The sequence below is a fragment of the Glandiceps talaboti genome, chromosome 6, assembly GCF_964340395.1.
Source record: "Glandiceps talaboti chromosome 6, keGlaTala1.1, whole genome shotgun sequence".
Taxonomy (NCBI): Eukaryota; Metazoa; Hemichordata; class Enteropneusta; family Spengelidae; genus Glandiceps; species Glandiceps talaboti.
In genome coordinates this window covers 2,771,259-2,840,000 of record NC_135554.1, presented here as the reverse complement: position 1 = coordinate 2,840,000, position 68,742 = coordinate 2,771,259, and the positions used below count along the sequence as shown (strand labels likewise).

Sequence of the window (68,742 nt, the reverse complement as noted above, 5' to 3'; positions counted from 1 at the left end):
ATTGATTGCCTTGGTATTTGTGGGGGACATTACTTTTGGAGTTTACATGTAGTTGGGAAATTGTACCAATCAAACTGATCATATCAGAGTCCGAGGGATGTGCGTTTTGGGTCAAAAATGTGATTTTTGATCAAAAAACTTGCGCTCCAAAATTACTGCACAGATACAATGTATATCGGTCTGAAATTTGGTGGGAACATTCTTAGGGGTGTTTACATTAAGAATTGTTCACTACATGCCTGAACAGGGAGTCTTGATTTGAATGGCTAGGGTATGCCTGAACACTGATTGAGTCTTGATTTGAATGGCAGGATTTCTTGTGCAATAGATGTGATAACTAAATGTGGTTTCAGAAATGTTTAACTGTCAAATGTATGTAATGTAAGATGACAAATTAACGCTTTTAGCACAACTGAACTGATAAAGTATCTGTGTGTGTGTGTGTGTGTGTGTGTGTGTGTGTGTAAAGAACTTAAAGTCAAAAACTGCTAGAACAATTGCCATATTTGGTGGGGTGTCTAGTTGGGAAATTGTTCAAATCAAAATGATCTTAACACTGGTCTTTGATTTGGGTAAAAAAAATTTGATTTTTGGCTAATAAACTTTAAACTCCAAAACTACTTGGCAGATCAGTCTGAATTTGGTTGGAACGTCCGTTAAGATGTTTAGATTAAGAATTGTTCATGACATGCTGATCCCATCAGTCATATGCAAATTATGGCTAAAAATGTGTCTTTTTGGCAAAAAATCTTTCATTCCAAAACTACTGTGGCAGATTAGGCTGAAATTTGGTTGGAATGTGCTACAGTGTGTTTATATTAAATTAAGACTTGTTCATGACATGATGATCTAATCAGTTATATGCAATTAGGTCTACAAATGTGTCTTTTTGGTGAAAATCTAAAACTACCAAGCAGAGGTGTTATTCTGCAGTTATTGTTGAAAAATGGGTGGGATGTTTCTGGAGGTGTTATTCTGCAGTTATTGTTGAAACATGGATGGGATGTTTCTGGAGGCGTTATTCTGCAGTTATTGTTGAAACATGGGTGGGATGTTTCTGGAGGCGTTATTCTGCAGTTATTGTTGAAACATGGGTGGGATGTTTCTGGAGGTGTTATTCCGCAGTTATTGTTGAAACATGGATGGGATGTTTCTGGAGGCGTTATTCTGCAGTTATTGTTGAAACATGGGTGGGATGTTTCTGGAGGTGTTATTCTGCAGTTATTGTTGAAACATGGGTGGGATGTTTCTGGAGGTGTTATTCCGCAGTTATTGTTGAAACATGGGTGGGATGTTTCTGGAGGCGTTATTCTGCAGTTATTGTTGAAACATGGGTGGGATGTTTCTGGAGGTGTTATTCTGCAGTTATTGTTGAAAACATTTTAACACATTTGGTCCAAGCAACCATAACCATGCTCTTAGCAAAAGTGAAATGACAATGCTTATTACAAAGATAACAACAGTGATGGGTAGGTAAATGAATAGATTCAAAAAATGTATGCAAATATGTCTAGGAATGAGACCATGCCCATAGCAACAGCTAAATGATGGTTTATATTGCAAAGATGAAAAGTGGGAAGGGTAGGCAAGTTAATAAAGATTCCATAAATGTATGCAAATATGCCTAGCAACAAGACCATGTCTATAGCAACAGCTAAATACAGTTCTGCTACAGTATCATTGGTGCTATTTTTCTTTTTAAAACAACATTGTACAGTTTCTTTTTTCTCTTTTTTTTAGGAGAAATTGTATGTTTTGAAACTTTAGTTGTAAATTGTCAGTTAATTGTACTTTGTATTGTAATTTGTATTGATTTTGCTGTTATAATAATGCTTGATGTCAGTTTCAATATTTGATGATATTATTCAATAATGACAAATTCATTTATTATTTCAGCTCAAATGTGTTGGTGGAAATGCAGGTTGTACAAGTTTTGTACCACAAGTTGTACAGTGTTATAACAGAGGCTCTGATGGTTATGATGTACAGGTAAATAACTCGTCAACTGACTAACAGTAGTTCATATCTACTATAACTCATCAACTGACTAACAGTAGTTCATATCTACTATAACTCATCAACTGACTAACAGTAGTTCAGACCTACTATAACTCATCAACTGACTAACAGTAGTTCATATCTACCATAACTCATCAACTGACTAACAGTAGTTCAGACCTACTATAACTCATCAACTGACTAACAGTAGTTCATATCTACTATAACTCATCAACTGACTAACAGTAGTTCATATCTACTATAACTCATCAACTGACTAACAGTAGTTCATATCTACTATAACTCATCAACTGACTAACAGTAGTTCATATCTACTATAACTCATCAACTGACTAACAGTAGTTCATATCTACGATAACTCATCAACTGACTAACAGTAGTTCAGACCTACTATAACTCATCAACTGACTAACAGTAGTTCATATCTACTATAACTCATCAACTGACTAACAGTAGTTCATATCTACTATAACTCATCAACTGACTAACAGTAGTTCATATCTACTATAACTCGTCAACTGACTAACAGTAGTTCATATCTACTATAACTCATCAACTGACTAACAGTGGTTCATATCTACTATAACTCATCAACTGACTAATAGTAGTTCAGACCTACTATAACTCATCAACTGACTAACAGTAATTCAGACCTACTATAACTCATCAACTGACTAACAGTAGTTCATATCTACTATAACTCATCAACTGACTAACAGTAGTTCATATCTACTATAACTCATCAACTGACTAACAGTAGTTCATATCTACTATAACTCATCAACTGACTAACAGTAGTTCATATCTACTATAACTCATCAACTGACTAACAGTAGTTCATATCTACTATAACTCATCAACTGACTAACAGTAGTTCATATCTACTATAACTCATCAACTGACTAATAGTAGTTCATATCTACTATAACTCATCAACTGACTAACAGTAGTTCAGACCTACTATAACTCATCAACTGACTAACAGTAGTTCATATCTACTATAACTCATCAACTGACTAACAGTGGTTCATATCTACTATAACTCATCAACTGACTAATAGTAGTTCAGACCTACTATAACTCATCAACTGACTAACAGTAATTCAGACCTACTATAACTCATCAACTGACTAACAGTAGTTCATATCTACTATAACTCATCAACTGACTAATAGTAGTTCATATCTACTATAACTCATCAACTGACTAACAGTAGTTCAGACCTACTATAACTCATCAACTGACTAACAGTAGTTCAGACCTACTATAACTCATCAACTGACTAACAGTAGTTCATATCTACTATAACTCATCAACTGACTAACAGTGGTTCATATCTACTATAACTCATCAACTGACTAATAGTAGTTCAGACCTACTATAACTCATCAACTGACTAACAGTAATTCAGACCTACTATAACTCATCAACTGACTAACAGTAGTTCATATCTACTATAACTCATCAACTGACTAATAGTAGTTCATATCTACTATAACTCATCAACTGACTAACAGTAGTTCAGACCTACTATAACTCATCAACTGACTAACAGTAGTTCATATCTACTATAACTCATCAACTGACTAACAGTAGTTCATATCTACTATAACTCATCAACTGACTAACAGTAGTTCATATCTACTATAACTCATCAACTGACTAACAGTAGTTCATATCTACTATAACTCATCAACTGACTAACAGTAGTTCATATCTACTATAACTCATCAACTGACTAACAGTAGTTCAGACCTACTATAACTCATCAACTGACTAACAGTAGTTCATATCTACTATAACTCTATTGTAACTGTTCAGAGACTGTGAAGTATTAAGAGACGCAATACATTGTAGATATTTGTTATTTGTTGACAGTGGGAATGTAAAACAGACATGGACAATGCATACAGATTTGGTACTATAGAAGTCAGCTGTGAAGGCTATGACTATCCTGATGATCCTTACATTCTCAAAGGATCCTGTGGGGTGAGTCTTCTATAGCATAGATAGCATAGATACATGTATTGTGGGGTGAGTCTTCTACCCAATCACTGTTTAGATAGCATAGATACATGTATTGTGGGGTGAGTCTTCTACCCAATCACTGTTTAGATAGCATAGATACATGTATTGTGGGGTGAGTCTTCTACCCAATCACTGTTTAGATAGCATAGATACATGTATTGTGGGGTGAGTCTTCTATCCAATCACTGTTTAGATAGCATAGATACATGTATTGTGGGGTGAGTCTTGTATCCAATCACTGTTTAGATAGCATAGATACATGTATTGTGGGGTGAGTCTTCTATCCAATCACTGTTTAGATAGCATAGATACATGTATTGTGGGGTGAGTCTTGTATCCAATCACTGTTTAGATAGCATATGTATTGTGGGGTGAGTCTTCTACCCAATCACTGTTTAGATAGCATAGATACATGTATTGTGGGGTGAGTCTTCTACCCAATCACTGTTTAGATAGCATAGACACATGTATTGTGGGGTGAGTCTTCTACCCAATCACTGTTTAGATAGCATAGATACATGTATTGTGGGGTGAGTCTTCTACCCAATCACTGTTTAGATAGCATAGATACATGTATTGTGGGGTGAGTCTTCTATCCAATCACTGTTTAGATAGCATAGATACATGTATTGTGGGGTGAGTCTTCTACCCAATCACTGTTTAGATAGCATAGATACATGTATTGTGGGGTGAGTCTTCTACCCAATCACTGTTTAGATAGCATAGATACATGTATTGTGGGGTGTGTCTTCTACCCAATCACTGTTTAGATAGCATACAATGTAGATACATGTATTGTGGGTGAGTCTTCTATCCAATCACTGTTTAGATAGCATAGATACATGTATTGTGGGGTGCGTCTTCTATCCAATCACTGTTTAGATAGCATAGATACATGTATTGTGGGGTGAGGCTTGTATCCAATCACTGTTTAGATAGCATAGATACATGTATTGTGGGGTGAGTCTTCTATCCAATCACTGTTTAGATAGCATAGATACATGTATTGTGGGGTGAGTCTTGTATCCAATCACTGTTTAGATAGCATATGTATTGTGGGGTGAGTCTTCTACCCAATCACTGTTTAGATAGCATAGATACATGTATTGTGGGGTGAGTCTTGTATCCAATCACTGTTTAGATAGCATAGATACATGTATTGTGGGGTGAGTCTTCTACCCAATCACTGTTTAGATAGCATAGATACATGTATTGTGGGGTGAGTCTTGTATCCAATCACTGTTTAGATAGCATAGATACATGTATTGTGGGGTGAGTCTTCTACCCAATCACTGTTTAGATAGCATAGATACATGTATTGTGGGGTGAGTCTTCTATCCAATCACTGTTTAGATAGCATAGATACATGTATTGTGGGGTGAATCTTCTATTGAGTCACTGCTTAGATAGCATAGATATGTGGGGTAAGTTTTTTTTAAAATAACTGTTATTTCATGAATGGTTTGGGATAAACTTTTAGCCAATCACTGTTATATATAGATGCTTTGGGTAAGCTTTTGCACCAATCACTGTTATGAAGTCTTTTTCTCAGGTCAGTCTTCCAAAATTATAAATCATTCGTAAGGTGTCTCCTCTACATGTACCATGTCACTGTAGGATATGTCCTCTACTATGTCACTGTAGGATATGTCCTCTACCATGTCAGTGTAGGATATGTCCTCTACTTCATTTTTGTATGTCAGTGTAGGATATGTCCTCTACTCTGTCACTGTAGGATATGTCCTCTACTATGTCACTGTAGGATATGTCCTCTACCATGTCAGTGTAGGATATGTCCTCTACCATGTCAGTGTAGGATATGTCCTCTACTTCATTTTTGTATGTCAGTGTAGGATATGTCCTCTACCATGTCAGTGTAGGATATGTCCTCTACTATGTCACTGTAGGATATGTCCTCTACTATGTCACTGTAGGATATGTCCTCTACTTCATTTTTGTATGTCAGTGTAGGATATGTCCTCTACCATGTCAGTGTAGGATATGTCCTCTACTTCATTTTTGTATGTCAGTGTAGGATATGTCCTCTACCATGTCAGTGTAGGATATGTCCTCTACTATGTCAGTGTAGGATATGTCCTCTACTATGTCACTGTAGGATATGTCCTCTACCATGTCAGTGTAGGATATGTCCTCTACTATGTCACTGTAGGATATGTCCTCTACCATGTCAGTGTAGGATATGTCCTCTACTATGTCACTGTAGGATATGTCCTCTACCATGTCAGTGTAGGATATGTCCTCTACTATGTCACTGTAGGATATGTCCTCTACCATGTCAGTGTAGGATATGTCCTCTACTTCATTTTTGTATGTCAGTGTAGGATATGTCCTCTACTATGTCAGTGTAGGATACATGTATATAGTTGTATCCTCTACCATGGCAGTGTTATAGTTGTATCCTCTACCATGGCAGTGTTATAGTTGTATCCTCTACCATGGCAGTGTTATAGTTGTATCCTCTACCATGGCAGTGTTATAGTTGTATCCTCTACCACGGCAGTGTTATAGTTGTATCCTCTACCATGGCAGTGTTATAGTTGTATCCTCTACCATGGCAGTGTTATAGTTGTATCCTCTACCATGGCAGTGTTATAGTTGTATCCTCTACCATGGCAGTGTTATAGTTGTATCCTCTACCATGGCAGTGTTATAGTTGTATCCTCTACCATGGCAGTGTTATAGTTGTATCCTCTACCATGGCAGTGTTATAGTTGTATCCTCTACCATGGCAGTGTTATAGTTGTATCCTCTACCATGGCAGTGTTATAGTTGTATCCTCTACCATGGCAGTGTTATAGTTGTATCCTCTACCATGACAGTGTTATAGTTGTATCCTCTACCATGGCAGTGTTATAGTTGTATCCTCTACCATGGCAGTGTTATAGTTGTATCCTCTACCATGGCAGTGTTATAGTTGTATCCTCTACCATGGCAGTGCTATAGTTGTATCCTCTACCATGGCAGTGCTATAGTTGTATCCTCTACCATGGCAGTGTTATAGTTGCATCCTCTACCATGGCAGTGTTATAGTTGTATCCTCTACCATGGCAGTGTTATAGTTGTATCCTCTACCATGGCAGTGCTATAGTTGTATCCTCTACCACGGCAGTGTTATAGTTGTATCCTCTACCATGGCAGTGTTATAGTTGTATCCTCTACCATGGCAGTGCTATAGTTGTATCCTCTACCACGGCAGTGTTATAGTTGTATCCTCTACCATGGCAGTGTTATAGTTGTATCCTCTACCATGGCAGTGTTATAGTTGTATCCTCTACCATAGCAGTGTTATAGTTGTATCCTCTACCAAGGCAGTGTTATTATAGTTTTATCCTCTACCATGGCAGTGTTATAGTTGTATCCTCTACCATGGCAGTGTTATAGTTGTATCCTCTACCATGGCAGTGTTATAGTTGTATCCTCTACCATGGCAGTGTTATAGTTGTATCCTCTACCATGGCAGTGTTATAGTTGTATCCTCTACCATGGCAGTGTTATAGTTGTATCCTCTACCATGGCAGTGTTATAGTTGTATCCTCTACCATAGCAGTGTTATAGTTGTATCCTCTACCATGGCAGTGTTATAGTTGTATCCTCTACCATGGCAGTGTTATAGTTGTATCCTCTACCATGGCAGTGCTATAGTTGTATCCTCTACCACGGCAGTGTTATAGTTGTATCCTCTACCATGGCAGTGTTATAGTTGTATCCTCTACCATGGCAGTGCTATAGTTGTATCCTCTACCACGGCAGTGTTATAGTTGTATCCTCTACCATAGCAGTGTTATAGTTGTATCCTCTACCATGGCAGTGTTATAGTTGTATCCTCTACCATGGCAGTGCTATAGTTGTATCCTCTACCATAGCAGTGTTATAGTTGTATCCTCTACCATAGCAGTGTTATAGTTGTATCCTCTACCATGGCAGTGCTATAGTTGTATCCTCTACCACGGCAGTGTTATAGTTGTATCCTCTACCATAGCAGTGTTATAGTTGTATCCTCTACCATGGCAGTGTTATAGTTGTATCCTCTACCATGGCAGTGCTATAGTTGTATCCTCTACCACGGCAGTGTTATAGTTGTATCCTCTACCATAGCAGTGTTATAGTTGTATCCTCTACCATGGCAGTGTTATAGTTGTATCCTCTACCATAGCAGTGTTATAGTTGTATCCTCTACCATGGCAGTGTTATAGTTGTATCCTCTACCATGGCAGTGTTATAGTTGTATCCTCTACCATGGCAGTGTTATAGTTGTATCCTCTACCATGGCAGTGTTATAGTTGTATCCTCTACCATGGCAGTGTTATAGTTGTATCCTCTACCATGGCAGTGTTATAGTTGTATCCTCTACCAAGGCAGTGTTATTATAGTTTTATCCTCTACCATGGCAGTGTTATAGTTGTATCCTCTACCATAGCAGTGTTATAGTTGTATCCTCTACCATGGCAGTGTTATAGTTGTATCCTCTACCATGGCAGTGCTATAGTTGTATCCTCTACCACGGCAGTGTTATAGTTGTATCCTCTACCATGGCAGTGTTATAGTTGTATCCTCTACCATGGCAGTGTTATAGTTGTATCCTCTACCATGGCAGTGTTATAGTTGTATCCTCTACCATGGCAGTGTTATAGTTGTATCCTCTACCATGGCAGTGCTATAGTTGTATCCTCTACCATGGCAATTGAAGTGTGGAAACACTGAACCAAATCTGATAAACATCTGGTGTATAAAATCCAGATATGCTCTTAAATAGAATTAGTTAGTGTATTTTGTTTGTAAATCCTGGTGAGTGGGGGGGGGAGCATTAGATAACATGAATATGCAATCTCATCATTTGTATCATAATGTTGGTGGGATACCTTGGTAAACACCTTTCAGGAAAAGTCTGGTAGATTTGACCTTCTTATCAATCCTTCAACTATAGCAGACTTTAACTACATTAGTATAAAATTGCATCATTACCATGGTACATGTACATGTATGTAGCTATGCTGTAGACCAGAAGAGTACAACTATGCTGTCACCATAGCAACAGTTTATAACATTGAAATATTGTGATTGGGTTATAGCTTGAATACACACTGGATCTAACAAAGGAAGGACACCAACAACAAAAACATCAACACAGTTACTATGGTGACAGTGGTCATAGTAACCATGGTGGACATTATGACTCGTGAGTAGATATTTATATCTTACAGAAATATAAGAGAGAATTGTCAGTGGAAAGTTTCAGGAAAACATAGTCATGTACATCCATGGCTGAAGATTTGAAGGTAGATTAATACTTGTGTCAATACAATGCATCTATTATTATTTTCCATCATGTTTATGCCACAATATAATGTGTGTAAAACTACAGACACGAGTTTGATACACTTCAGAGTTACCATGTACTATAATGTGTGTAAAACTACAGACACGAGTTTGATACACTTCAGAGTTACCATGTACTATAATGTGTGTAAAACTACAGACACGAGTTTGATACACTTTAAAAGTTACCATGTACTATAATAAAGAGGGCACAAGCTGAGTTTACATTGTACAGTGAACATTCTTTGACATAATTTTTGGTGCATATGAAAAGATACTCAGAGTAATCGAAGTACAGAAGCATACAAGCATGTACTTCAGTATCTCTTCCAATTGACTGAACTCAAAACTAATATGAAAATATAACTCAGAAAAGATCTGATGATGTAATATGAAAATATAACTCAGAAAAGATCTGATGATGTAATATGAAAATATAACTTAGAAATGATCTGATGATGTAATATGAAAATATAACTTAGAAATGATCTGATGATGTAATATGAAAATATAACTCAGAAAAGATCTGATGATGTAATTTAGTGTACACATTAATTAGTATGTATGAAAGGAGTAAAGGAAATCCTTACTATGAAATCATCTGTTCTCACAATGCCAGGAGACAGTTGTAATGTTATACAGGGGAACATGTACCACTCCAATAAACGTATATCTACTTTCATAAACTTTGGGTTCTGGAGAGTCATTTCATGATTTCACATCACATCAATGTCGTGCTATTGCTAAGAAACTAAAGTGAAACTGTTTAATTTTGTATCATAATCATGATCAACCACTTGATGTGTATTCAGACTTGACTCATACATGTACTTGACATGATCTTATTGGACAAATGCTCATACATTTTCTTAAATTTTTATTTTAGGAAAAGACCGCAGTGGAAGAAATCATCCTGGCTTGGTGATATACTTATGTGGGTTGTTATTGCTGTCATTGTATATGCTATATATCAAAGCTGTACTCGCTCCACACACCCTGGATATCCTTTGAAAGCTGGGCAAAGTTCAAAGCTGAAAATGTAACGCAAGGAATCCATCAGACATTCATTGATTGATCTAGCTACTTTGTTAATCTCATAATGTATATATGTTGTACGTGTGGTGTGAAAGCAACCATACTCTTTATAGATCAGTATTTGGTTGTGTATATTAAAATGATCTTCTAAGTTCTAGGTGAGGACATTGATGCATGTAGTAGACCAGTTAATGGTGTACATGTATGTATATTATTGAGACATTCATGCATGTTGACCAGCATTAATCTTTATGGCCCAGATATGGGTTTTGCAGACCGATGTTGTATGGCAGAAGGGCCCGACTTTAGAAGGGCCGTGAGTCGGATGACCAAGGTCTGCAAAACCCATAACGGTTGCATCATATACCTCTTGAAGTGCTTAAATAAGTTTGCAATAATTTTGACATTTTTAGAGACAGTAAGGGACATTATATGCATCATTTTAGTTGCACGAAACACACAAACACACACAAAAAACGGAAAACATGAAATTTATGATAATTTGACTATGCAACAGATGTTTTGGAATAATGATGTTGTAAATGCTTGCAATGAGTACTTACCATGATGAGTGGCATACATGCCACAATCGACCAACAACAGAAATATAATCAAAAACATCGTGAAACTGAGCGTGAAACAGGTCTTTGTAACACTAAAATCGTCAAAAATCACAAATTGATAACACTATACTTCAGTCACTGACTGTCCCACTCTAATAACAAATAAACGAACACTTCATCTTACTCTAGGCGTTTGATACAGATAGCTTACAGCTGTTCATAATCGCACAGAGTGGACCGTCTATCATCAGCTTCACTATTTGTACATCGTTGATCGAATCCAAGACTTCCTTACCAATATTTCATGTCACTTTGCCACAATCGACAAATAGAATAGTGTTTAAGATTTTGGGAGGAATTCCCTGGAGCCACTGTTGAATATCGTCGGCTTCCGCCATGATAGCGTGCAAGTACAGGATGCCAACAAGTTTTTCAACACACATTTCTCCATAGCAATACATAGGGATGTGATTATAGGTATATGATAAAATAATTTTTATGGCCCAGATATGAGTTTTACAGGCCGAGTTTGTATAATGGAAGGGTTTGAATTATGAAGGCCTGCAAGCCATACTACAAAGGTACACAAAACCCATATCTGGACCATAAAGGTTTTATTAGCACAACTGAAATGAAAAGGTTCAATAGTGCTATGGTGTGGTGTCTGTCTGTCTGTCTGTCTGATTGTGTGTGGGTGAGCACAACATAAACTAAAAAATTGCCTGACCAATTGCCTTAGTATTTGGTGGGGACATTACATTGGTGTCTAGTTGGGAAATTGTTCAAATGAAAATGATCACATCAGAGATGTGCATTTTTGGTCAAAAAATGTGATTTTTGGTCAAAAAACTTGTATTCCAAAACAACTAAGCATATTTGGCTGAAACTTGGTGGGAATGTTCTATGGGGTGTTTAGATTAAGAATTGTTCATGACATGATTCCATCAATAATATGCAAATTAGATTGAAATATGTGTCTTTTTTGTCAAAAATCTTTAATTCCAAAACTATCGAGCAGACTGGGCAGAATTTTAACAGGGATGCATCTGGGGGCATACATGGAAATGAAGATGTATTCACAACATGATGATCCCATGAGTGATATGCAAATTTAGTCTAAAATTCTCATTTTTGGTTAAAAACTTATATCTACAAACTACATCGTGAATGGGACTGAAATTTGTTGGGGATGTTTCTAGAGGTGTTATTGTGCAGATATTGTTTAAAATATTTTGACACAACTGGCCCTAGCAACCATGACTTTGCCCTTAGCAACAGTCAAATAGTGATGTATATTTATACACAGATAACAACAGGATGGGTAGGCAAAAATATCCAAATTTATGCAAATATTCCTAGCAACAAGACCACACCCATAGCAGCAGCCAAATAATGGTGTTTATAATATACCTAGTGATAATGCTGTGCCATGATTCACTAGAATCAGTCACGTGATAGGAAAATAGAATGACTATTTCCCTAGGGGATTAGTTCCATCAACTATTACATGATCATGTGACCACCGCAAGTTCACAGCAGGTCAAAATGGCGGCTTCTGACGATGTTGTCTGCCACCGCGAGTTCACAGCATGAGGTATATTATAAAACACATATTGCCTGGCCTATATTCGGGCTATAGCACTCGTTCATTACCCCCTCGTGACTGTGAGTTACCAGAATTGCATGCTATTTCCCTCGGCCTTCGGCCTCAGGAAATAGCCTGTGATTCTGGTAACTCACAGTCCCTCGGGTGTAATAAATGGGGGCTATAGCCCGAATATAGGCCAGGCAATATGTGTTCAATATTGGAAAGATGAAAACTGGGATTAATAGGCAAGTGAATAAATATCCAAAGAGTGAATTCACAAATACCTAGCAACAAGAACACACTCATAGCAATAGTGAAATGGTGATGCTTATTGCAAATATGGTAACATGAATAGTTAGGAAAATTAATAAATTAAACTTTCAAAAACTTCACATACTTGATCCAGCAATGAAGATACTGCCCTTACCAACAGTAAAATTTCCATGTATGTGAACATTTTTAGCACAACTGAACTGAGGTTACGTGAATAAAGAATCAAAAAGTGTATATGGTAATATGCCTAGCAACAAGATCACGCCCACAACAAAATCCAAATGATGGTTTATATTGCATAGATGAAAACTGGCAAGGGTAGGCAAGTGAGTAAGGAACCGAAAATGTATGCAAATATGCCTAGCATCAAGATCACACCCATAGCAACAGCCAAATACAGTTGTGCTACAAGACCATTGGCGCTATTTTCATATACCCTATGTAGTGGCACAATAACATCAGTTCAAACACATAACCAGATATTAAATGAACTGAGTGAATGGATACCAATGGTTGTGCAGGTTTGATGGACGTACGTTCCATTGGATTACATTGGAAGAGGTACTGGGTATGTGATAAGTTATGTGTATGACAGTATGTTGTATGTGGGACAATCTTACACATCACACGTCATGAAGTGAAAGAAATTTGTGTTTGTTATATTATTTACGAGTACCTCACTCTCCAATGTGAATTGATACGTTGACAGGTTTATCACTTAGTTTAGAATATAATCATGTTACATTTTGTAAAAAATTGACCTTACTTCATCTCCTCACATGATTTTGACCTTGCTAACATTTATTAAAATGAAGTGATTCTTAACACAGAATACATCACGATATCCAGATGATGGCCATCCACCAGGACAAGGCTATGGTTCTAGATGGGGTGGAGGGGGAGGTGGTAGTGGTCCCCCTCCTCCTGGTTTCAGGTCAGACTATATGCCAGGAGGTAGGTAGTCAAGTTTTACAGTTATCTATTGTAAAGTAAAGTGAAAAAAATTAAATAACGACTCAAAGCAATCAGAATTTTTGCATGTGGCTGATATATACAAGGCATGCATGTAGAAGCAATTGATTGGAATTGAAAACATGATAACTTGATGTCACAGTCACAATCAGATAATGAAGTAATTGAATCAGATTCAAATTGAAAACATGATAACTTGATGAGACAGTCACAATCACATAATATAGTAATTTATTCAAATTGATAACTTGGTAACTTAGTCACAACTAGATAATAGAGTAATTTTAACTATGTGAAATGGAAATCCTTCAACAATATTACAAAATATTGTGTTTTTCTTACAAGTTACTTAAACTTCCTCATTCCAAGTTACATGTATCATGATCAAAATAACTTAATCTTCTTTTGTAGCACAGAGGATCATAATTGTTCCTTTTTATACACTTCTTGATATTTCTGTTTTGTTGTTGTTAGTCCATTGTATGCTGATGATAGACTGCGATATATTCCTGAGCAATATTATAATTTTTAGCACAACTGAACTGAGGTTCAGTAGTGCTATAGGCATGTGGAAATGTGTGTGTGTGTGTGTGTGTGTGTGTGTGTGTGTGTGTGTGTGTGTGTGTGTGTGTGTGTGTGTGTGTGTGTGTGTGTGTGTGTATAAATGACTTAAAGTCAAAAAATGCCAGAATGATTGCCTTGGTATTTAGTGGGGACATTACTAAGGGCGTGTCGATGGGAAATTGTTCAAATGAAAATGATTGCATCAGAGATGTGTGCTTTGGGTCAAAAAATTAGATTTTTGGTGAAAAAAGTCCATAGCTGCTGGGCAGATCCAGGCCAGAAATTTGCTGGGAATGTTCTTTGGGGTGTTTACTTTAAGAATCGTTCATGACACAATAATCCCATCAGTTATATGCAAATTAGGGCTAAAAGTATGTCTTATGACTGAGCAGTTAGGGGCTGAGATTTGGTGCGAACATTCTAAGGGGTGTTTAGATTAAGATGTATTCTTGATATGATGATCTCATCAGTGATATGCAAATTAGGGCTAAAAGTGTGTCGTTTTGGTTAAAAATCTATAATTCAAAAACTACTGAGCAGATTAGACTGAAATATAATTGAGATGCATCTGGGGATGTGCAAATGAAACTGTTTTCACAACATGCTGATTCCATCAGCGATATGCAAATTAGGTCTTAAAATGTCAATTTTGGTCAAAAACTGATATCTTGAAACTGCATGGTGAATGGGGTTGAAACTTAGTGGGGATGTTTCTGGAGTTGTCATTAATGAATAAAGAAAACAAGACAGGACTAAGCATACAGCCTTGGTGCGTCCCAATTGTACACCTAAAATAGTCAGTAATGCTAGCCGGCGTATTTACACAAGACCGTAAGCTCCTGTATAAAAACATCATGACCAATGAGTTAAACACCAAGGTAACTTCATTTCTCCTGTAACGTGATATTGTTAATATATTTGTTATATTAGGTGGATGTTCTGGCAGTGCTGGCTATGGTAATACAGGTACAGGTACAGGTACAGGTACAGGAGGGGGTGGATTTTGGACTGGTGCTGCCACTGGTGGTCTTTTAGGTTACATGTTTGGGAATAGAAAGTAAGTTCAAATCAAAGTCATTTTCCATAAGGATGATATAAATCAAAGTTAGAAATTGAAATTATATGATTGTTACTTTGTGCACTACCCTCGTATATATAGTACCCTAGTATAGTACACTAGTGTAGTACCCTAGTATAGAACCCTAGTCTAGTACACTAGTGTACCGGTAGTACCCTAGTATAGAACCCTAGTCTAGTACACTAGTGTACCGGTAGTACCCTATTGTAGTACCCTAGTATAGTACCCTAGTATAGTACCCTAGTATAGTACCCTAGTATAGTACCCTAGTATAGTACCCTATTGTAGTACCCTAGTATAGTACCCTAGTCTAGTACCCTAGTCTAGTACACTAGTGTACCGGTAGTACCCTAGTATAGTACCCTAGTATAGTACCCTATTGTAGTACCCTAGTATAGTACCCTAGTATAGTACCCTATTGTAGTACCCTAGTATAGTACCCTAGTCTAGTACCCTAGTCTAGTACACTAGTGTACCGGTAGTACCCTAGTATAGTACCCTAGTATAGTACCCTATTGTAGTACCCTAGTATAGTACCCTAGTATAGTACCCTAGTATAGTACCCTATTGTAGTACCCTAGTATAGTACCCTATTGTAGTACCCTAGTATAGTACCCTAGTCTAGTACCCTAGTATAGTACCCTAGTGTAGTACCCTAGTATAGAACCCTATTGTAGTACCCTAGTATAGTACCCTAGTGTAGAACCCTATTGTAGTACCCTAGTATAGTACCCTATTGTAGTACCCTAGTATAGTACCCTAGTCTAGTACCCTAGTATAGTACCCTAGTGTAGTACCCTAGTATAGTACCCTATTGTAGTACCCTAGTATAGTACCCTAGTCTAGTACCCTAGTATAGTACCCTAGTGTAGTACCCTAGTATAGAACCCTATTGTAGTACCCTAGTATAGTACCCTAGTCTAGTACCCTAGTATAGTACCCTAGTGTAGTACCCAAGTATAGTATCCTATTGTAGTACCCTAGTATAGTACCCTAGTCTAGTACCCTAGTCTAGTACCCTAGTATAGTACCCTAGTGTAGAACCCTAGTCTAGTACACTAGTGTACCGGTAGTACCCTAGTATAGTACCCTAGTATAGTACCCTATTGTAGTACCCTAGTATAGTACCCTAGTCTAGTACCCTAGTATAGTACCCTAGTGTAGTACCCTAGTATAGAACCCTATTGTAGTACCCTAGTATAGAACCCTAGTCTAATACACTAGTGTAGTACCCTAGCATAGAACACTAGTCTAATACACTAGTGTAGTACCCTAGCATAGAACACTAGTGTAGTACCCTAGTATAGAACCCTAGTCTAGTACACTAGTGTAGTACCCTAGCATAGAACACTAGTGTAGTACCCTAGTATAGAACCCTAGTCTAGTACACTAGTGTAGTACCCTAGCATAGAACACTAGTGTAGTACCCTAGTATAGAACCCTAGTCTAGTACACTAGTGTAGTACCCTAGCATAGAACACTAGTGTAGTACCCTAGTATAGAACCCTAGTCTAGTACACTAGTGTAGTACCCTAGTATAGAACCCTATTGTAGTACCCTAGTCTAGTACCCTAGTGTAGTACCCAAGTATAGTACACTAGTGTAGTACCCTAGTATAGTACCCTAGTGTAGTACCCTAGTGTAGTACCCTAGTATAGTACCCTAGTATAGTACCCTAGTGTAGTACCCTAATATGGTACCTTAGTATAGAACCCTACTGTAGTACCCTAGTATAGTACCCTAGCATAGTACCCTAGTATAGAACCCTAGTATAGTACACTAGTGTAGAACCCTAGTCTAGTACACTAGTGTAGTACCCTAGTATAGAACCCGTGTAGTGCCCAAGTATAGTACCCTAGTATAGAACCCTAGTATAGTACCCTAGTATAGAGCCCTAGTATAGTACCCTAGTATTGAACACTAGTCTAGTACCCTAGTATAGAACACTAGTGTAGTACCCTAGTGTAGTACCCAAGTATAGAACCCTAGTCTAGTACACTAGTGTAGTACCCTAGTATAGAACCCTAGTCTAGTACACTAGCGTAGTACCCTAGTATAGAACCCTAGTCTAGTACACTAGTGTAGTACCCTAGTATAGAACCCTATTGTAGTACCCTAGTCTAGTACCCTAGTATAGTACCCAAGTATAGTACACTAGTGTAGTACCCTAGTATAGAACCCTATTGTAGTACCCTAGTCTAGTACCCTAGTCTAGTACCCAAGTATAGTACCCTAGTATAGAACCCTAGTATAGTACCCTAGTATAGAACACTAGTCTAGTACCCTAGTATAGAACCCTAGTATAGTACCCTAGTATAGAACCCTAGTATAGTACCCTAGTATAGAACACTAGTCTAGTACCCTAGTATAGAACACTAGTGTAGTACCCTAGTGTAGTACCCTAGTATAGTACCCTAGTATAGAACCCTAGTCTAGTACACTAGTGTAGTACCCTAGTATAGAACACTAGTGTAGTACCTAAGTATAGTACCCTAGTATAGAACCCTAGTCTAGTACACTAGTGTAGTACCCTAGTATAGAACACTAGTGTAGTACCCTAGTATAGAACCCTAGTCTAGTACACTAGTATAGTACCCAAGTATAGTACACTAGTATAGTACCCTACTGTAGTACCCAAGTATAGTACCCAAGTTAGAACCTTACTCTAGTACCCTAGTATAGTACCCAAGTATAGTACACTAGTGTAGTACCCTAGTGTAGTACCCTAGTATAGTACCCTAGTCTAGTACACTAGTGTAGTACCCTAGTATAGAACCCTATTGTAGTACCCTAGTCTAGTACACTAGTGTAGTACCCAAGTATAGTACACTAGTGTAGTACCCAAGTTAGAACCCTAGTATGGTACCCGAGTATAGAACCCTAGTCTAATACACTAGTGTAGTACCCTAGTATAGAACCCTAGTCTAGTACCCTAGTCTAGTACCCTAGTATAGAACCCTAGTCTAGTACCCTAGTCTAGTACCCTAGTATAGTACCCAAGTATAGTACACTAGTATAGTACCCAAGTTAGAACCTTACTCTAGTACCCAAGTCTAGTACACTAGTGTAGTACCCAAGTATAGTACACTAGTGTAGTACCCTAGTGTAGTACCCTAGTATAGTACCCTAGTATAGTACCCTAGTCTACTACTCTAGTATAGTACCCTAGTATAGAACGCTACTGTAGTACCCTAGTATAGTACCCTAGTATAGAACCCTAGTATAGTACCCTAGTATAGAACCCTAGTCTAGTACACTAGTGTAGTACCCTAGTATAGAACCCTATTGTAGTACCCTAGTCTAGTACCCTAGTGTAGTACCCAAGTATAATACACTAGTGTAGTACCCTAGTATAGTACCCTAGTATAGTACCCTAGTGTAGTACCCTAGTATGGTACCCTAGTATAGAACCCTAGTATAGTACCCTAGTATAGAACCGTAGTCTAGTACCCTATTGTAGTACCCTAGTATAGAACCCTATTGTAGTACCCTAGTATGGTACCCTAGTATAGAACCCTAGTATAGTACCCTAGTATAGAACCCTAGTCTAGTACACCAGTGTAGTACCCTAGTATAGAACCCTATTGTAGTACCCTAGTCTAGTACCCTAGTGTAGTACCCAAGTATAGTACACTAGTGTAGTACCCTAGTATAGTACCCTAGTATAGTACCCTAGTGTAGTACCCTAGTGTGGTACCCTAGTATAGAACCCTAGTATAGTACCCTAGTATAGAACCCTAGTCTAGTACACTAGTGTAGTACCCTAGTATAGAACCCTATTGTAGTACCCTAGTCTAGTACCCTAGTGTAGTACCCAAGTATAGTACCCAAGTATAGTAACCTAGTGTAGTACCCTGGTATAGTACCCTAGTGTAGTACCCTAGTATGGTACCCTAGTCTAGTACACTAGTGTAGTACCCTAGTATGGTACCCTAGTCTAGAACCCTACTGTAGTACCCTAGTATAGTACCCTAGTATAGTACCCTAGTATAGAACCCTAGTATAGTACCCTAGTATAGAATCCTAGTATAGTACCCTAGTATAGTACCCAAGTTAGAACCTTACTCTAGTACCCTGGTCTAGTACCCTAGTATAGTACCCTAGTATAGAACCCTAGTATAGTACCCTAGTATAGAACCCTAGTATAGTACACTAGTGTAGTACCCTAGTATAGTACCCTACTGTAGTACCCTAGTCTAGTACACTCGTGTAGTACCCTAGTATGGTACCCTAGTATAGAACCCTACTGTAGTACCCTAGTATAGTACCCTACTGTAGTACCCTAGTATAGTACCCTAGTATAGAACCCTAGTATAGTACCCTAGTATAGAACCCTAGTATAGTACACTAGTGTAGTACCCTAGTATAGTACCCTACTGTAGTACCCTAGTCTAGTACACTCGTGTAGTACCCTAGTATAGTACCCTGTTGTAGTACCCAAGTCTAGTACCCTAGTATAGTACCCTACTGTAGTACCCTAGTCTAGTACACTCGTGTAGTACCCTAGTATGGTACCCTAGTATAGTACCCTGCTGTAGTACCCTAGTCTAGTACCCTAGTATAGTACCCTGCTGTAGTACCCTAGTCTAGTACCCTAGTGTAGTACCCTAGTATAGTACCCTAGTGTAGTACCCTAGTATAGTACCCTAGTATAGAACCCTACTGTAGTACCCTAGTATAGTACCCTAGTGTAGTACCCTAGTATAGTACCCCAGTATAGAACCTTACTCTAGTACCCTAGTCTAGTACCGTAGTATAGTACCCTAGTGTAGTCCCCTAGTATATATAGTACCCTTGTGCAGTGCCCTAGTATATATAGTACCCTAGTATAGTACCCTAGTATAGTACCCTAATGCAGTGCCCTAGTATATATAGTACCCTAGTATAGTACCCTAGTGTAGTACCCTAGTATATATAGTACCCTAGTATAGTACCCTAATGCAGTGCCCTAGTATATATAATACCCTAGTGTAGTACCCTAGTATATATAGTACCCTAGTATATATAGTACCCTAGTATATATAGTACTCTAGTATAGTACCCTAGTAGTACCCTAGTATAGTACCCTAGTGTAGTACCCTAGTATATATAGTACCTTAGTATAGTACCCTTGTGTAGTACCCTAGTATATATAGTACCCTTGTGTAGTACCCTAGTAGTACCCTAGTGTAGTACCCTAGTGTAGTACCCTAGTATATATAGTACCTTAGTATAGTACCCTAGTGTAGTACCCTAGTATATATAGTACCTTAGTATAGTACCCTTGTGTAGTACCCTAGTATATATAGTACCCTAGTGTAGTACCCTAGTATGGTACCCTAGTAGTACCCTAGTGTAGTACCCTAGTATATATAGTACCCTAGTATAGTGCCCTAGTATATATAGTACCCTTGTGCAGTGCCCTAGTAGTACCCTAGTCTAGTACCTTAGTGCAATATCCAAGTGTGTATTAACTACTCACCCACCAACAACCCATGTATTAGTGACTGCTGTATGTGTATTAACTACTCACCCACCAACAACCCATGTATTAGTGACTGCTGTATGTGTATTAACTACTCACCCACCAACAACCCATGTATTAGTGACTGCTGTATGTGTATTAACTACTCAACCACCAACAACCCATGTATTAGTGACTGCTGTATGTGTATTAACTACTCAACCACCAACAACCCATGTATTAGTGACTGCTGTATGTGTATTAACTACTCAACCACCAACAACACATGTATTAGTGACTGCTGTATGTGTATTAACTACTCAACCACCAACAACACATGTATTAGTGACTGCTGTATGTGTATTAACTACTCACCCACCAACAATCTCAAAATTCATGGGTATAGATTACTTTCACTTAGCATAGATACTTAGATAGTGCATGACTGTAATAATGTTATATCTTTCACTTAGCATAGATACTTAGATAGTGCATGACTGTAATAATGTTATATCTTTCACTTAGCATAGATACTCTGATGGCACTTGACTGTAATAATGTTCTACTTTATGTTTGCAGTCGTGGTTATGGAACTGGGTATGGATATGGCACAGGCTACAGAACAGGGGGATATCAAAGACCTTATAACAGTTTTGGTACTTTTGGAGGAGGAGGAGGAGGTGGTTTTTCATCATCAAGTTCAGGAACCAGGACAGCATCTGGTCAGTACATACTATAACTTTGTGAACATTGGTATACATGTATTATGTACTAATATGCATTGTATAGATAATTGTATGGTATAGATATTGTATGGTGTAGATAGTGCATCGCATAGATAGTGTATGGTATAGATAATGTATAACATAGCTAGAGTATAGTATAGATTGTGAATGGCATAGATAGTGTATGGTATACATAGTGTATGGTATAGATCGTGAATGGCCTAGATAGTGAATGGCCTAGATAATGTATGGTATAGATAGTGTATGGTATAGATAGTGTATGGTATAGATCGTGTATGGTGTAGATAATGTATGGTATAGATAATGTATGGTATAGATAGTGTATGGTATACATAGTGTATGGTATAGATCGTGAATGGCCTAGATAGTGAATGGCCTAGATAATGTATGGTATAGATAGTGTATGGTATAGATAGTGTATGGTATAGATCGTGTATGGTGTAGATAATGTATGGTATAGATAATGTATAACAGAGATAGTGTATGGCATAGATAGTGTATGGCCTAGGTAGTATGTATGTATGTATGTATGTGCGTGCGTGCGTGCGTGCGTGCGTGCGTGCGTGCGTGTATGTATGTATGTATGTATGTATGTATGTATGTATGTATGTATTGTATGTGTGTGTGTGTATGTATGTATGTATGTATGTATGTATGTATGTATGTATGTATGTACATGTGTGTGTGTGTGTGTGTGTGTGTGTGTGTGTGGTTCTCGTACCACTACTGTACCTAATTGCATTTTACCAATGAAATGTTTGTTTTGTTTTTCCTTGCCAGGTTTTGGCGGTACAAGACGGCGATAGATTACATGTAGTGTACATAAGCAATATGAATGAAAATGTGATGTCCACACTGCTGATTTTTATTTCACTTAAGGTGTACATGTACATTTCATTCCTCCAATGCCATAGACCACAGGGGCTTGGAATTGGCCATATTTGTTTACAAATAGTTGACGTTTTGTTTATTGTTTAATTTCTTAACAAAAATTGTTATTTTGTTTACCCTATTTTTTTTGCTCTGTACAAATATCTTTTCCCTACAAGGTGCAATGTCGTAAAGTAATGATTTGAAAATCTGGTGTTATATTTCTTTCTAAATCAATTTTAACACAAAGATAAACAGGAAATAGACATGTTGTCAAATAGGATGTACAACATGTGAACTGTCAATGCCATTTTCAGATTATAATGTCCCTGAAGTGAGTGTGTCATATCAGTAAGTCTTACTTCATGTACAACCATACAAAATAATAACAATACCTACAATTGGAGAGTGGCATCATTATATAATCTAAACTGTACACTATAATTACTTACCGTTGATTGCCTTTATAATATAGTTCTAGGATCTCTTGGTGGAAATCTTCACAGGCTTCCTCATCTCGACACTATTCTTTAAAGGGGGCATGTCATTTGAAAAACTTAACTGGTGCACATGAATGAATTAAATGTATTTAGTGCAAGCTCCACTGAACATTGCCCAATCCTAGAATGTATTTCCTCCAACCATATAATGTATTGGATGTATTTCGTGCAAGATTTCTAACTTCTGTCAAGAAAAGTAAATCGTGCAAGGTTGAAATGTAAGAAATGTCATTCGTGCAAAATATCTGACTTCTGGCTGTGGATGAAACATGCACTGCACCACAACGGCGATGTATGTTGACAACTTTCATGTACATCTTTCAATTATAATGTGAAATTCAGAATAAACAAAACTATAATTGCCAAATAATTATTTCCGGCGATCAAACTTTAGATTTTCAAATTAATTGAAGGATTTTCTTCTTGCAATCTCAAACCACCAAACAGATTTCATCAACATCAGTTAATCCATCAACTTGTTATGAATGCCTAATAAAATTTTCAACAAAGTACATGTGTGTGTTTTAAATTGATGCATTTTAGTAGTATATAATAAATCATTTTACATTCATTATTATTATTAATAATAATGAATGTAAAATGATTTATTATTATTATTAATGAATGTAAAATGATTTATTATATAATACTAAAATTAGAATCTTACGAAAACTCTTTGAATTATTGCTGTGACACCTTAATAATGCCATTTTAAATTTTCCAGTTAATGACTTTTCAATGTAGACTGTGTTATGTCATCAAATCTTTATAGTATATATTTGACTACCCTATAAATACCAAGCTTAAGTTCTGCAATTATATTATAGCAATAATGATTAGTCTGGTGCCCATAGGGGACTTGTACATTGGGTTCTGTTTGTCCATGTGTGCATGCGTGCGTCCTTTTGTCCATTCACCCACATATCTCTGGCATGCGCCTACTGATTTCAACCAAACCTGGTACAGAGGTAACAGGGCAGGTTAGCATACACACTCAATGCTTGACTGTGAATAGTGAGAAGAGTTTTAAGGGCATGATGCCATTATAACTCTCAAACATATAGTTTATGTTCGTGTAATATGAAGTGCTGCAAAGTTGACAAATACAGATGAAGACACGATGAAAATGGAAAGCGGCAACCGGTCAGAACTGCAGAAGGTTTATGTGTATATAGTTCTAAGTCACATTGTCTACTGAGTGACCCGCATGCTATTCAAAACAATAATGCCTTGGGATATAGTTGGGGATTGGTAGCCTTCCATACCTTCCATTTTTACAGGAAATTGATAAATTATCCATAATTTCCTAGTCGTGTCTCGTTCAAAGTGACTACAGTGTTGTCGTGACTGTTTATTTTTATTGCTTTAGTACACACACACTAGGCAGATGTACAGTTAACACCTTGTATAGGTGATACAATGTAACACAGTGTAACAATTTAATCATGCTTGGACTGACCTAAATTATGTGCACTACATGCACTATGCATGTACAACGTACATATTCAATCAAGTAGATTGCATTTGGATTAATACATATTACATGTTATTGACTGCTTATGGAAGTACTATTTGTAATAAAATGAAATAATATTCTTGCAGCGTTCTTAATATGAACATGACAAAATATAAATATGTGTCTTAGTACATAGTAAGTATAAAAAATAAAGTATGCGATTATTCAACAAATATACACCCACAACCCACAACCAGGGAAACATAGAATGCATTGTAGCCTCTATATGGTTCAAATCTTGTCCAAGGACTTGACCATTCAGAAACAGATGTTATCATATACCTATAAATCATGTACCTATGTATTGCTATGGAAAAATCGCGAGCTCTACCAGGGCAGTAATTTTCCATATCATTATATATAATTTCCTAAAGTGGAGCCCTTCTGCCACACAACCTTGGTCTGCAAAACCCATATCAGGGCCTTAAAGATTAGCAGCAACGGGGCTCAAATCTGCAACCTGCAGATTCCAAACCTCCCACGCTAACCATTCGCCCATCGTATGACTCCATAATATGAACATATACTTCCCTGGCAACAAAATCCCTTGCACACATTCACAGTTATGATTTTTTTAGCACAACTAAACTGATAAGGTTCAGTACAGTAGTGCTATAGGCATGGTACAGTGTCTGTCTGTGTGTGTGCCCTTAACAACAACCAAATGCCAGTATATTTTGCGAAATTAACATCATCTGGTAGGTGAGTAAACATTAAAGATGTATGCAAATATTCGTACCAACCATGACCACGCCCATAGCAACAGCCGACGATTGTGTATATCACAAAAATAACAGGGATTCTTAGACAAATGAACAAACATTCAAAAAGTGTATGCAAATGTGCCTAGAAACAAGACCATGCCCATAGCAACAGCCAAATTATTGCATATATTGCAAAGATAATGGACTAATAGACAACTGAATAAATATTTCAAAAATGTATGTAAATGTGCCTAGCAACAAGACAAGGCCCATAGCAAGAGCCAAATGATCGCATACATTGCAAAGATAACAGGGATTAATAGACAACTAAACAAACATTCCAAAAGTGTATGCAAATGTGCCTAGCAACAAGAGTACGCCCATAGCAACAGCCAAATGATCGCAAAGATAACGGATTAATAGACAAATGAATAAACATTCAAAAAATGTATGCAAAAGTACCTAGCAACAAGACCACGCCCATAGCAACGGCCATCTGATTGCGTATATTGCAAAGATAACAACAGGGCTGGAAATGCATCAATTTGGATGCCGGGGTTGTTTCGAGAGTACTGGCGTTCTTTTCAGAGAACTTGCTCACAGAACTATGCGAACCATGTAAAATTGGTACCTGGTAACTGTTGTAATCAAAAGTTCCAATGTTCCAAATTAATATGAACTAGTACATTGACATATGCTATGGCGCATGGCGCTTAATTCACGCCAAATGTCGAACTCGTCAATTGACAAGTCAGCGACGTCAAATGACAAGTCAGGACCGTCAGTTATATGTAATAAGTCGATGATGTCAACCAATAAGTCAATTTGTACGAACGTTATTTGACTTTTGGCAATCGATAACTCAATCTGGACAGCTGACAATCCTTCTGGTACAGTTGAATCAAAGTGTGCGTTGAAGTCTGCACAAAGCACCCTAGTTGTACTGAAAAGAATGATTATTTAGTATATATGTATATGCAAAAACACTCGGACGGTAAAAGAAGTATCGTGTCAGTTATTATGCATAATTACCAACATACAACGAGTTCAAAATACATTCTCACTGGACAGAAGGGGTTATTCAAATCTGATTTGGTTCTAAGTAATATTTGTATTCATGTCTAACTATAAATAGATACACTGTTTGGAAGCGTTGGTATGCTTCACAGTTTGTATTGATTTGTTAAAAGTTAAAGTCTTCCATGGCAGAAGTACCTCAATGTTATGGTTGTGTCTGTATTTGTATTAGTATGGTACTATTAGGGAAAGCTTTCAGTACAAATGTGAAATGGATATTATTCATTTATTTAGTATCTCTGAATATTTATGTAGATGTCAATTCACAAGTACCTATAAAACCTTTGAAACATATGCCCTATTAAACTTGCAATATTTTACTACATGATAGAACTGTTTCTTATTTGTCTATAAAACTACAAACAAACTACATTATATTGAACTATATCTACTCAGTTTAGGCAAAAAATCAAGTACTATAGGGGAGCATGAAAAGAAATTGGGGTTCGAGGGGGCATGAAAATTCTGATGGTCTGAAAGGGGTAGACACGTAATATTTTGTCCATGCATTGAACCGAATTAAACATCAGGAGCGATCGTTTACCGAACACATTTGAACATTTCTAAAGCCTTATTCAGTGATGAGGTGGGTGACTGCAAAGCGATTGTGTTTGTGTATGCCTAAATCTCTTCCCCCTCTGTCTCTTTGTCTGTATGTCTGACTGTTTGTCTCATGAGCAGTCGTTTATCTTGTACGTTTGCCAAATTGTTCACTTCATTTACCTACCATACATTTAATTATGAGGCAGTACATCCATAGCCAAATGAATGCCGACTATCAATATAGCCATTGCAGTTGTATGATAATGTATTCAGAGTAAAATTGGGGTATTACAATTTTCAAGTACATCTATGGCTTTCGATAATGTGTATGATTTGACACTGAATGGCTACCTACATGTCCTAATTTTTTAGTGGTCACCCAGGGAGGGGGACACCCCTCCAACACCCTCTCCACTAGCTATCATGGGGTATACTGCTTCTGCCCAAATCAGGATTGAAAGTGAAAACTCTACTGGCTAAGTATCTCCAAGTACAGGTTACAGCCCAATGTGAGACCTTTCACTTGCAAAGCCCACATCTATTTGTAAAGAAATCTCTTATATTAATATACTGTACCATGCAATTGTACATCATTCTCTAGAATGCAGGAAGTGGTTGTGGTAGTGGGGGTACTGTATAACTACACATATTAAATATGTGTAGCCTGGGGGGAGGATACGAAAATTCTTTGGTTCATTTGGGCGGAGAGGGGTCATGACATGAATGTTTTTTGAGAGGGCGGGGGGGGGGGGGGTACTGCGAATTTTTTTTTACCAAATTGTTTTCTCCCTAGCCCCCTGCTATAAATTAAATTCTGATCGTAGCGAGCCTTTGGATTTCTCCTTTAGTGAATTCGAAACCAGTGAATGTTGCCCTTGGATGACACGATTCTATGTGTAGAAATTAGAATATGGCAGTCGGTTTTGTGTGTTCGAATGTCACATACGTTTTCGCTATGGTATCTTTGACCTTTGTATACTTCTAGGTCAAGATATACTATTTTATGCTGTGAACAAACACAACGAAAATTAGAAATGTGGATGCATTTGGTTGATTTTTGTGATAAAATCATGTAGTTCTTGTTTTCTTCCATCATAGATCATTAATATATCGTCTCTGAATCTAACAATTATTCCTTTATTGTGTTCAGCAACAAAGGATTGCAATTGTCAAATTTGAAAACCATAAAAGTTCCGACTTCATATCGCCATGGCCAAACAAACTAGCACACAAATAAACAAAACAAAAACACATTCTCGATCGCCCATTCAAAAGTGTAATATTCGGTGTGTGGAACCACTTCCTCTGTTTTGAAACACGCGCTCAAGAAGATTTAGTTCTCCCAGGTCGATCACCGTTGTCATCCCCAGCTCAGTAGTTAGAATCTGAAGAAAACTTGCATGACGAAATATGACGTAGGATATGACGCGTCGTGACGTAGTTGAGTTGACGACCAACCATCCTAAGGGTACCAAGAACTTCAACTAATGGACACCAGTTTGGTAGTAATACAGATTGATTCAATTAGCCCCATCTACACGTAGGTCGTCCTACCTGAGGCAGTCCCAAGTCCTACCTGAGGTAGGATAGATTTGTGTCTACACGTAGGAAGGTTACAGCGTGGATGTCGCGCGTTCCGTCCTGACTGTACATAGGACGAAGTCAGGAGGGTTTCAGGAAACCTCTCAAAGGTGTCCTAAGTCAGGGCGGTTTCATGACAGGTTCAGGACGCGTTTGCGTCTACACGCGCTTCAAACTATCCTGAATCCTACCGCATGTGGGATTTTTAGTGCCGTGTAGACGGGGCTATTAATGTCAAGAGTTTGGCTATCATCCGTGCATATCCATTCATTAATTGAAGGCATTGACTTATCAATTGAAGACATTGACTAAATCATTTTATGGTCCTGACTTGTCAATTGACAGTCCTGACCTGTCATTTGATGGTTCTGACTTGTCAATTGACGAGTTCGACTTTTGATGTGAATTAAGCGCCATACATATGTTTCATTTGTGCTTCCATTCTCCAAGCTGCATGAACTAAGCGCACATTCTGTTTAACACATGCCAGTGAGGGCAATATCACAAATTAGTGCCTGCACAGTGGTGACACTCTTTAACAAAATTTTGATGACGCACAAGCCGTAGCTTGTGTACGTGTGAGAATGTTGAGGTGGAACAATAACTATTATTATGTTCGCTTTGGCGCAAAGAACTCTGGGAAGCAGAATGATGGAACTTCATTCTAAAGAATACTACGTCACAATGAAATAGACACACAATTTGTTAACAATTCACATTAGTTGAATCGTGCCACAAAAGTTGCAGTTCCGCGTACATAATGTAATCATTCAATTTAAAGTCAAACAAAGTGTCTTAGGGTGATGTGTTTACAATGGGAACAACTGTGTCTAAAGGTGAAACTAAGAAAAAATTTAGAGCCATTGGGAAAGCGGCCATAGTTTTCCGTAAGGATTCGTTGGAGGAAGACTCTTCCCTACTTGCAAAGTCTGATGACAATGCCATATCAACTGGACAATCGACTGACAAGAAAACCCCAGACGTTGAAGTAGACCCTGCTTCGGCTGGTTGGGTTAAAGTCTCAGTGTGGCAAAAGTTTACAAAGGGATTTTTGTGAGTATAACTGCATAGAACCACAGACAGGTATCATCTTCTTGTCTGTGATAGAACAAATGATTAATATCTCAGTATTTGGTATAGAGCTAGCTAACAGGTATTCGACCATAGGTTTACTAGACTGGATAAAACCTTAGCCATGCAATGCACGTGTGTTGTATAATCTATTCTATAACGTTAACCCAAACGAATTGATGTAGACAAACATTATGAATTATGTAAGAAGTGTTATCACCTGTATGGATAAAAATCAATACAAAGTTTATTACATATTTCCACCAAATGGAAGACTGAGCCAATGTCTTTCAGATTCGCCTTGAACTTCTACAATTTAGTATATAAATACATGATTCATAACGAATTGGATTTCGACATGGGATTTGGTACGTTGCATTCCACACTGAAAGTAACCATTCCGTCAGAAAATGTTATTTAAATGTATTCGAAATTCTTGCAATACTTTTATTCTTTCATCATTGACTTCATTGACGACAACCTAGATTATGATTTATTTTCATGTCGGGACCAAAAGCCATTCAAATCGTTCATCAAGATGTATTTTTATAATCAGTTATTACGTAATGTGTATTGTGAATGTAAAGGTTTCAAATAGATTTATTACATTTTAGCTCCAGCAAACTCGCTCGAAAGAAACGAGTTGATGCTAAGTTGAACCCAGTCAAAGACACCCCAGAAAAGAAGACACCACCGCCAATGCCAATATCAATGCAACAAAAACTGAAGGATTACGGGCTTCAGTCACCATTCCCGTATTATGCTATACTTGAGGTTAGATATTTAAAGATGTCTGGATTAAAATAAAAAATTACTAAGGAAAAATCAACGATTAGAGTTTACTGAATATTTGTCACGTGATTACTTTTGTTGCATAATGATGGTGACGTCATACCGCAGCATGATAACAAATCAATCTGGTCATAGTCTTGTCTAAAGAATAATGTTGCTGGGGACTTTCAATTCTCGATAAACTGTGACATACGGAAATTTAGCTCTACATTACAACTTTTTTTTTCTTTTTTTTAAAAACAAACATGTAGGTTCATCGTCTCACAAACTTTTATTAGGCAAATCTTTAGCAAAAAGTACAAATGACCTTGATAATACGTTTAGTCTACTGCTGTCAGACTACACCACCAAACAAAGTCGTATCGGTGCTCCCAGTTTTAACGCTCTGTGTTTTCTTACTCCAAGAGCTTGTTTGTGGACATAGCAGTGAGTAATTATACAACCCTTATACACAAGTGACGACACATGATCACTTCATATACATCGCCACGGCCAGATGGTGACTGCAGTGTATAGATGTATATTTGACTGCCAGATACAGAAAATGACACTAGAAACTTTTTCGTGGCACATTGTAGATATTTTTTATTTTATGTCATAGCCTGGTGATTTACCACCTACAACCATTGGATTACTGATGTCCTAATACTACCTGTAAATTATCTTACTTTATGTTTGTAATACTTTGATTTCAGTTTGACCACGGTTACCAAGATTGTCAGATATGCAAGATGTTTCAAAATGACGTGCTTTATGATTGTCGTGTATGTGGAAGGTACTACCATGGCAACTGTTTGTACGACATGGCTGGTATTGGTAGAGACAAATATAGTAAAGCAGCTCTGAAAAAAGCTAAAACCAAGATTGGTTGGAGTTGCCCAGATTGCGTAAGTATATAGTTGAAATTCACCGATAGAGGGCGTAGGGCTTGGATATAAATGGGGACATGTTAGTCTCTAACTTTCATCGATCTCAATAAAAGTATATATAGTTTTATCATATCGAATGTTTTGTTAAAATTGACTATATAGTCTTGTATTTGTGTTGATACTAGCAATACCAAACTCCATGTCATTAGAAGCATAGACCAAACATCGTTCTAGTCCTGGTTTTTCCTAATTACTCCAGTTTCTGTATCACTCAACTAAAGATATAGTCGCTAAATATTATACTATAATTCGTTTATTTGAGTACGTAACAACTAAGTCCTGACAAGGACCGTATTATGTAAGCCTTGGATCACCAGTGACATATTATACCTCGTTAGCCAGAGGGACAAGTATTTTACCAAATTCAGAAGGTCAAAAGACATTTCGGATTACAACCAATTCCAACATTATAGAAATCAGATTAGATATAAGAAAGATAAAGCTAAATCTCAATTTTATGTAAATGCTGTTAATAATAATCAGAATCATCCCAAAAAATTATGGAAAGTTTTAAAAGATCTTGGCTCTTCTTTTAGATGCAAAACGAAATCCAGTTATATTGTTCTGAATGTTGATAATGGTTTGTGTTTTGATAAATTTCTGATCATTTTAATTCATTTTTTTTACAATTATTGCCTTTTCACTTGTCAATTAACTACCAGCTTGTACCGGTGGCTATGGTGTTTCCCATATAGCACAATTTTATCATTGTAAAGATATCTCAGACAACATGTTTGGTTTATCATCTGTTACAGAAGATCAAATGTATAAGCTATTGTGTAATGTGAGTGACAGTAAAGCGACTGGATTAGACAATATTCCAGCAAGATTTGTAAAAGATGGTGCTTCGGTTTTGCTAAACCCCTAGCTCATATGAATATATCTATCCATACGGGTTCTCTTCCGGATGATCTGAAGAAAGCTAGAGTACTTGTTGTGCCGCTGTACAAAAAGAAGTGTAAAACTGAAGCTGGTAATTATAGGCCTGTGTCTGTATTGAGTATTGTTTCAAAGGTGTTTGAAAGAGTGGTGTACAATCAAATTAATGATTATCTTGTCCAAAATAGTTTACTGTATGAATTCCAGTCTGGTTTTAGGCCCTCTTATTCTATAGCTACTGATACATGTCTAATTCACTTGTCAGAATATATCAAACAAGAAAATGATAAAGGGAACCTCACCGGTATGATTATGTTAGATCTCCAAAAGGCCTTCGACATCATGAGATATTGTTAACTAAACTTACATATTTAGGTTTAAATGAAATTTCAGTAAAGTGGTTCAAATCGTATCTAACTGGTAGGTCACAAGTCGTTGATGTTGATCCATGGTGTTCAGTCTGGATCTATAGGAACTGCATGTGGGATCCCACAAGGCTTCATGTTCGGGCCGCTTCTGTTTCTGATATATTATGAGAATGATATGAAGGCTGCAGCAAAGTGTATAAGTTTATGTATGCTGATGACTCAGCATTAATTGTTGGTGTCAGGGAAGGATATATTGGAGACCGAGGAGACCCTGAGTATGGAGTTGACAATTAGCTATCTTTACATCTGGGTAAAACTTCAGTTTATTTGCCTCCAAGAAACGTTTGCATACAACTAACAAAATCAAAGTGCGTTGTCATGGAAATGATATTGAATTTAAGTTGAGTGTGACATATTTAGGGGTTTCATTGGATTAGTCGTTATCTGATCGCTTCTAGCGTGCTATCTAAATGCGTAAACAAACTTGAAATTTTATACTACTCGTAATTTTAATCTGAAAAGAAAGAAATTACTTGTCTCGGCTTTGATCCAGTGTCATTTCGATTATGCCTGTTCATCTTGGTCGTGGTCGTCTCACAAAGAAGTTGAAGGTTAGACTACAAGTTCTGCAAAATAACATCATAAGATACATACTTAGTGCTGCTCCTAGAACACACATTGGATATAATCAGTTTAAACTTGTAGGTATGTTTCCTGTAGAATTGAGGGTTGAGCAATTAAGCAGTTGAGCAGTTATAGAACGAGAGCGAGTGAACTGTCATGTGTTGTTCCAAGAGTCAGTGGTATGGGTAAGAGTTCATTCGCTTATACACAGGCATTGGTCTTTGGAATAGTCTCCCACTCTCAGTGAAACAATCTCATACAAAAAAATAGTTTTAAAAGCCATGTCAACCTTTTCTATGGAACAAACTAGAGGATAAAGAACATAATATTGTTGTAAAATCTTAGTCCTTCCTCTTTTAATTGTAAGTCTAATCATACGTGTATTTTATCACTCTAATTGGTTTTCTGTCATGTTTAATGTAATACAGTTTTCTGTACCATTGTTGCCATGGTATTTTGAATTTCCCTACGAAGATCACATCATTGGAAATAAGCGTTTTTAAAAATACTTTTATGTGTTATCCTTGTTGATTTGTTATACCTTGTATTATATACTTGTACACATTTCCCTAATTTTACCGAATAAATTCAAATTCAAATCAAATAATGACGTCTCATGCGCAAGTTTAACGTGTCGTCAATGAAGGTACTGATTTTAGGGTCCGTACCATGAAATAACAAACGCATTACGTTTTCTAACTATGTTATTGGCAGTCTCTGTAAAATTACACTCTCGCACACAAGTTTACCTAAAGGTGATTCAATACACTTGGCACAGTGTAAAATATTAATAAGTGAGTCATTATATCTGGCACAGTGTAAAATATTAATAAGTGAGTCATTATATCTGACACAGTGTACAATATCAATAAGTGAGTCATTATATCTGACACAGTGTACAATATCAATAAGTGAGTCATTATATCTGACACAGTGTAAAATATTAATAAGTGAGTCATTATATCTGACACAGTGTAAAATATTAATAAGTGAGTCATTATATCTGACACAGTGTAAAATATCAATAAGTGAGTCATTATATCTGACACAGTGTACAATATTGAGAAGTGAGTCATTATATCTGACACAGTGTAAAATATTGAGAAGTGAGTCATTATATCTGACACAGTGTACAATATTGAGAAGTGAGTCATTATATCTGACACAGTGTACAATATTGAGAAGTGAGTCATTATATCTGACACAGATTACAGCTAGTGTACGTATGAGTGACATCATATGGTAATAAATTTTCCTTTCTACCTATATTTAGGACAATATTGCAAAGTTGTTATCAGACAGCGAATTGGAGGGTGTCATCGAGAAATTTGACAGACTAGACCTGAATGCAGGTATTGTTGTTTTTTTTCATGGAACTCTCAGTGATTAATCGTAGCAAGTGTTGAAATGTTCAGGTAGTTTCTTTACACTAGACAATAATCGTAATACCTATACTGGTACGGTTGTTTGACATACTATGCTAGAGTTTTACAAAACGCTCTGTCTGGTGTTTTCATCATGTACGTTTATGATTAGTATATGCATGGTATGTAGGTGATTTGATTGATCAAGTCATCAATATATGACCATTACGTGTACAAGTACGTGTATGAAATCGACCTGTGTATGATATAGATCTGTGTATGAAATAGACCCGTGTATGAAATCGACCTGAAATGGACCGGTGTATCGATATAGACCTGTGTGTGAAATGGACCGGTGTATCGATATAGACCTGTGTGTGAAATGGACCGGTGTATCGATATAGACCTGTGTGTGAAATGGACCGGTGTATCGATATAGACCTGTGTGTGAAATGGACCGGTGTATCGATATAGACCTGTGTGTGAAATGGACCGGTGTATCGATATAGACCTGTGTGTGAAATGGACCGGTGTATCGATATAGACCTGTGTGTGAAATGGACCGGTGTATCGATATAGACCTGTGTGTGAAATGGACCCGTGTATCGATATAGACCTGTGTGTGAAATGGACCGGTGTATCGATATAGACCTGTGTGTGAAATACACGTGTATGAAATGAACTTGTGTATGATAAAGACCTGTGTGTGAAATAGACCTGCGATGGTGTTTTTGTTTTGTCTGCAACCGATCCCCGATACACCGTAAGACAATCAACAAAGAAAAATACGTGTGTATGTGTATGCATGTGAATATGTTTGCGTGCGTGCGGGTGGGCGGAATAACTGACTGACTCCCTAACTAACTAACTGACTGACTGACTGACTGAGTGACTGATTGACTAACTAACTCACTAGATGGCTGGCTGACTGACTGACTGACTGACTGACTGACTGACTGACTGACTGACTAACTAACTGACTGACTCTCTGACTCTTTGACTTACTGATTCCGAATGACTTATTTGGTCTTTTCACAGATGGAAAAGTCACCTTGCAAGAGTTTATGACTTATCACAGAAGGAAACACGGTGACATGTTCAATGAGGAGATGTCTGAAGACAAGGTAGATTACTATCAGAAAAAGGTCAGACGATATATTAATTTTAAATTATTGCATTATATAGATGCATTGACAAATACAGTTAAAATTACTTACATAGCATGTTGGTTTTTCTTTAAAATAGTGCTGCAACTATCATTACAAACAGTCGAATAATTCATAATGCAAATTTAGCCTAGTCGAGTAAATAAAACGCAAGTATTACACGTCAGCCAAATGTCATTTAAAATACAATATTAAACGACTATATAAGCTGAAAGATATCTGTCTGTCTGTCTGTCTGTCTGTCTGTCTGTCTGTCTGTCTGTCTGTCTGTCTGTCTGTCCGTCCGTCCGTCTGTCCGTCTGTCCGTCCGTCCGTCTGTCCGTCTGTCCGTCTGTCTGTCTGTCTGTCTGTCTGTCTAATACCAGCTAATCTCCCAAAGGATATCACAGTTGGGGGATGCACACAAAACTTAGTTATATCGTTTATGGAGTTTAGCTTTGAAAGTGTCAGTGTCCTGACTGGCTCTCATATCATGATTTAGTGAGTCCCTGTCCCTAATGGTTTTAGGGAACTTATAGAAGCTGAGTTGATACGCTTGGTGTTTAAACTCAAGGTGCTTGAAATGGCCGCTTCTTGGCTACAACTCTATTAACACGTATCATAGTTACACCTCATTGATGCTACAGACACTGTCATTGACTACAACTCATACACATGACATTCTAAAAAAAAAGAAGTTATATGACTTGAAAATGAACGCGCGAAGTGATGTTGCCATGATAATGAACAGATGAAATGTGTATGCCCTCGCTATCATGTGTTATTACTAATGTATTGGATGTTTTAACCATTAATTTTAGTTTCAGGCAATTGACATATCTGGTGACGGGTTCATCGCCTGGTGGGAATTTGTGAATGTAGAGACACTGGAACACTTGTACAGGAGACGATCACATGTAGGTTGCTTTACACACTTTGTCGTCAAAATTCTAACAACTATGATTACAGTAAAAGAACATATAATACTGGAAACATGCAAATTGTCGCTAAAAACTTGTTTTCTCGCTAACGTCGGTGGAAAACAAAAACGCAAAAATAAGTAGTGTCTAAAATACCTTCTTGTACATGAACACATTGTACCAGTCTGGTAATTAGTGAAAATTATGTCTTTGAGAACTTGCTGAAGACTGTAAAATCGCAAATTTTGTAGCAGTGAAACTTTGTAGGCTTAAAGTAAGGATATTATCGGACAATGATTACTATGGTTACAGTAAGAGAACATAACACGTGAATGTTATCGTACAATGATTACTATGGTTACAGTAAGAGAACATAACACGTGAATGTTATCGTACAATGATTACTATGGTTACAGTAAGAGAACATAACACGTGGATGTTATCGTACAATGATTACTATGGTTACAGTAAGAGAACATAACACGTGAATGTTATCGTACAATGATTACAGTTAATTCATTTTCTCTCACACTGAATGTACAATTATTTCACTATAACCTCTCTATATTGTCAATGTGTCCTTTTTTTGTTCAAGGTGACTTATAAGCCCGATAGGCTGAAAGGTATTTATTACATCAAGTCACTATAATAAAATTACTTACCATTCCAATTCATTTACTAATATGACGTAATATTCCAATTCATTTACTAATATGACGTAATATTCCAATTCATTTACTAATGTGACGTAATATTCCAATTCATTTACTAGTATGACGTAAACCAGTTATTAACAAATCATGTGTTATGTTCTCTTACTGTAACCATAGTAATCATTGTACGATAACATTCACATGTTATGTTGTTTTACTGTAACCATAGTAATCATGTACGATAACATTCACGTGTTATGTTGTCTTACTGTAACTATAGTTAGCAAGGTTCTGCTTCATGTTTTAAATGAGCGACTTCGTCAATATCTGGAAAGAGAACTACCTCCCGAGCAAGCAGGCTTCAGAAGAGGAATAGGCACAGAGATCACATAGCAAAAATTGAGAAATGCAGAGAATTTAAGAGGAAGGCTTTTCTCTGTTTCATCGATTACTCAAAAGCGTTTGACTGTGTCAGATATGGTGTCCTCTAGAAGGCTCTCCTACCTATGGGTATACCTACACACTTAGTAGAGTTAGTACAGAACCTCTACAAAGGTCAGCTTGCTTGTGTTCGAACAGAAAAAGGTGAAAGTGACTGGTTCAGCCTGGGGCAGGGAGTTCGACAAGGTTGCATTCTCTCCCCAACCCTTTTCAACTTATATACATAATGAGAAGAACAGTTGACAACCAGAAAGGAGGTTTATCCATTGGTTGATGACATCTGACTAACCTGTGCTATGCCGATGATACTACTCTCATCGCTCCCTCTCTCCAAGAGTTCTGTGATCTGCTAATTAAGGTGAAACATGAAAGCCTAGCCCCATTGGTTCTCCACCTTAATGTGGCCAAGACCAAAATAATGATAATTGGTGATGATATCAATACTGACTCGACCCCATAACTATAGAACAGTACCGTAGCCTGCGGAGGGGGGGGGGCGCAAGGGGGCAGCTGCCCGGCCCCCCTGAGATTTTGGAAAAAAGAAAGAAAAAAAAGCTACTTTTTGAATACATAGCGATGCTATTAAAATCTTTATTTACGTGACGATTCCTAGCATGCGCGATTTAAATGGATAGTTCACTAAAGTGACTGTACACTGCTGACTCCTGGCTAATATGTATCTTATATCGCTATTGTACGGTGGCTTAACTTTGAATAAAAATGTGTCCAGTTAAAAATAGTAACTTTTTGCAGCAAATTAAAAATTCTTTGTGCGGGAAAGTACAAAAGAATTGCGCACATGCACTGTGCATTTTCCGCGAGTAACAGTAGTCTTGAAAGTCTCCTTCATTTGAAGATAGCAAGTCGCAATTATAATGTCAGCCATTGAAACTCAAAAAAAGACGGAAAAAGTCGTTCAACGTGAGGTCGCCTGCTATGCTGCATGCAGTGACTGAGATGCGCTCGATCTCATTTACATCTTGTTCCTTAAATATTAAAACATTTCATACTGATGAAACGGTAGATCTCTTTTTGGAATATTCGGTGGCCTTGAAAAACTATTAAATTAGGTACGCAGTTTAAGATCCACTATTTGAAGATATTTCTTTCAATATTTGTGTTCGACGTTGTCTTTGGTTAAAATGTTGTTTGATATAATTATCTCATTGCACACTGACACTAGCGTTATTCCGCAATTCATTTGGAAGCGACAATTTGCTATGGAAAGAATGGCCTTGAATTTGTAAACAGAGCTGTACCTTCGACATCAAAATCCAAACTTCAATTTCCATTATAATGATAATAACAAGGAGAATTCACTGAGTTCACCTTGGGTTCCGACATAAACGAGGCCACAACAGTTTTGGGAGTTGGGTAAAGAAAATGATTATTTTGTTGTGTTACTTATTTGAGAAAACACCATCCATTTTTTTACTTTGAATGTGACATCTTTTCGGCAACTACTTTGAAAGATACGACATTATGCCCGAAAAAATGAAAAATGCTGTTCAACCTGCCCATATTTTTTTTTCTGGTGATGGGCAATATATCCTCATGCGGGCTTCGCATTTTTTTTTCAAAATTAAGGATATTTCTTTATATTTTCTGAATAGTACATGTAACAATATACATTTGAGTCTATTCCAAATAATATAATATCTTATACAGTGGTTTACTTGGCTCTGATGTTGCATACAAGCATGAATTGAGATTAAATATCCAATGTGCACTAAAAAGAATTGAACAAAAGTTTACGACCATTGGGCCATCAAAAGTCTGAAAGTCTTGAAATGTTTTGCTCTTTATTCGGGATTTTTTGGAACCAAATTAAACTTCAGGAGAAGTCATTTACCATGTGCACATCCGCATAATATCTTTCAGCTTTGCCGCAACAAAATACACTTCCAAATAATATGTAAGGCATAGCATAATTGTTTCAATTCTGGTATTTTATTATGTCTATGGTTTGATATTTTATGCTTCTAAATGGCCTCCTACACTGTCTTATTTTCATTTTTTTTCACCTTTGGAGTTGTCTCCTTCCAAAGCATCATTGTACCATATGATTTTATATCTCCACTGTAGTGTAGGTGACAGAAGGGGTGGCTAAAATAATGCTTGAGTTTCAATTGGCGGGGCTTAACATTTTTTGAGAGGAGAGGGTGAGAGGAACTACACCATTTGTTTAACCGTAAATTGTGTACATTTCCTAACTGTAGCTATGCAGACAAATTGTATGAGATAGTATCAAGATGACTGAATAAGTTATATCTAAACTCGACCTGAAATATTTTGCTATCATTATATATGGTTTGTTTTATCCTTGTCAAGCATTGTGAAAAAATGAAATCGACCTACTTACCCAATGCGATGGGTTAGGTTACCCGTGACCAGCATTTTTTATTTTTTCTGACCTTACATATGATATTTAATTGCGTATGCTAAAATATGTATTATGTAAATTACATGCAAATTTATGTAAAATAGCACTTTTCTAAATTTTAAATGCAAGATTGCACCAAGACAAAGTTCTTGGCAATTTGGTCAGGCTACGGCCCTGTAGAAGGTGAAAAGGTTGAAGTAGTCACCAAGTTCAACTTTTTGGGAGCATATATTAGTTACACTGGAGGATGTCAGGAAGAGATCAGAAGACGTTTGTTTTTGGGAAGATCAGCGATGGCTAAGCTTCACAAGATCTGGGCTGATAGGTGTGTCACCAAAGCTACCAAAATCAAGCTTGTTCAGACACTTATATTTCCCATTGCTACGTATGCCAGTGAGTCCTGGACCATCACCAAGGCAGTTCAAAATAAGATTAATGCTTTTGTGGTGTTGGAGGAGAATGCCGAGAATACCCTGGACAGCGAAGAGAAGTAACGCCAGCATCATTCAAGAAATTGGCCCGAAGCAACGACTCTTGGATCGGGTAAATCAGCTAACCCTCAGCTATTTTGGCCACATTGCCAGACGACAAGGTAATTGCCTAGAGAAAGTTATCCTTCAGGGTAAAATCAAAGGCTCCAGAAGACCAGGACACACAAGGAGCAGATGGATAGACAGGGTCAAGAACCTGGTGGGACAACCACTTTCACTCCTATACAATACAGCTGCTGACCTGAATAGGTGGCACGCCATCCAGAGGATCACGAGCTGTCAGACATGACGGATGCATACCTACTACTACCACCACCACCACCACCACCACCACCACCACCACCACTACCACCACTAATACCACTACTACCACTACTACTACTACTACTACTACTACTACTACTACTACTACTACTACTACTACTGGTACTACTACTACTACTACTACTACTACTACTACTACTACTACTACTATTACTACTACTACTACTACTACTACTACTACCACCACCACCACCACCACTACTACCACTACTACTACTACTACTAGTACTACTACTATTACTACTACTACTACTATTATTACTACTACTACTACTACTACTACCACCACCACCACCACCACTACTACCACTACTACTACTACTACTACTACTACTACTACTACTACTACTACTACTGGTACTACTACTACTACCACCACCACCACCACCACCACCACCACCACCACCACCACTACTACTACTACTACTACTACTACTACTACTACTACTACTACTACTACTACTACTACTACTACTACTGGTACTACTACTACTACTACTACTACTACTACTACTACTACTACTACTGGTGGTACTACTACTACTACTATTACTACTACTACTACTACTACTACTACTACTGGTGCTACTACTACTACTACTACTACTACTACTACTACTACTACTACTACTACTGGTGGTACTACTACTACTACTATTACTACTACTACTGGTACTACTACTACTACTGGTACTACTACTACTACTACTACTACTACTACTACTGGTACTACTACTACTACTACTACCACCACCACCACCACCACTACTATTACTACTACTACTACTACTACTACTACTGGTACTACTACTACTACTACTACTACTACTACTACTACTGGTACTACTACTACTACTACTACTGGTACTACTACTACTACTACTACTATTACTACTACTATTACTACTACTACTGGTACTACTACTACTACTACTACTACTACTACTACTACAAATTTTCATTCCGTCTTAAAAAGGCGGCTTCAATGAATTTTGCAGTATTTTTAACCTGTTTTGTCGCCAAGTATTTTAATTTCCAGTTGTCTGACAGTGTGATGTATTCAGTGTTATTTTCCGTGTTAATATAAGTATTACCTATGCCATCATAAAGACTGCAATGTAAAATAAAGTGAATCTCGTTTTCTATACCATTTTGGTCACAAAATATACAAAGTCTATCACCCACTGGTTCGTTTCTATATCTCCCAGTTTCTAAATGTAGTCGTAAAACTCCTGATCAAAACTTTGCCATAAAAGATCGCCGACTTCGTGAAAGACTCATAGAAACGTATGGTTCAGTGATGTAATTATCTTTGAAAATAACATATGTACGAAGCTTAAGTTTTCCGTTGGTATTTTTGACCCAAACTAATTGATGCTGATGAAGTAAATGTTGTTCTACTAAGGATAAATCAAGAGGAAAAAGAACATCAAAATATGCATTTAAATTCAACTCATCAAGAAGTTTACAAATTTCCGAAGACCAATTACAACAATTAAGTGAAAAGTCCCAAAGAAATATTATCTTAGTTAGTCTGTTCTGGATGAGACGGTTGCAATATCTGACCATAGCAATATGTCTGACCATAGCAATATGTCTGACCATAGCAATATGTCTGCGAATTCTGCAATAATTCCACCCCACAATATTACGTGATACTAGTAAATGATTCTGAATATTGTCTTATACACAGGGAGAACTGGTTCAACTGTTAAAACCTAAAGAAGTCGAACGAATGAAAGAAGTATTTAGGCGATATGACAAAGGAAATCGTGGTATTATTTCAATTGAAGACTCTAAGCAAGTATTGAGAGACTGGGTCTCAGGATTGGAGTAAGTTTAGGGTAATGCGTGTGTGTGTGGGGGGGGGAGACAAAGAGAGAGAGACAGAGAGAGACAGAGAGAGAGACAGAGACAGAGACAAACAGACAGACAGAGACAGACAGACAGACAGACAGACAGACAGACAGACAGACAGACAGACAGACAGACAGACAGACAGACAGACAGACAGACAGAGACAAAAACAATGACAGCGTCATACATCAATACTTTTTGTTTTCACGCTTAATTTTACGTTTTATGATATGAAAGAAGTCCACAGTGTGTATCATATATTACAATTTATTTGTAGGGTACCATTGGACAAATGTGTATTGGTTGCTAATCCACCTCAAGTACACTTAGAATGTGAAAGGTAAGCTCATTTTCCACCAATTTGGGATCCTTTAATTTTGAATATTAATCAATGTTTTAGACTCATATATAATTGATCTGTTCAATTAATATGAAAAGAAATAGTTATCTATCCCTATGAATCGTCTCCTGATCATATCAACAAATTTTTTGCTTTATTGCTTTCTAGATGAGTTGAATAATGTAAGCTTATTGACAGACTGGAAATTACCGCGTCTATGGTGGGGGGGGGGGGGAATCAGAGATTATAACAAATGATATAAACAATTCACTGGCCATCCCCTTTTAATGGTCTAAATAGTTTTGTCTACGGGCTAACTAAAAGTATTTAGTTGTTTATCCCACATTGAATTGTTGATCTCGCCCGAAATCAGCAACTAACAAACAATATGCTTACTTTCAATGCTCAGGTTAACTTTTGATGTTGTGACCGTTTTACAGGTTGGTCAGCTGGGATGTGTTCATTCGTGAGAATGCTTTAACGTTGATCAGTGCAAGACCCAACACAGTTCAAATGAAGCGAGCGTACATTGTCATGGAATTCGAAGGTACAGCTTTGTAGGGTCGTGGGCATGGACTTTCACATCACATCGATAATGAATTCCAAGGCTCTTTATGCGATTGAATTTCTTCTGGCAAACAAAATATATGATTCTGAAAGATGTGCAGTACCATATTTTGAAAACAAATAAACGTACGATGTATTGATCAAGCTCTGAATATGTGTCTATATTTTGACGTTATTTTATCCACTAGATATGCACGGGAGGGTCATCGTATCCACTAGATATGCACGGGAGGGTCATCGCAGAATGCAGTTACATCCATGTTTTGTTTTTGTTTTATGTTGTTCACATTATGTTGGTAAACATTCAAATTTTAGATATAAGCTTGTATTTTTTCCACTTGTCGAATAAAACGAAATCTTGGGTTGTCGTAAAATGTCTATAATATCGACCATCAGTGTTGTAGTAATACTTGGCCATCGCAATTATGAGAACATTATAATGTAATGATGACGATACAAGTATATGTTGTCAAATTTGTTATATTATTGTTAATTTGTTAATAACGTAGTGTAAAATGGGAATACGATCGTCAGGAACTAGACTAATATTAATGTATGAAGATAACGTAGAGTAAAATCCGAATATGGTCGTCAGGAACTAGGGGAGTCCAGATTTTACTTCGGGGGGGGGGGGGGTAAACAAAAATTTCACAATTTTCTAGGGGGGGGGGTCATGAAAAAAGCAACATGCTTATTTAAGGCAACATTAATCAACCTGCAATTCTGCCAGTTCTCAAAGTAACCATCGTCGCAAACCACGGCCTGTTTTACGGCAACGTTCTTAACGAGCCTCCCATTTTATTTTGAATGTAGTGGTAGAAATAATAACTCTGGTTTGCAAGAATGAAAGTAATTTGTCCACAAGGATGTACAAGACTTGTTTCATCACAATCACTTTTCTATCAGTCAAAGTACAACAAACATAATATTATGTTGACAGTTAAATTACTTCAGTTTTTAACTTTTCCTTTCAACAATAAAAATGTTCACATTTGTACTTGCATCGTTGACAAAGCTGCGCAACACGAACCGGAATTGGAACTAAAGTTGTATTCAATAAATACCTAGAAAGTAGAACAGTTGTGAAGTATTTAAAGTATACCCGCATTGCCCAATGGAAATATGTTGTTCTTGTCATTGTGCATGAAATGGTTATCCTATTTTTTCATTATAATATTTTTCAGCATTAATATTTTATTCAGAATTTTGATGACCCAATGACTTCTCAGCCCCCTTCCCATTGTCATAAATTTTGCTCATTCCTTTAGCGCAAGTTATGCAACATCTTAGTTTAATCTAATTCACTCATGTATGCATCATCAGAGGCAAGTAAACCGCTGTATAAGATATTATATAATTTGGAATTGACTCAAATGTATATGGTCACATGTAATCTAGTTCCTATATGTACGTGTTACGATTACTATCATAATCTGAGAGGAGATGATCATAGTAAATTGTAATGCATACATATAGGAATTAGACTAGGTCACATGTATTTAGAAAATATAAAGAAATACCTTAAAATTAAATAATATTAAAACAAAGTGTGCATAGTAATACAGCAGCCATTTTACTGATATTTGAAGCCCGCATGAGGATATATTGGCCATCATGAAAAAGAAAAAGCAAACTGAAGATGGGTAGGTCGGGCCTGTTGAACTGCTTTTTTAATGTTTTCTGTACATACACACACATACATACATACATACATACATACATACATACATACACACACACATACATACATACATACATACATACATACATACATACATACATACATACATACATTTATACATCACCTGTCACCAATCTCGCATTCTGATTGGTCAAGAGCCCTGCAGATACACAGGCGTATTTTTCACCAACAGCCGTATTTTTGCTTGTTGTATCACGTGATCATTAAGCATTGCACGTCCCTTGTAAACAAATCTAGCAGACAACTAGAGATCGAGCTATAACCAGCATTTCCAATGGCAAATTTGTTGTCAATCGAACAAAATATCACCGTTGTATACATTGTAACAAGTCTTTGAACTGTACTTTTCATGTCACAGGGAAATAGTCAAAATTCCACACACAACCGTGAAAGTCCAGTGACGGCGAACGCACGGTCGTCACGCGATCGTAAACATGAATTCCTAAATTTATGAAGGATATGAAAATTACCACTACAGTGGTTGTAATTTTTGCTTAACTAGAACAACAAAGCATATCACGAACATTTATGTACATTTAATGGAATACAGTACGCAAAACAAAGATGCACTCATTTTTCAGCTGATGGTTTAGTTTGAATATATCGCTGAGTGATATGCAAATAGTAAACATTACGTCATACCACTGAGCAAACGCGCACTCTGATTGGATGATAAAGTTAAGGCTGACATAAACAACCGCATTGCAGTTATCAGAGAGGTGCATGATACTACGCTCAACAGTATAACGCGGAAGTGATTTTATTTTAAAATGAAACAGCATTTTTAGACATTCAAAAATGAATTCATAGTCGCAGGTGACGTATAAGTATGTTATTTGCCAAATACTGTTCCACATCTTGCTGCTCGAGGTAATTTTTCTGGTATAACGGCTCGCCTCCGGCTCTCCGTTATACCAGAAAAATTACCTCTCGCAGCAAGATATGGAACGGTATTTGGCAAATACATATACACACACATACATACATACATACATACATACATACCTACATACATACGTACGTACGTACGTACGTACGTACGTACATACATACATACATACATACATACATACATACATGTACATTGTGTAAGCATAGTGTGTTTATGTATGTGTGTAAGTCTATGGGGGGCATGGAAAAAAATCAAGAACTCAGGGAGGGGGCCATCAAATTTTCCAAAGCTTTTGTGTGGGGGGGGGGGACATGAAAAAAAATACACAAGGAAAAAGGGAAATCCTCCGTGGGCCCCCTGGAAGTAAAATCTGGACACACCCTAGAATAGGAAATCATGATGTGCGACACACATGTCAGCCGTATTTATACTTGAGTTCTTAGTAATGAACGTGTTGTAGAAGTCATAGTCCAAATTCTTAGTAATGAACGTGTTGTAGAACCCAGTGTCCAAATTCTTAGTGATGAACGTGTTGTAGAACTCATAGTCCAAATTCTTAGTAATGAACGTGTTGTAGAACTTAGAAGTCATAGTAATGAACGTGTTGTAGAACTCCTAGCCCAAATTCTTAAAATAAAATGAAATAGTATCCAAATAGACATCCAAATTTTAATTTGAAATTACATATATATAGCTGATTTATAAATTTATATGATAAAATCAAAGACAATATAATGAAAAAAAATTCTCATCCATTTTCAATGTTTTAGCTGAGGCAGATGAATTTAGCTGACGAATTACAGACTAAAAATGACACCATTGTTAACTATCAACTTTGCGTTACAGTGAGTGATCACGTCCACTTGTGTGTTAGTTTTTAGACGATGCAACGTAAGTCGGGTGAAAAGTTATGACACTGTATCAACTTTAAGATGTTCGTCTAAAAATAGGCGAAAATATAGCGTTTTCACAGCTTGGCATGCATGATTTACTACAGTGCCTGCGATCCATTGAGTGGATCCAACTCTAACTCAAAGTGATGAAACTGATTTAAAAGGTAACACTGTAAATTTCAACCGTCTCTTCATCTGCGCCCAGATGGCGATAAGTCACCACCTGATGGCTAGTTATCAAACCCCTGTCGGCGACTTACATTCCCCATACGCACATCATTTTTACAACCATACTTTTAATGTATGCTTCACTTGATCTATCATATGCTGTACATACGATGATGTTAAGAACAATGGCATTGCTATGCGTTTGACACTTCAGCTTAACCCACCCTAATGTGGCTGCTCTGCACTCAGTGGGGTCTCATGGGATCTCTTGAGATCTGCCGCGAGACAAAAGATGGTTTATTGCGTGGTGATTTCAAAAACAAAGATAACTGATGGTGAATTGCTGAGAAAAAATAACCTAAATAAACTAATCGAAAATCTACACCAAATATAATGATGGATTCACATCTTTGGATCTGAATATGAATAAAAAAATACTCAGTCGATACCTGACCTGGCCTGGACTGACTGGCCTGGCCTGTACCTGGCCTGCACCTACGTGTTAAGTTGTACCGACCGTAAATCAAGCACCCACAAATCAGCGCCCTCAACGGCGATCCTGATTTCAACCTGTCTTTGTATTGCTATGCCTATGGATAATATCGACTACTGATTAACATATGCAATGTCTAATTATTGGTTCTTTAACTAATTTTAGTGACTATATTGTCTGATCAAAAATGACACTACAGTTACAAACTAGTGCAATTTATTTTACATTTATACATGGTGACAGATTCAGACAACTAGAGAGATCGAGCTATAACCAGCATTTCCAATGGCAAATTTGTTGTCAATCGAACAAAATATCACCGTTGTATACATTGTAACAAGACTTTGAACTGTACTTTTCATGTCACAGGGAAATAGTCAAAATTCCACACACAACCGTGAAAGTCCAGTGACGGCGAACGCACGGTCGTCACGCGATCGTAAACATGAATTCCTAAATTTATGAAGGATATGAAAATTACCACCACAAGTAATCGTTAAATTTTTAAAGTGAATTTATCTTTTTATTATTTGACGAAAAGAAAATTGTCAGTTGCAGCGTGTGCAGCATTAGCTGTGTGCCTAGTAAAATGACCCCTTAACTTGCTTGTTAATAGTTAACTAGTCTAGGCAATTTTTGACAGCTCAAAGGAACTTATTGTGATCGAGTGGCAGCCACCATGGACCACCACTCCGTCCTGTATGTATGGAAAGGATATTTGGTAATCTTGATGTGTATTGTACCATTGTCAAGTACTCAGGGTGAGTCACGATCCCATCGTCTAACTTTTACAAGCACTGTGTCGATTGTCTGTTCTTACAAGTTACAACAATCTGAAAATAAGCTGTATTTATAATGTAACAGATACGTATAGCTCCACTGTTTCGTTGTTTCCAGGAGAGAAATGTTTGTTTTCTGCGCGCAGTGATCCGAACCCAGTAGTAGTATGATATGTTTATTTAAAGATTAAAATATTATTACAACCCGTGACTTATAGAAGTCTTGCATTCTGCGTGCGTGCGTGCGTGCGTGCGTGCGTGCTAAACTTGGTTTCTGTATTCTTTTGCGTTTCTAAGAACACAGTGGGTTCGCGGAATCGCACGTCGTATTTACCCTGTTGTCTTGTCAGTGGTAAATTTGTAACATTTGAATGTACCAATAGTCGGTTGTCATAATTGTGCATGTTTGATACAAGCGATATTATATTATATGTGTCACACGTCACTGGGATGATTGACATTCCATGTTTGCAAACTCCATCATATACATGATTAAAATCACCTATTGAAATAAGTCCAATACCTCCCACCCCAGGCCCACCCCGTCCAAATACTTTCAGTTTAAAAGAGAAAGTTCCCCACGGATAATTGAAGCTAAATGAATCAGCTCGGCGTCGCACATTGGGCTGTGGGCGGATGTCACCAGACCAAGCTTGCAAACATGATTTATTGGGATATTGTGGAGTTCTAGCAGTCAAGTCTAGTACATGTACATTTAATTGTAAAGAAAAAACCGAACAAACTGAAGTGTATAATAAGTCTAAGATGAACACTTGAAAGTCTGAATGATTGACAGTCTGAATGATTGACAGTCTGAACAATTGACAGTCTGAACGATTGACAGTCTGAACAATTGACAGTCTGAATGATTGACAGTCTGAACAATTGACAGTCTGAATGATTGACAGTCTGAACAATTGACAGTCTGAACAATTGACAGTCTGAATGATTGACAGTCTGAACAATTGACAGTTTGAATGATTGACAGTCTGAACAATTGACAGTCTGAATGACTGAAAGTGTAAACAACTGAAAGTCTGAATGATTGACAGTCTGAATGATTGACAGTCTGAACAATTGACAGTCTGAATGATTGACAGTCTGAACAATTGACAGTCTGAATGATTGACAGTCTGAACAATTGACAGTCTGAATGATTGACAGTCTGAATGATTGACAGTCTGAATGATTGACAGTCTGAACAATTGACAGTCTGAATGATTGAAAGTGTAAACAACTGAAAGTCTGAATGATTGACAGTCTGAACAATTGACAGTCTGAATGATTGACAGTCTGAACAATTGACAGTCTGAATGATTGAAAGTGTAAACAACTGAAAGTCTGAATGATTGACAGTCTGAACAATTGACAGTCTGAATGATTGACAGTCTGAACAATTGACAGTCTGAATGATTGAAAGTGTAAACAACTGAAAGTCTGAATGATTGAGTCTGAACAATTGAGTCTGAATGATTGACAGTCTGAACGATTGACAGTCTGAATGATTGACAGTCTGAACAATTGACAGTCTGAATGATTGACAGTCTGAACAATTGACAGTCTGAATGATTGACAGTCTGAACAATTGACAGTCTGAATGATTGACAGTCTGAACAATTGACAGTTTGAATGATTGACAGTCTGAACAATTGACAGTTTGAATGATTGACAGTCTGAACAATTGACAGTTTGAATGATTGACAGTCTGAACAATTGACAGTTTGAATGATTGACAGTCTGAATGATTGACAGTCTGAAAGTTAGTTTATTTTATAACCTAGTTGTAGTAGCATTATTTGAATTGTGTCATGAATTTGTAGTTACTGTGATTGGGTTCTGACATGACTTTGCAATTTTAAAAAAGACCAAAAATAGAAATTTAACAGGGATGCATCTGTGGATGCATCTGTGGATGCATCCCTGATATATGAAGAAGTATTAAGTATATAATGATCTCATCAGTGATATGCAAATTAGGTGTAAACATGTGAATTTTGGTAAAAAATTTATATCTCAAAAAGTACTTGGTCAATGAGACTGAAACTTTGTGAGATGTTTCTAGAAGTGTTATTCTGCAGATTTTCTTCAAAATATTTTGATAGAGTTGGCCTTAGCAACCATGACCACGCCTTTAGCAACAACCGAATGGCAGTATATTTCACAAAGATAACAAAAGGAATTAATAGACAATTGAATAAACATTCAAAAAATGTATGTAAATTTGCCTAGCAACAACAACGTACGTATGTACGTAAGTACGTACGTACGTACGTACGTATGTATGTATGTATGTATGTATGTATGTATGTATGTATGTATGTATGTATGTATGTGTGTCTGTGTGTGTGTGTGTGTGTGTGTGTATGTATGTATGTAGTATGTATGGATGGATGGGTGTGTGTGTGTGTGTGTGTATGTATGTATGTATGGATGTTGTATGTATGTATGTATGTATGTACCGTACGTACGTATGTACATGTGTGTGTATGTATGTATGTGTGTGTGTGTGTGTGTGTGTGTGTATGTATATATGTATGTATGTATGTATGTATGTATATGTGTGTGTATGTATCTATGTATGTATGTATGTATGTATGTATGTATGTATGTATGTATATATGTGTATGTATGTATGTATGTATGTATGTATGTATGTATGTATGTGTGTGTGTATGTATGTATGTATGTATGTATGTATGTATGTATGCACAAATAGTGCATGGTAGGCCAAAAATTGATAACCATGCTTACAAAAATAGTTAAAAGCATGTCCTACCTGTTATAAAATTTATATTTATATAAGCTGTTGGTTTTTCCGATTTAGGAAATGTAACGGCAGTGGCTTGGTGACTGTAAAAAAGTGGACACAGACACTTATGTTATGTTATTTGAATATTTCCAATACTCAGAATGTGAGATGTACAACATTTCTAGCAAAGTACCTGTCCGTATAGTACACATTTTTTTGGACACATCTAGTTCTGGTAATCAGACCCAACTTACGCTACCTCTACCAACTATTAGCATGTTGGGGGTAATCGAAGACTTGTTTACTAAATTTTTGATCTGGATGACAAGCTCAGTGTGGACTTCGGAATGTCACACACAGCGCAGTAGACTAAACAACAACAAAAGTTCTGCTTTATCACACGTAATGTTACTGTTATCCGTCAAAGAACAACCCAGCTTGGAAAATAATGAACTTACTTTGATTTATATGACATTTATTACTTATACTACAGTTGTAATGAAATTAAAAGTAGTCTATTGCAAACATATTTGATTTGAGAGATCAAAATGGCATGCCACACATGGTGAGGTGCTGAACTGTTATTTTTACTCCATGGACTTTGTTTAGTTAAAACTCACAAAATTTACTTAGACCAACCACTCAGCAATATTGCTTAGTAGAAAATTATGCCTGCAGATTATATTAGCCCATATCAGGACATTAGAAAATGATGCTAGCAGACTATATTAGCCCATAGCAGGACAGTAGAAAATGATGCTAGCAGACTATATTAGCCCATAGCAGGACAGTAGAAAATGATGCTAGCAGACTATATTAACCCATAGCAGGACAGTAGAAAATGATGCTAGCAGACTATATTAGCCCATAGCAGGACAGTAGAAAATGATGCTAGCAGACTATATTAGCCCATAGCAGGACAGTAGAAAATGATGCTAGCAGACTATATTAGCCCATAGCAGGACAGTAGAAAATGATGTTTATTAAAACTATACTATAGCTCTCATGTAAGTTATACAATTGTACTCTGGGTTCAGAACTGACTACTTAAAAACTTGATAGTCCATTGTTCTGTTATCAGTATGAAACTGAAACAATTAATACTCACTTCAAAACTCATAGAGTGAATTAATTTTAAGAGATATGCTTTTGTTTGATTTTGAGTGTTTGAACAAATACAATATTTGATTCAGAAGTGAATTATCTACATACTACAGTTGTACAAGTATTTGTAACTAACTGCCAGTACATTATTTAAAATGTGTTTGTTTCTAAAATGGAGTGGAATGTAAGGGTTAAAGGAGAGGAGGGTAACTCTGAATTTGATGTATTTAGGGAAATTCCCTAAACAAAAACAACTGAATTTGAGAAATAGGAGGTAAACAGCTGAATTTGCTGGATATATGTGACAGGCAACTGATTTGGTGGATTTATTGGACAGGCGACTGATTTGGTGGATTTATGGGACAGGCAACTGATTTGGTGGATTTATGGGACAGGCAAGTGATTTGGTGGATTTATGGGACAGGCAAGTGATTTGGTGGATTTATGGGACAGGCAAGTGATTTGGTGGATTTATGGGACAGGCAACTGATTTGGTGGATTTATGGGATAGGCAAGTGATTTGGTGGATTTATGGGACAGGCAAGTGATTTGGTGGATTTATGGGACAGGCAACTGATTTGGTGGATTTATGGGACAGGCAAGTGATTTGGTGGATTTATGGGACAGGCAAGTGATTTGGTGGATTTATGGGACAGGCAACTGATTTGGTGGATTTATGGGACAGGCAAGTGATTTGGTGGATTTATGGGACAGGCAAGTGATTTGGTGGATTTATGGGACAGGCAACTGATTTGGTGGATTTATGGGATAGGCAAGTGATTTGGTGGATTTATGGGACAGGCAAGTGATTTGGTGGATTTATGGGACAGGCAAGTGATTTGGTGGATTTATGGGACAGGCAACTGATTTGGTGGATTTATGGGACAGGCAAGTGATTTGGTGGATTTATGGGACAGGCAAGTGATTTGGTGGATTTATGGAACAGGCAAGTGATTTGGTGGATTTATGGGACAGGCAAGTGATTTGGTGGATTTATGGGACAGGCAACTGATTTGGTGGATTTATGGGACAGGCAACTGATTTGGTGGATTTATGGGACAGGCAAGTGATTTGGTGGATATGTGGAACAGGCAAGTGATTTGGTGGATTTATGGGACAGGCAAGTGATTTGGTGGATTTATGGGACAGGCAAGTGATTTGGTGGATTTATGGGACAGGAAAGTGATTTGGTGGATATATGGGACAGGCAACTGATTTGGTGGATATATGGGACAGGCAAGAGATTTGGTGGATTTATGGGACAGGCAAGTGATTTGGTGGATTTATGGGACAGGCAAGTGATTTGGTGGATTTATGGGACAGGCAACTGATTTGGTGGATTTATGGGACAGGCAACTGATTTGGTGGATTTATGGAACAGGCAACTGATTTGGTGGATTTATGGGACAGGCAAGTGATTTGGTGGATTTATGGGATAGGCAAGTGATTTGGTGGATATATGGGACAGGCAAGTGCTTTGGTGGATTTATGGGATAGGCAAGTGATTTGGTGGATATATGGGACAGGCAACTGATTTGGTGGATATATGGGACAGGCAAGTGATTTGGTGGATTTATGGGACAGGCAAGTGATTTGGTGGATTTAAGGGACAGGCAACTGATTTGGTGGATTTATGGGACAGGCAAGTGATTTGGTGGATATATGGGACAGGCAAGTGCTTTGGTGGATTTATAGAACAGGCAAGTGATTTGGTGGATTTATGGGACAGGCAACTGATTTGGTGGATTTATGGGACAGGCAAGTGATTTGGTGGATTTATGGGACAGGCAAGTGATTTGGTGGATTTATGGGACAGGCAAGTGATTTGGTGGATTTATGGGACAGGCAAGTGATTTGGTGGATTTAAGGGACAGGCAAGTGATTTGGTGGATATATGGGACAGGCAACTGATTTGGTGGATTTATGGGGCAGGCAAGTGATTTGGTGGATTTATGGGACAGGCAAGTGATTTGGTGGATTTATGGGACAGGCAAGTGATTTGGTGGATTTATGGGACAGGCAACTGATTTGAGAAAGGAGGGGAGATACCTGAATTTGAGGGATTGGGAGGAGGTGTTAGTTTTTCATTTTCAATTTCATAAAATAAAAAGATCAATATCATGTCTTTAATTCATTTAACTTGGCAATTACTTTATTACTTATAGAATATGTTTGTACAGTGATATGAGTAAAGTTCTTATCAATTTGAGGCTTAACCTAGATCTAAACCATTGCTAGTAGTAGACAGGCTAGTTAATACACTAATACTTAGATCTAAACCATTGCTAGTAGACAGGCTAGTTAATAAACTAATACTTAGATCTAAACCAATGCTAGTAGACAGGCTAGTTAATACACTAATACTTAGATCTAAACCATTGCTAGTAGACAGGCTAGTTAATACACTAATACTTAGATCTAAACCAATGCTAGTAGACAGGCTAGTTAATACACTAATACTTAGATCTAAACCATTGCTAGTAGACAGGCTAGTTAATACACTAATACTTAGATCTAAACCATTGCTAGTAGACAGGCTAGTTAATACACTAATACTTAGATCTATACCATTGCTAGTAGACAGGCTAGTTAATACACTAATACTTAGATCTAAACCATTGCTAGTAGACAGGCTAGTTGATACACTAATACTTAGATCTAAACCATTGCTAGTAGACAGGCTAGTTAATACACTAATACTTAGATCTAAACCATTGCTAGTAGACAGGCTAGTTAATAGCTACATGTAAGCTCAATGCGTATATTGAATTGATAGAAATTAAACACACTGGTTTAGATGAAACAGAAAGGACAAGCCTTCGATCGAACACATAGCACCCAACTTGTGTGTTTTAAGGGGTAGACCATTCGATATCCTGGGGGGGGGGGGGGGCCTTGGAAGATTGGTGGAGAGTCATTATTTTTTTCCCACCTGCTTGCCTTAGAATTATTTTTTTTCTCCTTCGCCTATGCTGGCAACTTTATTTTTCTTTGCTTCTTTGAGATATCCGGATTTCTTTACGTCAACGTTGAACACCTACATTTGTTGCCACAATTTTCTGTTTGGTTTTCACACACAGTAATACAGAGAGTAAAAAGATGCTGTTCTATCACACACAGATTATATTTAGAAAATTACATATTTCATACATGTTTGATTTTCAATTAAGTAAACATCGTTGACAGTTTTTATGCCATGGTATGGTGACACACTGAAAATATAAATCGGAAACTTGATTGGTAAGCTCAAACATTCAGATAGACCGGTCAGTTTCTCCACCTTAGGGGGTGGGGGGAGGGGGTGGGGGGTGGTTTGGTGTCAGTGTTTTTTTTCCCATTGGGCTGACCAAAAGTCACTGACCCCCGTGAATAAAGTTTCATAGCATCTGACAGTAAGCTGTAGAGGGAAGAGCTTTGAGACTGGGATATGTCCACCTCTTTTGTGTGAGTGTGTGTGAATGGGGGGGGGGGGGGGTTCTAGGGGGTCTCCCCCTAGAAGCCCTGGAGGATTTTTACTTCTAAAGGCAATGTTTAGGCTATTCACAGACACTTTCAGACAATAATTTACAAACTTTACAAGACAGCTCTAACATGTAAAAAGCAACTACGTGAGGTTGAAACATTTTTGAAATAAAGTTCCATAGCATCTTGACACTAAGAGGTGGAGGAAAGAACTTTGATTTGAAACTGGAACATGTCTACCTTTTATGGTGGGTTCTAGGGGTGTCCCCCTAGAAGCCCTGGAGGTTTTTTAATTCTAAAGGTAACGTTTACGCTATTCACAGACACTTTCAGACAATAATTTGCAAGCTCTATACAAGACAGCTCTAACATGTAAAAAGCAACTACATAAGGTTGAAACATGTTTGAAATAAAGTTCCATAGCATCTTGACAGTAAGAGGTGGAGGAAAGAACTTTGATTTGAAACTGGAACATGTCTACCTTTTATGGGGGAGGGGGGTTTTAGGGGTGTCCCTCTAGAAGCCCTGGAGGATTTTTACTCTTAAAGCTAATTTTCAGGCTATTAATTAACAGACACTTTCAGACAATAATTTGCAAGCTTTACAAGACAGCTCTAACAATTGTAAAAAGCAACTACGCATGGTTGAAACATTTTTGAAATAAAGTTTCATAGCATCTTGACAGTAAGAGGTGGAGGGAAGAACTTTGATTTGAGGCTTGGACATGTCTACCTCTTATGGGGGGGGGGGAGGATGGTCCTAGGGGGTCTCCCCTAGAAGCTTTTCAAGTTTTTTACTTATTGTTGGTTTAACAAATGAGTGGCCTCTGGGGTGATGGAGTCCACCCCCCCCCCCCCTCCGCGATCTGCTGTTTTTTGCTTCTATTTAGGCAATTTTTAGGTTATTCATAGCCTCTGAGATATATATTGCCAAGCATTGGAAAGCTAAAGTAAATATAACTTTTTAAATAAGTTTTCCATGTTATAAAAGTGGGCCTGTAACATTGGTATAGGGGCATTGATATTGCATGTATAGTAAAGTTACTGATGTGTTAGAGCACTTTAGGAGGTCATACCTAGTGTACAATAGAAAGTAAACTTGAATTTGAGTTGTGGTGTCGATACATGTAGTGTCTGAAATAGGAAGTGTATCATTCCTTTTGACAAATTCATACTGAAGAGACTAGAACAATTTAGATTAAGTTCTTTTATAAACTATCCAATAGTATGAAGATTACCATTACAAAACCTTCAAGTTCACTTTTGCCCCAAAGTGTAAGATAAGTGAAGCTCTGATTGTGAAACAGCCAAACACTTACATGGCATGTTCTGTAACTAGTGTGGTAGCTAGGTAATACATTTATTATATGTATAATTTTATGTATAGTTATGTTTGAACCCTTACATGAAGTAATATTTAAACCATTTATGAAAGAAACAGAGAAAAGAACAAATATTATATGTACCACAGGCTAACGAAACTGACTGGTCCCTGACATGTGTTTGAAACTGTTTGTCAGGATTTGACAAGTGTCAAATATCAAATGGTCCACCCCTAATGCCAAGTTATTGTGCAAATTTGATTGGTGTCTCTAAATACAAAACATTGTCGCAAACCAGAGCTGTTATTTCTTTGGGATGGCTTGTTATGAATGGTGCTGTGGTTTTGTGATGATGAAAACAAAATTTCATAATTGAATGGTGTCCATATTTATCAAACTTTTGGAGGTAGGCAAAATGTGCTTGTTTATGGCTGCCAGTTTGCTATTCAGGTCAAGGTTCACAAAATTAAGTGACCTACATATGCCTTACACAGTAAAAACCAAGACATGATTAAAGTATAATTATATCATCATGACTTGAAATGTTTGATTAAAACAGCTATGAAGATAACCCAACTTTAGCTATTTGACCTCAAAGAAGACTTCCAAGGTCAAAGGTCAGTGTCTTTAAAGGAAAGCTCATGTTTGATAATATGGGTGGAGTGACTACGTGTTATACCTCCAAAGTTTTGATGTATATTGTGAATAACAACAAATATGGCCACCATTTGGCCATCCTTGATAAAGGTGATTCAAAATGCTCACATTCACTATCGCTAATTTGCTAGACGACATGTTTGTGAAATGCATTCTGGTTTTAAAACTTTTCAAAAGCGTCTGCAAACACCTTAAAATGACCCTTTTTCAGTCACTTCCCTTCGGATTTACTTCGAGAGTTTTCGGGTATTTCCGGTCCCACCTAGACCACGGGATTTTATGACGTCATAAAGAGACATGGATAGCACGTAGCCTATGGCGAGCGTAGTCACAAGGTGAACAAAACTCAACAGCATTGTGAAAAAATACATTGCTAGTGGTTGTAACAGACATCAGTAAACAAAAACTACACTCTACATGTCTTATTAACCAACATTTACCGATATTTACTCACACTTTCTGACTAATTGGCAGTGTCTGTTGGTATAAATGCTAAAATATGATCTCCCCATATTATGGCAAAATAAATCAAAAACGGCTAGACTAGATATATATAAACACTTGTAATGTCGCGTGTTTCACACTCATTGACTTTTATTTATCTGATTTTTTATTATTTGCCGACAAGAAGCATTACGATACCGTGGTGACGTTTGACGGCATCCCCGGGCCAAGGACGGCATATTTTAGCCCAATCGTACTTGCGTCGCCTTTTGAACAGTGCATTTAACAACAAAGTAAACATATTTCATCTCGAATAAATATACTAGCTATTAGAATACCAATGGGAAACTTCAAGAAGGCGTATCGGGACATGTGCCACAATATATTTGTTGGTCCCATAATACACTAATTGATTCGATTTGCTCCGAGCATATGGAAGTACGCTCCGAGTCATTGCATCATGTACATGTAAATGGAACTGTGACCGACCTAATTTTGTTGTCCATATATAAAATGAGCCTGACCTGCAAATTTTTCACAGTTTTCGTTGTGGTCTTGTATTGTCACATGTTTGGCTTGTGAACACAAGTTTACATCTATTATTGTCTAGGGCGTAATACTCTAGTCCGAGTCTGAAACCCATATAAAACCTAAGAAACTCGCATTCGGATCGGACAGAACAGAAGTAGGTCTCATCGACTTGTTGGGGACTCGAATTATTGCTTGTTTTTATCACGGTATACAGGTGATTATTATATATCGGTAGAGGGGTAGTGTTGTCAAGTTTTGTGCAGTCACCGCGGCCGCGGCAGTAAGCTCATACTAGGCCGCCGATCAAAGCTGAAGCAGTGTATGTACAATGTACGTATGGAATCGGGAGAGCACAGCGCACATTCGTGTCGGGTTACATTTATCCACGTGTTGATGTAATCCATATTTATCAATCAGATATATTGTAAAATTCTTCAAGTCGTACAGAAATAACGTCTCTAAAACAAACCCTGAGAAACGGGACCGGACGTGGCTAGCCAAGTATCTAGTTGCAGGCTTTCTTTCATAACCATGTGCTGGGGTCACGACCTTGATTGCCGACGTCAATATTGTCCAATCGTATTTGATATCATGAACACATCGCGATATTTGATTTGTTGGTTTCCTAAACTGTACACTTCGAATACCATGATTCGTTACAGAATTCTTCTAATGAATATTAAATAGGCTTGTTGCATTAAATTAAGTGATATCGCAACAAGGGAAACCATACAAGTTTTCTTCCAGACGAGTTGCTAAAGTCATGTAAATGACAACACTAAACTCACGAAATTTCCTCAATTCTTTACAATTTTATTGCTGATGATATGGCAATCTATAAATAGCTAGTATATTTATTCAAGATAAATATGTTTACTTTGTTGCTAAATGCGCCGTTCAAAAGGCGACATCAGTGAGTATAGTCGAGTATAGTAGGCTATAATATGCTGTCGACGCCATGCCTGTCGAAGATATTGTAATGCTTCTCCTCGGCAAATAATAAAAAAAATCAGATAAATAAATTGAAACACGCGAGCGACATTACAAGTGTTTATGTATATCTACACTGTAGTCTAGCCGTTTTGATTTATTTTGCCATAATATGGGGAGATCATATTTTAGCATTTATACCAACAGACACTGCCAATTAGTCAGAAAGTGTGAGTAAATATCGGTAAATGTTGGTTAATAAGACATGTAGAGTGTAGTTTTTGTTTACTGATGTCTGTTACAACCACTAGCAATGTATTTTTTCACAATGCTGTTGAGTTTTGTTCACCTAGTGACTACGCTCGCCATAGGCTACGTGCTATCCATGTCTCTTTATGACGTCATAAAATCCCGTGGTCTAGGTGGGACCGGAAATACCCGAAAACTCTCGAAGTAAATCCGAAGGGAAGTGACTGAAAAAGGGTCATTTTAAGGTGTTTGCAGACGCTTTTGAAAAGTTTTAAAACCAGAATGCATTTCACAAACATGTCGTCTAGCAAATTAGCGATAGTGAATGTGAGCATTTTGAATCACCTTTAAAACTAAATGACATGCACATGTCACATATAGTATATTACCTTTATGCCAGGTTTTGTTGAAATCAGTTAGTGCATGGCAGAGATATGAGAGTGAATGCATGCACACAGACAGACAGATGGACGGACGCATGGACAGAACCCAATGTATAAGTCCCCCTCGAGGAGGTGCCTGTTGGGGACTAAAATGATAATACTTTGATTATTCCGTTGCATGCACAGCTCAGTATGTCTTTGGCTGTATAAAAGGTAAGATAAGATTTATTGAGAAAAATGTGATGGTTGACATTCTGATCATTGTGTATATGTGAGAATTATGTAGTGCTTATAGTTTAAGGCCAAGAGGTTGCTCATAAAATCATCTGAACTCTGCCATTACATGCAAAAGAAGTCACTACAGTACGTACTACCCACTCTGCAAAGATGTTACCTAAACATTTTTTTTAAGACCAATGTAGCAGAAAATGGTGGGAAATATGAATAAGCTAAATGAAAGAAATACAAGTATGTCATCCGTAGAATTGGATATCAATAGTACACGTCTCCACGGCAACAACCTAGCAGAGGCTATCAATGATCACTTCATTAACATTACAAAAGACTATGAACCCATTCATCAACACACTATCTGAAGGCATGCAACTGCCTACTACCAACTCTAACCTACATTGGTCTAGTCAAGCTGTTGAAATCACTCAACATGAATAAGAAAGGTGGTCCTGACAGGATTCCCAATAAAATTCTCATGGAATGTTTGCTGAAGAGTTTGCCTCTCCGCTGTCTAATACTTGCAATGATTCATTCAAGGAGGGAAAAGTTCCAACATCAATGAAAGAAGCTAATATCATGCCCCTTCCAAAGGTAAACAGCCCATCATCTCTAAATGACTTAAGACCTATTTCACTAACGAGTATTACATGTAGGTCATGGAATCATTGATTGAGAAATGGATAAAGCAGGAAGTAACAGGAAAGATTGACAATAAACAATATGCTGGTACCAAGAAATCATCATCGACATTGGCAAATATGATACCCTGGACATATGATTACAGTTTGCTTCTTGGATTTCAGCAAAGCATTTGATAAAATTGATCACAATATTTTAATGTCAAAACTCAAGTAACTTAAACATCAATCCCAATCTTGTGAAATAGGTTGCTCACTTTCTTACAGACAGGAAGCAAATTAGGGTTGTTTTGAATGATTCATCCTCAACATGGCAACATGTCAAAGCTGGAGTATCACAAGGAACAAAACTTGGCCCTATTCTATTCATTTTGATGATTAATGATATCCAGGTTCCAATTGTAAACTCAAACTTTAATTTTATGGCCAACACCACAATATCCAACACTTTCACTGTAACATACGATACCAGTAGTTCTTGTTTACAAGCAGATTTCAGTAGAATTCATGAGTGGTCTTTCTTACAACAATATGAGTTTAAACCCAAAGAAATGTCAAGAAATGAGGTTGTGTTTTTCAAAGTCTGATGCACATCTTTCTCCCTTTGTAATTGGTCAATTGACCTTAGAAGTTTAATCATTGTACAACTTTTAGGACTTGTTTATTGATCAACTTGTTTTTTGTTTTTGTTTTTTTTGTTTCTAAACATATTTATTTTACTGCTGAAGTGCTGATATGTGAACTCAAGCAATTTGACCATTTTATTTTATTTTGGTAATATTTTCTAACAAACCATGTATTATTATTATTTATTTATTTGTTTTATCTTATCTCGTATTTATCATAGTTATAATGTTCTTACCAGTTTTATGTGGTTTTCTTTTAACTTGTCTTTTATCTGCGATTCTACACCAATATCCATTGTAAGCTTTTGCATTTATATGTGGCAATAATCAATCAATCAATCAATCAATCAATCAATCTTTATTGCATAACAACATGCCATAGCAAGCATGGTAAAGCATAGAAAAATAGCATACAGAAATAAAGTGAATACAGACTAGGTCTTAAAAAAAATAATTGTTTGGTTCCGGCTACCCGACTCCACCGAGCTTTTCATTGCTGACCCTAAACTTTTTTTCGCGTATTCAAAAATTAATAAAATCGCATAAAATTGTGAAGTCTCACGAGAAATAGTGGATGCGGAAAGTGACATAAATTAAAAGGACAAAATAAGACTATTCTTCCAATCTGTAATAGCTGTACATCTGATAGGAAGAAATGTTATAACAATTAACACAGAGACCATTTGGAAAACAATGGAAAACCTGAATTAGACACTCACACAGTAAAAACTATATGATAAAATAAAATAAAAAATCTACCTACCCCACCTATTCTAAAATTGAACGTAATCGGAACCACACAATTTTTTTTATTAGGCCCTATCATTTGATGTGTTTTGTCATAGGCGTGGTGCATATATAAAAATGTGTGGTGGAGTTGTGTAATGGCATCTTTTCACAGTCTTTATACAAAAGACCTGATGTACTGAATGACAATAAATCTACTGATAGTGAGTTTACAATTGCTATAAAGCAATGCTTTGTTTGTATATATGGTGTGTTTTTACTGATGGCACGCACATATAGCGAGGTCAGGTCAGCGCAGTACATTCAAAGAGTGGTAATAATTGAGACTACAATAGTTCCCAGGGTGATCTAAGAATTCCCTACGGAAGTTTTAAATGAATACAATTTTTGTTACATTTTATTTCAATACTATATGTAAAGGAATGTATTAAATTATATAGCCTTCTAATCTAGACCATAGACATGTAAAAGATACTAAATAACTCATACCATACTTACATAACACCTTATTAGGAAAACAGCAGATAGTCTGAGTGTCTGGAATGATGTACTATATAGCATACACTGTGATGTACCTACACTATATGGCTTCCTACCTTACTAAACTTAATTCATAGTACAGGCTGTTTGAGTGTAATTATTGTGCGGATAAACGGGTTGTTGCATTCCTGGGAGTGTAACTATTGTGTGGGTTGTGGGCTGCTGTGGGCCTGGGAGTGTAACTATTGTGCGGGTTGTGGGCTGCTGTGGGCCTGGGAGTGTAACTATTGTGTGGGCTGTACGGCTGCTGTGGGCCTGGGAATGTAACTATTGTGCAGGTTGTGGGCTGCTGTGGGCCTGGGAGTGTAACTATTGTGTGGGTTGTGGGCTGCTGTGGGCCTTGGAGTGTAACTATTGTGCGGGTTGTGGGCTGCTGTGGGCCTGGGAGTGTAACTATTGTGTGGGCTGCAGGCCTGGGAGTGTAACTATTGTGTGGGCTGCAGGCCTGGGAGTGTAACTATTGTGTGGGCTGCAGGCCTGGGAGTGTAACTATTGTGTGGGCTGCAGGCCTGGGAGTGTAACTATTGTGTGGGCTGCAGGCCTGGGAGTGTAACTATTGTGTGGGCTGCAGGCCTGGGAGTGTAACTATTGTGTGGGCTGCAGGCCTGGGACTATTGTGCAGGTTGCCAATCGCTGCGGGTCAGTATTATGTTTAGCACAACTGAACTGGTGTTCAGTAGTGCTATAGGGATCGCCCGGCATTTGTCTGTCTGTCTGTCTGTCTGTCTGTCTGTGTGTAAACAACTTAAAGTCAAAAAATGCTGAACCGATTGCCATGATATTTGGTGGGTCCATTAACTTGGGTGTCTAGTTGGGAAATTGTTCAAATCAAAATGATCGTATCACCAGTTTGTGATTTGGGTAAAAAAAAATGTGATTTTTGGTAAAAGAATTTTGGTAGGCAGGTGGGTAAACATTCAAAAAATGTATGCAAATATGCCTAGCAACAAGACCACGCCCATAGCAAAAGCCAAACGATCACATATATTGCGAAGATATCAATGGGGATTAAAAGACAATTGAATAAACATTCAAAAAATGTATGTAAATTTGTCAAGCAACAAGACCACACCCATAGCAACAGCCAAATAATCACGTATATTGCAAAGATAACAACAGGAATAGAAAGACAAATGAATAAACATTCAAAAAATGTATGCAAATGTGCCTAGCAACAAGACCACGCCCATAGCAACAGCCAAATGATCACATATATTGTGAAGGTAACAACGGGGATTAATAGACCATAGAAAAAACATTCAGAAAATGTATGCAAATTTGCCTAGCAACACTCCCATAGCAACAGCCAAATGATCACGTATATTGCGAAGATAACAAGAGGATTAATAGACTAATGAATAAACATTTAAAAATGTATGCAAATATGCCTAGCAACAAGACCACGCCCATAGCAACAGCCAAATGATCACATATATTACAAAGATAATATCAGGAATTCATATACAAGTGAACAAAAACATTAAAAAATATAAGCAAATATATCTAACAACATGACCACACCCATAGCAACAGCCAAATGATTGCGTACATCGCAAAGATAGCAACATGGTTGAATAGGCAACTGGATATTCATTCAGCATATGAACACCTATTGTTAGCATATAGATAAACATTTTAAAAAACTGTACAGTTGTGCTACAACGCTATTGGCGGCATTTTTTATTTTAATTATTTTAATTATTTTTTTACCGAAGAAACTGTTTGCAGGTCACATGCTACATGCACTGTACTATTTCTATAGAACCTATGTGCTGGGATAATTGCACACAAAATTTTGTATATTCCCCCTCCTCTCTAAAAATGATGGCTATTTTCAAAAATGATTATTTCAACATATTCAACCGTGTTGAACCCACTTTAAATTTGTTTTGTAGTTCATTGTGTCACTTGTTTTGAAAGTTTACATTTCCTTTACTTACCCTGGAAAAGTGCTAAACATCCACATTACCAATATATAAAGTTTTACATAAACAATTCATACCAATGCCCTTAGTGGATCTTGTAGTTTGAGTCTGTTGTCACTGTCAGTAACTTTCAGGATAGTCAAATACCAAAACAGGTAACAAATGGAATGAAAACGAATAAACACCAGTGGAAGTCATTACAAAATGATCTGTTTATTTAAATCCCAAATACCAGATGACAGCAACGCTACATCAGTAGTTACATCATGAACAGAAAGGAATGGTGGAACAGCCACAATCCTCAAACTGAATAATGTAAATTTGTAATCAGTACATCCAGTAATTATGACTTTTACTGTCACAACACGTCAGCTCCTTGTACTGTATTCTATTCATGTCATTACTTAAAATCAACCATCATCATAGTGAGGACTTGACAATTGTAGCTGGACCAGGACCATCATAGTGAGGACTTGACATGTAGCTGGACCAGGACCATCATAGTGAGGACTTGACATGTAGCTGGACCAGGACCATCATAGTGAGGACTTGACATGTAGCTGGACCAGGACCATCATAGTGAGGACTTGACATGTAGCTGGACCAGGACCATCATAGTGAGGGCTTGACATGTAGCTGGACTAGGACCATCATAGTGAGGACTTGACAATTGTAGCTGGACCAGGACCATCATAGTGAGGACTTGACATGTAGCTGGACGAGGACCATCATAGTGAGGACTTGACATGTAGCTGGACCAGGACCATCATAGTGAGGACTTGACAATTGTAGCTGGACCAGGACCATCATAGTGAGGACTTGACATGCAAGGCCTGATCGATGGTGGTGCACTCCATGACCCATTCTGACCAGCATCCTCGCTCAATTCCTTTTCATTTATCAGCAATGGTTTTAATCTCCATAAATCTGTCTAATTACCAAACATTATTTTTCTCTTTCTTTACATTGGATAAGCTTCTGTAGTTCATTAGTTTTATTATGTTATGTAATGCTTCTTTTAGATAGTTTATTAGTTTTGTTATTATTTTCCTTTTATGTTTTGTACCATTAACAACTTTCCAGGGTTTTTGTTAAGTGTACTCAATAAACATCAAACATGAAAGTAATGATGGCCACAAAAGCACTACGTATATTTCGTGGATAATTTTATGCAAAGGAAGCATTTCATATCATAAGAAGACTTGTTTTGAATGACTTGCAAATGGACCTGCAAATGGACCCACAGTTCAGCCTGTCAGCCCACAAAATAATGATACTGAAGCTGTTATACATCTCATAGTCGATTCACTCTCAGTCAGTCAGTCAGGCAAGAAGTCATGCTGTTATACATCTCATAGTCGATTCACTCTCAGTCAGTCAGTCAGGCAAGAACTTCAAGTCATGTGACTATAATGCCAAACGGTTTCTTAGCAACCCAGATATGGTTGTTGAAATTGCAGTTGTCTAAATTAAAAAAGTACAATTCCACAATGTTATCATGTTAGACTAGTGATTAATTGTCATAATTAACATGATTTTAATGACAAACCTGTATTGTATAAATCTAGGTGTTTTAAAAAAAAATACTGTCTCAGCTGGCTGCCAGTCTAAGTGCCTGCTACAATCATACATTTACATGGTTACCAGTCTACTAATATTGTCTCTCACTTCTGTATTTGACTGTTATTCAAACTTTAAAACATAGTAGGAAACAGCAAACGGGAAGTATGAAGTTCAAAGGTCATACATTCAAGTTCTATGCACATGGTACATTCAATGCAATGTAGAAGGTGAGATATATGATGACTTGTACACTGTTGACAGTTATTCATGCCTTTTTTGCTATGGTTTATCTAAAACTAAAGTCGTTGCCTGGCTCTGCAATACTACTATAACCAAGTACTGCCCGAGTGACTGTTCTCCCTTGTTTCAGCTCCCTTTCTATTACTTATCATGATGTGACGTCACTGAATAGGGAACTTGCACAACTGCCATGTTGAATGTTGCATCATGGGAAATGTGATAATAAATACTATTAATCAATTAGCATTGTAAACAATAATGTTACATTGTTTATAACCACAAATAATCAATTCATAGTTACCCTGACCATTGTGGGAGGTTAATTTTATCAGTAGCTCCAGATTAGGTATTATGATAACCACAGATAATCCCATAGTCCTTTGTGTCTGAGCATGCTCAGTCTCGATTGCATGTTCTCTATTGGGCTTTACTCTATCGTATGATTTGCATACAGTTCAATATAAGGTCACTCAACACATATACACGTACACTTCAGTGCAAATTTGACATTGTAAATACATTTTGATGGTCATAATCAAGTAATTTACCTTTCCTATCTTTCTTTGTTAAAGCTTGAAACATTTGTAAATGACATTGTGGACGAGCTCGACACCCGACACATTGTCATGCTCACTAGTCTATGGTGCCATGTACAGTCTACTAGTACTACTAGCTAGCTGTGAGTCAAAGGAGCTCAAATGGCTCCGCCTCGCAGACTGTTATCATGTTTCTCTGAAAGTCTTTCAAGTGCGAGTATCCAAGTTGCTCCATTGCGTCTTGATATGTTGACTCATTTGGTGACTCTGGCGACGCCATGTTGATTTTGATTGACAAGCTTTGTGAACTATGACCCAAATGTCAAGTATTCTACAGTACAAATTTTCTTATTTTTATCGTGTGAGGGTCCAGCAAGGAAGAACAGTTGCTTGGGCCTATGGCCCTCACTATCTGTATGCGGTTATATAGTAGTATTGCTCTGGATCGGAGCGAGATGACGACTTTAGTTTTAGATAAAACATAACCAAAAAGGCACAAATGACTGTCAACAGTCTAGATGACTTGTGTTGTTCAGTTTGAAATGTCTATGTGTAATTTCCTTTTCACTGAAATGGTGGTTGAAAATATGTCACATAGTATTTAACAAACTAAATGCAAATAGCTGGTAACTTTATTTGAAATAAAAATCTGTCGCCATGTTAAAACTGTACTAGTTGTAACTGAAGTATCATTTTTCAATCAGACAACCACAATTTATTCACTGAAAAGTGTTAAAATACCAACAATTAGACATTGCACATGTTAATCAGTACAGTACAGTTTGAGAGATCACTGTTGAGATCGCTGTTTTTTGGGTATGGACCCAAAAATCAACTTGATTTTGATTTATCTAATGTATACAGCTACAAAATAAGTTTACTCTCGGTTGAATATACTGTTCAGGGTGTATATATTACATTTTTAATAATGTAGAAAAATGTGAAATATAAAGATGTTTTAATAAACATACATGACTGTACACACAACCATGTAAATTTCACTGTTTGATTCTGATCACTGTCCTCAGAGCTTCGCATTATAAAATTTAATGCTAAACAAGTTATTTTGTATGTACTGATATCATCTACATAACCCTCATTGATGAGAAAACACGGAGACCGAGCTTTGCGAAAGCACAGAGCATCACAGTCACGCGTCAGTGAATGGTTATCTCTATGACGTCGATAAGAGTGCACAGTACAAGTATATTTGAGTACTGTTATGTAGATGATATCAGTACATACAAAATAATTTGTTTAGCTTTAAATTTAATAATGTGAAGCTCCGAGACTGTGAGAGAGTCTATGATGATGAACAAAGTTATCAGACAGATTTGTAAAATAGTGAGAA

At 37.2% G+C, this 68,742-nt stretch overlaps 2 protein-coding genes across 2 annotated transcripts in view; both read left to right on the top strand.

Moving 5' to 3' along the window:
• LOC144436299 (store-operated calcium entry-associated regulatory factor-like) overlaps window positions 1–23,515 on the top strand; it is a 27,669-nt gene extending 4,154 nt beyond the window's left edge. The window contains exons 3-10 of the mRNA XM_078125048.1: window positions 1,897–1,989; window positions 3,898–4,008; window positions 9,138–9,244; window positions 10,271–10,386; window positions 13,681–13,797; window positions 15,310–15,436; window positions 21,480–21,622; window positions 22,427–23,515. Of these exons, the coding sequence (XP_077981174.1) occupies window positions 1,897–1,989; window positions 3,898–4,008; window positions 9,138–9,244; window positions 10,271–10,386; window positions 13,681–13,797; window positions 15,310–15,436; window positions 21,480–21,622; window positions 22,427–22,452 (840 nt within the window). The 3' untranslated portion in view covers window positions 22,453–23,515. The remainder of the gene's footprint in view (window positions 1–1,896; window positions 1,990–3,897; window positions 4,009–9,137; window positions 9,245–10,270; window positions 10,387–13,680; window positions 13,798–15,309; window positions 15,437–21,479; window positions 21,623–22,426) is intronic.
• Window positions 23,516–29,251: 5,736 nt separating this feature from the next.
• Window positions 29,252–43,774, top strand: LOC144436456 (PHD finger protein 24-like). Its single transcript, XM_078125255.1, has 9 exons — window positions 29,252–29,490; window positions 30,123–30,282; window positions 30,996–31,187; window positions 34,374–34,452; window positions 35,503–35,609; window positions 36,431–36,526; window positions 42,515–42,654; window positions 42,956–43,018; window positions 43,459–43,774. The coding sequence occupies exons 1-9, from the start codon at window positions 29,252–29,254 to the stop codon at window positions 43,577–43,579; spliced, it is 1,197 nt and encodes a 398-aa protein (XP_077981381.1). The 3' UTR covers window positions 43,580–43,774.
• Window positions 43,775–68,742: the final 24,968 nt, after the last annotated feature.

Coding starts and splice junctions, on each gene's coding strand:
- LOC144436456 (XM_078125255.1), top strand. CDS start 29,252: ATGGGAACAACTGTGTCTAAAGGTGAAACTAAGAAAAAATTTAGAGCC. Junction 31,188..34,373: donor GTTGGAGTTGCCCAGATTGC/GTAAGTATATAG, acceptor ACCTATATTTAG/GACAATATTGCAAAGTTGTT. Junction 42,655..42,955: donor GACTGGGTCTCAGGATTGGA/GTAAGTTTAGGG, acceptor ATTTATTTGTAG/GGTACCATTGGACAAATGTG.